This window comes from Rattus norvegicus, chromosome 3 (genome assembly GCF_021556685.1).
Source record: "Rattus norvegicus strain SHRSP/BbbUtx chromosome 3, alternate assembly SHRSP_T2T, whole genome shotgun sequence".
In the NCBI taxonomy this organism is placed as follows: Eukaryota; Metazoa; Chordata; class Mammalia; order Rodentia; family Muridae; genus Rattus; species Rattus norvegicus.
In genome coordinates, this window is record NC_141536.1 from 156,058,142 (window position 1) to 156,123,355 (window position 65,214).

The 65,214-nt window shown below is 52.2% G+C and overlaps 1 protein-coding gene and 3 long non-coding RNA genes across 8 annotated transcripts; 2 read left to right on the top strand and 2 right to left on the bottom strand.

Annotated features, from left to right (window-relative positions):
* Nucleotides 1–4,368: 4,368 nt before the first annotated feature.
* Nucleotides 4,369–17,565, bottom strand: LOC134486209 (uncharacterized). 5 transcript variants are annotated; one of them, XR_015683973.1, is made up of 8 exons: nucleotides 17,292–17,534; nucleotides 16,968–17,159; nucleotides 15,949–16,114; nucleotides 10,857–10,962; nucleotides 6,639–6,825; nucleotides 6,062–6,182; nucleotides 5,676–5,861; nucleotides 4,369–5,298 (listed from the first exon to the last, which is right to left on the bottom strand). It is a non-coding gene; the product is annotated as an uncharacterized LOC134486209 (long non-coding RNA). The 5 variants fall into 5 exon arrangements; XR_015683975.1 differs by lacking the exons at nucleotides 10,857–10,962; nucleotides 15,949–16,114; nucleotides 16,968–17,159; nucleotides 17,292–17,534 and having other exon boundaries at nucleotides 4,369–5,487; XR_015683976.1 differs by lacking the exons at nucleotides 4,369–5,298; nucleotides 5,676–5,861; nucleotides 6,062–6,182; nucleotides 15,949–16,114 and having other exon boundaries at nucleotides 6,639–6,928; nucleotides 17,292–17,517.
* Nucleotides 11,654–21,287, top strand: LOC120101789 (uncharacterized). Its single transcript, XR_015683977.1, has 4 exons — nucleotides 11,654–11,883; nucleotides 14,964–15,066; nucleotides 19,441–19,581; nucleotides 21,163–21,287. It is a non-coding gene; the product is annotated as an uncharacterized LOC120101789 (long non-coding RNA).
* A 3,341-nt stretch (nucleotides 21,288–24,628) lies between these two features.
* Nucleotides 24,629–39,691, top strand: LOC103691970 (uncharacterized). Its single transcript, XR_015684859.1, has 3 exons — nucleotides 24,629–25,396; nucleotides 32,426–32,540; nucleotides 38,374–39,691. It is a non-coding gene; the product is annotated as an uncharacterized LOC103691970 (long non-coding RNA).
* Ube2v1 (ubiquitin conjugating enzyme E2 V1) lies at nucleotides 35,636–58,358 on the bottom strand. Its single transcript, NM_001110345.2, has 4 exons — nucleotides 58,295–58,358; nucleotides 44,649–44,797; nucleotides 38,017–38,142; nucleotides 35,636–37,046 (listed from the first exon to the last, which is right to left on the bottom strand). Exons 1-4 carry the CDS (start codon nucleotides 58,314–58,316, stop codon nucleotides 36,900–36,902), a joined length of 444 nt encoding a protein of 147 aa, NP_001103815.2. The 5' UTR covers nucleotides 58,317–58,358; the 3' UTR covers nucleotides 35,636–36,899.
* Nucleotides 58,359–65,214: the final 6,856 nt, after the last annotated feature.

The following is a 65,214-nucleotide window of genomic DNA, read 5'->3' on the forward strand; positions in this document are numbered from 1 at the left end:
CAGAGGCAGAGGCAGAGGCAGAGGCAGAGGCAGGGGGATCTCTGTGAGTTTGAGGTCAGCCTTTTCTACATAGTGAGTTCCAGGACAGCCAGGGCTACACAGAGAAACCCTGTCTCAAACAAATCGAAGCAGAACCCAAAACAAGACAAATCAAAACAACAACAAAGCAGCTGTGGGGGTGGGGAGTAGGGCTGGAAAGATGGCTCAGTGGTTAAGAGCACCGACTGCTCTTCTAAAGGTTCTGAGTTCAATTCCCAGCAACCACATGGTGGCTCACAACCATCTATAATGGGATCTGATGTTCTCTCCAGGTATGTCTGAAGAGGGTGACAGTGTACTCACACATATTAAAAAAAAAAAATCAATCAATTAATTTTTTTCTTTCCTTTTTTTTTTTTTTTTTTTTCGGAGCTGGGGATCAAACCCAGGGCCTTGTGCTTGCTAGGCAAGCGCTCTACCACTGAGCTAAATCCCCAACCCTAATTAATTAATTTTTAAAAAGCAGCCATGGCCTTGGAATTCTCACAACCAGATAATAAGGAGGTCTTATGTTGACCCATTCACCAGAGGAGGAAACTGAGACCTCAGGGATGGGGCCTGTTCTTCTGGTGATGTGAGAGCCTCAGGGCTGCTAGATTCCAAACTAACTAAAAAGCAGAAAAGATATGAAGAGGAAGGAGGAGGGAGAGGGGAGAGGGAGAGGAAGAGAAAGGGAAAGGTGTGGGGAGAGAAGGAAGTTTGTCTTTAGGCCAGGCTCCGCCTCCTCATGTGCCACCTGCAGAGGAAGCTAAGGTCAGAGGTGAAAGTGTCAAAGGTCTTCACCTGTTCCCTGGCCTCTTCTGTCCCTTCCTGACAGTGACATGGGAAAGCTGGTTCACCTCTCTGGCCCTCTTTTCACATCAAACAGTGGGGTCATGTGTTTAACATTTTATCTTTGAGCCTGGGTCTCATGTCGCCCAGGCCAGCCTTGAACTTCCAATCCTCCAGAGCTCTGTGTTCACAGGCATGTGCCATCGAGCCCTGTTTGGCCGACTCCTCTGTGATACAGGAGGAAGCGTGGCCCCCCAACCCGATGCTCTTGGTTTGGGTGGAGCTGGGCACAGAGAGGAATCTGGAGGCCTCAGGAATCTCTCCATCCCAGTCTAAGGGATTGGGCGGGTGCAGGCCATGGGCTGGGAGGAACGGGCTGCCCTGTGGGAGGAAGTGATGACCACCTTAGAAATTCCATACCCGGCTGCAGCTGAATGTTCTGCATCTGAAGCGGGGAATGGTTTTCTCGAACCACCTGGACTCCAGGTCATCGAACGCTGCGGTGGCTGGGCCTGTAAGGTCCCCAGAACCACCGTGCACTTCAGCCAGAAATACTAACTGTGACCTCATCACAAGCGGACTCCCACATTGTCGCTATGGGAGGGGACAGTGTGACGGGCGATGTGCCACAGGGAAGGCACAGTGTGGGTACTGGGTGCAGTCCCCAAGTCTCGTGCATGGTTGAGGCCTGGCACATCTAGGGCTCAGGGAGGACCACAGGGGATGGTTCTGAGCATCTGTTGTGTGCCAGGAACATGCAAAGCAACCTGGGAAGTGGTGCCCAGAGAGGTAGAGACATTTGCCAAGGTTTGCACAGCTAAGAAGCACCTGAGTGTGGCTCAGAACAAAAGTCATGTCATGCCATTATGTGTTGTTGTACTGGTGCATCTGTGTGTATTGAGGGTCAGAGGACAACCTTCAGGCGTCAGGGGTCAAGAGTCAGGGGTCAGGAGTCAGTTCTCTCCTGCTGAATGTTCCAATGATCAAACCCAGGCTTGTATGGCCAGAATTTTACCTACTGAGCAGGTCTGCAGCCCACACCCCCTGGAGCCTTGCTTATATGGGGAGGGGCCCAGAGCCCCCAGGAAGTATCTAGTATCTTCTTGCTAACTCTTAAACATGGTCTTCTGTGAGTGTCTGGGAACTTACTCAGGACTCTGGATGAAAGAAATGTCAGCTTCTCCATGAGATAGGAATAAAGTATCACTCATAGCAAAAAAAAAAAAAAAAAAAAAAAAAAAAAAAAAAAAAAAAGAAAGAAATGTCAGCTCTGGGGCTACAACTTGGGGTCCCTCCTGCCTTGGGTCACCCAAACAGTCACATGTCCTGATTTCCCCTGTGAAGGCTCAGTCTGCCCCAGCCTGCTGCCTGGGACTTGCCTGACAAGTGCTGCAGTCAGCAACAGTACCAGTTCTGCTGCATGACAAGCATCCCTGCACCGAGGTCTCAGTCTCCAGCCCTGAAAAGTGAGGCCATCCTAGCACATCCTTGGTAAAGGGTCATGGGTAGGCAGGGCCATGAGTCATCCTGTGAACCTTCTGCCGTGGGAAGGGAGAGCCCCTGGCCACGTTGGATGGATGCTGGGCTGGAGGCCACACATCAGGCTGAGGCTGGCACGAGCCCAGCCGCCAGTACATGGCTGCAGAACCCGAGGCCAGACTCCTGAGTCACAGTTTCCCCGTTGTTGCCAAACCAGGCGGGAAACTGGGGAGCCAGGGTGGAACCAGGGAGGGGAGGCTGAGGGGAGTTGAGATCTCTGTCCTAGCCCTTGTTGTACAGGACAGATATAAAACTACCAGCCAGATAGAAAAGGGGCCCTGAGGTACAAGAGTGGAGTGCTGGCACCCCCAGGTTACAGGCAGCTTCCTCAGTCCTTCCTGTCTCCCAGCACCTCCCTCCCCATCAGCCACACGCAATTGTGCTTCACAAGTTTCTGTTTCGGGCACTTTACAACTGTGGTCTCTGGATCATCCCGAAGGGGCCAGCTTATTGTTACCCCAGAGCCGTGTCCTTGTCACCTGGCTCTTAAAGTATAACCTTCCTAGTTCGTTCCATGGCTTCCGACTTGTTCCATGCCTCTCCTTATCTGCCTGGATGGTACTGAGAACACACAGTGGTCAGGCCCTGCCCTGGACACCCATGACGGAGAGAACAGAGTAGGCTGGAGCCCACTTGATCCCCAGAGCTTCAGAACAGTCTGTGCAGGGACAAATCAGCAGGGAAAATGAAGGCAGTGGGGTTGGCCAGTGCAAAGGCCCTGGGGCAGGGTTGCGGCTGGCAGGATATGGGGGCAGCTGAGGCCGGTGTGTCTGGAGCTGGGAGGGAAAAGCAATGAGGTCAGCAATGGGGCAGGCAGATTGAGCAGGATTTGAGTCTTGATCTGACAGGTGGCAGCCTTGGGGGTCCTGAAAAGAGGGGCTTCGGAGGTACTAAAACCTGGTTAGATTTCTTTCTTTTTAATTTTGTTTAATCTTTTTTTTTAACACTCCAGATTTTATCCCCATCCTGGTCTACCCTCTTACTGTTCCACATCCCATACCTCCTCCCGCCCCCTGGCTAGATTTCTTTAGACTTGGGGGGAGGGGGCTGTCTCACACAGACATAGACACCAACACATAGACACGCACACAGTCATATATACAGATACAGAGACACTCACAGAGTCATGTACACAGAGACGCATAGGATTTGTCTCCTGTGATGGACATCCCCCATGATGGGCCTGTGGGATACTGGTCAGCACTCAGCCAGTGACTCACCGGGACTTGCCCTCATCTGGGACAATCACTGCCTCTCCGTGTCCAGACCGGATACCACCTCTGACCTGCAGAGGAGACAGGAGCTGGGCAGAAAAGGCAGAAGAGCCCTGGACTCAGGCCAGGCAGTGTGCAGGGACAAACCTAGGGAAGACCCCAGGCTTGCCACTTGCCTGTGACACCCTCCTGGACTGAGGTAGCATTGGAAGGTCCCAGCTTCTCCGTTAGAGCCTCAAGCCCAGCTGTGGTGAGGTGTGTGGGTCCTCACAGTGTGTCACAACCACCCACTGTGTTTTCATCCTGGGCTCTGGTCTGTTCTAGCGTCTTCCATTCCTTTCTGTCTTACTTAATTGAAAAATATTTATTGAGCATCTATTATGTTCCAGAGAACAGGCTTGTTTGCTTGTTTGTCTGTTTCTTTGTTTGTGAGGTAGGATCTCATTAGGTAGCACTGGCTGGTCTGGAATTCAGCGAAATCCACCTGCTCCTGCCTCTCAAGTGCTGGGCCACCCCACCCGGCCTCACCGAGTAGCTTTTTTTTTTAATTGTTTACTCTTTGGTTTTGTTTTTTAGATAAAGTGTCTCTTGTAGACCAGATGTTCTCACTTTTGTTTTTATTTTGTTTTTTGTTTGTTTTTGAGACAGGGTTGATATTGTAGCCCAGGATAGCCTCAAACTCATAAAGTTCATTCTGCCTCTACCTTCCAAGTACTGGGATTAAAGGTGTGTGTTACCATACCCCAATGCAGGTGAAGGAATAATTACAGCTCTTTTTTTTTTTTAAGATTTTATTTATTTATTTAATGTATGTGGATACATTGTCCCTCTCTTCAGACACACCAGAAGGTGACATCAGATCCCATTACAGATGGTTGTGAGTCATCAAGTGGTTGCTGGGAATTGAACTCAGAACTTCTGGAAAAGCAGTCAGTTCTCTTAACCATTGAGCCATCTTGCCAGCCCAAAGATTTATTTATTATATATGAGTACACTGTAGCTGTCTCAGACACATAAGTAGAGGGCATCAGATGCCATTACAGATGATTGTGAGCTACCACGTGATTGCTGGGATTTGAACTCAGGACCTCTGGGAGAGCAGTTCGTGCTCTTAACCACTGAGCCATCTCTTCAGCACCCATAACCACAGCTGTAGAGGAATACAAGTCCCGTCCCCAGGAGCTGGTGGCAGTCTGGAAGCCGAAGAGAATGTTCTTACCCTCCAAAGTGGAGAGCCAAAGGAAGAGGGACAGGTGCTTCTCACGGTGAGTGAAGGCCTCAAGACCATTGAGCAGAACCCTGAAGGGAGTAGGGAGGAGGAGGGAGCCCTGCAGACACCCGAGGGACAGGAAAAGCTTCCAGACAACGAAAACAGCAAGTGCAAAGGCCCTGGGGCTGGAATGTGCCTGATGTGTTCAGGGAACATCCGGAAGGCTCGAGTCAGAATCCGACCACTAAGGGGCCAGCCAGGACACGGAGTGGAGATATGTTGCCCGCATGTTTCCCACACGTTAAAGGCTTTCCAGGATCAGCTTGCCTTTTCAATCAGCCCCAGCAGCCAGCTCACCACTGAGGATGTGTGGACAGGCAGAGGCCGGAGCTGGACCTAGACACATGGTTGGTCAGGCTTCCGGCTTCCTTCCTGACCTGGTCAGCTGTCCAGGCCTAGGACCGACGCCATTCAGTCCTTCTGTCTTCCGTTCAGCACATCCATTCATCCCCGACTACTCCTTGGCTGTGAAGTGACAAATGGCTGCAGGAGGGTTAGGCTGCCTGCGGGAGGCTTAGCGGTGTGATCAGTGGGTAGAGTGTTGGCCGGGCGGGCATGCGCACAGCCCCGGGATCCCCAGGGCTAAGGAAGCTGATTGTGCGGGTGCTGCACACCTATTAGCAGAGAACTGGCGAGCTGCAAGTTCGGGGTCAACTACGCCACAGGGGGAAAAAAAAGATTATGGTATAGTTGGATGTGGTGGTGCACTTCTGTAATTCCAGTAGTTGAGAAGCCGAGGCAGGAGGATTATAGTGAGTTTGAGGTCACCCCCATCTTAAAAGAGCAAGAACAGTTGTTGCAGAGCTGTCCGTGCACACCCCTTCCCCACCCCATGTGGGCACCTGTGGTCCCTGAGGCCACGCAGCCGCAGCCGCGTTCCAGTTGGTCCTGCTGGCCTGGCAGGTGGTCCTGTCTCTTCGCCTGTGTGAGGGATGCAGGTGTGACAAATGCCAAGCACCTGGCTCATGTCACACAGGGACATTTGGCATCGGCTCTGGCTTCTCATTTCCATCTGAAAATCCAGGGCCCTAAAAGGAAAGCGCCTCTCCTGGGACCGTCCACCAGGAAGTGGCTGACCCCAGACTCGAGCCTCCCAAACTCCTCTCCCCTCACAAGGCCTTGCAAACTGATTCTGGCCCAGAGTGAGCACTCCTGGGCAGGTTTAGCTGAAGGAGGCCTTCGGAAGCTCAGTGGAGCCCCGGGAAGTACCAGGGGCTTAGCCACTTACTCAGGACGCTTCCTCTTGTGAGGCCAGCAGCTGCTATCCCTTCCCCTGCATTCGGTAGTCAGGTACTCCAGGGCCTGCAGGTGCTCCACGACGACAGAAGGGTGGGGCAACAAGGAAGTGGCTGTTGCCATGGAAACCAGACAGTCTGAGTAGGGTTGGGAAGCTTGTGGGCTATGACATTTAGATAGTTCAAGCCTCATCGGGGTCAGAGGGGTCCATTCCTCACCCTCGTCCCTCAGGGGCTATGGCTTGGCCTTAGGTTGCCAGGGGTGTGGTCCCTGCCTGTGGGCTGTCAGAGCCATGGGATCTCTGGGCAGCTTGGAGACGTCCCCAGTGCCCTGAGTGCAGTGTCCTCTGGGCCACACCTGGGGAGGTGCACGAGGAGAGCAAGGAGGGGCTGTAGGAGAGTGGGGCAGGACAGGACCAGCTGCATGGGAAACTCATCTCGCCCAACCTACGGCACCACCAGGACCTTAATGGCTGAAAGCCTTTCTTCGAGAAGCCTCTGCCAGCCTAGTGGGTGTCAGCCCCAGGCCAGCGGAGGCTGGTACCTGTCGCAGCAGGTGTCTGTGCCCACCTGAAAGTTCCAGAATGTGACCAGGAGGAGGGGGCTCCGGAAGAAGCTAGCTCCACATTGGTGGTGATGACACACCTTGCTCCTGTCTGTACACCCAGTTCTCAAGGCACAGGCTGGAATACTGTTGACACACCATCAAAATTTGCAAACAAGCCGGGCACAGTGGGGTACGCCTTTAAGCCTAACACTTGAGAGGCAGAGGCAGGAAGATTTTTCTGTTAGTTCAAAGTCAGCCTGGTCCAGGGAGCAGGCTCCAGCTTTCAGGTCAGCCAGGACTATGGAGAAAGACTCTGTCTCAAAAAGATAATAAATTAATAAATTCATAAATAAAATGGATTTGTAAAATAAGCCAGGTGTGATGGTTCAAGTGTGCCTCAGGAAGCTGAGGCAGGAGGAGAGCTTTGAGTTCTAGATCAGCCTCAGCTGCAGAGTAAGACCCTTTGTCATCTCAAAAAACAATAATTGTAAAATAAAATTTTAAAAAAAGCATAAAACATGAGTTGCACAGATCCTGGCTTACCTTCATGAGGGAAAGTCACTTTATGAACAAAGAAACTTCGCACAGAGAGGTTTAGGAATTTGCCCAAGACCACACAGCTAGCAAGTGGTAATCAGGACTTGAACACAAACTTATTTGGAAAACTTTGCCTTCTTATTTCACTTTATTTTATGCATGTGTGGTGTGCATGTGTGTGTTCATGTGTGTACATGTGTGTGCATGTATGCTTGCAGTGTGTGAGACCAGAGGTTGACATCAGGTTTCTTCCTTGGTCACTTCCACTTATATATTGAAGCAGGGCTCTCTCCGGCTGAACCTAGAGTTCACCTTCGCCTGGTTACCTTGTCAGCCTCCTCGGGAATCCTCGTCTGTGCCAGCCCTCTGAGTCCTGGGGTTACAGGCTGGGTCAGCTTTTCCTCCTTCAGTGGGTGCTGGGGATTTGAACTCTGGTCCTCATGCTTGTCACTTAGACACTTGACCCACTTAGCCATCTCCCTAGCCCTTGTTTAATTAATTTACTAATTAAATTTTGAGATTTTGGGGATTCAGCTCATATACATACAGCCACTAAACTAGATAATATCGCTGATGCCAAGAAGTGCATGCTGACAGGAGACTGATAGAACTGTCTCCTGAGAGGCTTTGCCAGAGCCTGACAAATACAGAGGTGAATGCTAGCAGACAACCATTGAACTGAGAATGGGGTCCCCATTGGAGGAATTAGAGAAAGAATTGAAGGAGCTGAAGGGGTTTGCAACCCCATAAGAACAATACCAACCAACCAGAGCTCCCAGGGACTAAACCACCATCCAAAGAGTACACATGGACAGACCCATGGACCCAGCTGCATATGGAGCAGAGGACGGCCTTGTTGGGGCACCAATGGAAGGGGAAGCCCTTGGTCCTGCTAAGGCAATGTAGGGGAATGTCAGGGTGGGGAGGCGGGAAGGGTTGGGGGAACACATTCATAGAAGAAGGCGGAGGGGGATTTATTTGTGGGAAACCAGGAAAGGTGATAACATTTAAAATGTAAATTTAAAAAAATCCAATAAAAAATGTTAAAAAAAAAAAAAAGAAAAAGAAAATGCCATTATAGACTGTGTCCCGGTTAATTCTTTGTCAGCTTGACACGGGCAAATGTCCTCTGGGAAACATTAGTTGAGGAAATGTCCCCAAGTCTGGTCTAGGGCATCTTCCTAATTAACCGTTTGATGTGAGAGCGTCCGACACACTGTGGGTGATGCCACCCCTCGGCAGGTGGCCCTGGATGGCATAAGAAACCAGACTGAGAAAGCCTCGAGGAGCAAACCAGTAACAAAACATGATTTCTGCATCAGCTCCTGCCTCCAGTTTCCTACTTCAAGTGCTTTGCCCTGACTTCCCTGGATGACAATTTTAAGCCGTAGATGAAATAAACACTCCCACGCCTCCCAAAAAAAGTCTTTTTTGCGATATCCTGGAATTCCCTCTGTAGACCAGGCTGGACTTGAACTCAGATATCCTCCTGCTTCTGCCTCTCAAGTGCTGGGATTAAAGTCGTGTATCATCCTGTGATCAAGCCCAGAGACTAAACACTCTATCACTGAGCTATACCCCTGCACCCCTGCACCCCTGCACCCCTGCACCCCTGCACCCCTGCACCCGTTTTTACTTTTTATTTTGAGAGAGTCTCACAAAGTTACCAGCCCTTGAACTTCTGATTTTCCTTCCTCAGCCTGTGTCGTCAGGAATCTATGGACTGCTGGGCAGGCATTCACATACGCTGTCTTACTGGTTTGTGTCTCTGTGTCTAGTTTTACCTGGCACACAGTAGGTGCTCCATAAATATTTATATAAATTACAATCATCCTGAGAAGTTGCTTTGGCTCAAGCCCCAGTTTACTCATCCGTGCAATGGGTACACTGCAAGACCACTCTGGTATCCATCCTACATGGTTGTTTGGGGGTAGTGAGCTTTAAGGTGATTGAATTGTGTCCAGTTCTGGTCCTTCTAGCTGTGTGATCCTGGGCTTTCTCTGAACCTCCAAGTCCTCATCCATGGGATGGGGGTCTTTGGGTCCTGGGACACTGAATCCTCTCAGATCTCTTTGGGTGGACAGCAACTGACTTAGGGCTGAAGCTCCTGAGGTGATGCCTCTTGCCCTCCATCCACCCTTACAGGGTCCCAAAGCAGCCATTACCCCAGAATCCTTCAGGCTTCCTGGGTCTGCTCCAGAGTCCATGCTGTGCTGAACTGTCCAGGGACTCCCAGAAACCTCTGAGGTGGACAAACCTTCTGGCTTCACATCTATTAAGACTAACCTGGGCATCCCACGCCTTCTGAATGCCAGGCATCTTGAGAGATGGGAAGCCTCGAGGTTATCAACATGCTGACGGGGAAACAGAGGCTGCCCTGTGGATGCTTCTCCTCAGCCTCCCTTTCTCCTCTCCTGCCCGCTCTTCCTCTCAGCGTGGATCTTACTCCTCACAGCATGTGCCCCACCCCGACCCCCGTGGTCTTTTTACATCTGAGCTGACATCACTGTTACTTTGCTGCCAGATTCTCTGTCCCCCAGACGAACATCAGGTTGGCCTTGGTCATGGCTCCACAAATCCCTATCTATCGAATGCACTTGGACACGCATAGCTAAATGTCAGTCCATATACGGTAGGCTTCAGCAAAACTGCTAGACAAGGTGGAGGGACGGGAAAGACATGCGGTCTTGGGTTCAAATTCTGATTGCTGTGTGAACTTGGGCAGGTGCCCTGACTCTTCTGTTTGTGAACTTCCACCGCCACAATCGGAGACTACTGTGTTGCTGGCAAGCAGAAGACCCTGTCCTTGCAGCGCTCTCTCTCTCTCTCTCTCTCTCTCTCTCTCTCTCTCACACACACACACACACACACACGCCCCCAGAATTGAAGGGTTCCAGATGGCTGGGATGTGAAGCTTCTGCTAGTGGCTTCTTCAGGGAGCAGGCAGGCCAGCTGCCACCTGTGCATCCACCCCAAGCTGTCGCTGCACCTGCCCAGGTCACAGAGATGAGGGGTGAGTGTCTCGGAGAACAACCTGCCATGGTGCCCTGTGGGTGTGGAGGACTTGGGAGGAGACCACAGGACCTGCCTGGACAGCTGGGGGGAGGAGAGGTGGGACAGATGCCGGACAGGTGCCGGCAGGTGTCCACAGGCATCTCCCAGCATCGCCCCTAGGGAAGTGCCCTCCTGTGAATGCCCCAGAACCGGCCCAGCTTGTCAGACACCTGCACGGGTAGCTTCTTGTCCAGAGCCAACACAGGTGTAGCTGGGGGTGGGGCTGGAAGTTAGGAGTGGGATTGGGGGCAGGGCCTAGGGAAGTCTGGTCCCCTGAATATTCTGTCACCTCCGTATCCTGTTCCCTCATCCATAAGGGAGCTGCAGGCAGGCCTAGTGAGTGAGCAGAGGCCACACCCTGGTAGGTTTTCCAGGCACACGCATGTGGCCGGGGTGGGGGTATGATAGTGCTTTTAGTTTCCTACAGGTCTGTCTCCAGATCTGCATTCTCCCCCACCTCTCTGGAGGGGGATAAAACGGGGTGTCACGTAGCCTCTCTAGGCTGGCCTCGAATTCACGATGTTCTGAGAGCACCTTGAACTTCTGGTCCTCCTGCCTCAGCCTCCTGGGTGCTGGGACCACAGTCTTGTTCCATCACACCCTGACTAAGGTTTTATTTTGCACTCAAGAAGCATTTGTTGAGTACCTACTGTGTGTCAACTAGGAGCTGGGGCTGGTACTGGGGGCGTGAGGTCCCTGGACTGAGGAAGAAGGAAGGAGAGACACAGGCAGACACAAATCCCGAGAGTCTTCAGCCTGGGGGTGAAGAAAAAGAACGAGACCTGAGACGGATTGACGTTGGTCGTCAGATGGGGCAGAGAGGGCTACTCTGCTCCAGGAGGAGGATAGAGCACCCTGTACAGAGTGGTGGGGAGCACTGGAGGTGGTCCTGGGCCAGCCAGGGTAACACGGGTCAAGACAGAAGTGGACATACACTCAGTTTCAGGACCCACCCCCAACCCTAGCATCTGCCTGAGGGGCTGCTCTGTTCCCAGGAGCCAAGGCCAAGGGCCAAGCTGGAGGAAATGGGGCTGAGGCCCAGCAGCGGACTCTCCAGGGACAGCTAATATCTCTGAGTGCCACTGACAGGACACAGCCCTGGGTGGCAGGGTGGGGGCCGGGCGCTCCGTAAACAGCCAAGGCTCTCGTAAAACTGATCAAAGCAGCAGGCCTGTCCCAGCCCAGGCCACTTCCTGCAGGGGCCCAAAGCCCCCAGCTTGTGGGAGGGATGTAAGGGGGACCCAGGAAAGCCTTTTTCTGTCAGGAGGCTCTCTCTGTGTAAGGGTAGGTCTCTGAACCTATGAGGCCTCTGGTTCCCGGCTTGTCTTACAAATCTGGATTTCGGCAGCCCCTGGACAGCCTGTTTCTGGAACAGAGGTGGTGAGGGGGTATTGGAACACAGCCCTATTACTTTGTGACCTCAGGCAGTGACACCCCTCCCCCACACCCCTGTCCTCTGCTGGAAGAAGGGGAGGTGCTATCCACCCTCTCTAGAGGCCTCAGGCTGCAGAATCTTCTCATTATGATTTCCAATTGCAGTTCATTAATTGTTGGTAACAGCACTGACCCGGCCCTGACTAGGTGGAAAGGCTGGGTCCTCACAGTGAGGCTTAGGGATGTGGTACCCACAACAGGCAGGGACTGAGGGAAGATCCTTCTCATCCCCTCAGAGTGGAGGTGAGAACTCTCTGGGCCTGACTCTGGTGTGCCTGTGCCTCAGCCTGGGGACTCCGGGAACCCTGGGGTGTCTCAACAGAACTTGGGGCCCCTCCTCCTTTCCGTTAGGCATGATGGAGAGAGCTGAGGCCTGTGATGTGAACACAGGCCTGTGATCCCAGCTACTGGTGGGGGCGGAAGTAGCCTGGAAGGTTTCAGAGCATCCTGGGTAGCTTTTTTTTGAAGTCCTACCTCTAAGCCAGGTATGGTAGCATCTCTGTATGTGTAGGCTGGGGGCAGAAGCAGGAGGATTGCCAAAGGTTTGAGGCCAGCGTGGACTCCACAGTACCAGGTCTGTTGAGGCTGATTAGCAAGATTTTGTCTCAAGAAAAAAATAAAGGAAATGACTGGCCATGGTGGGAGAGGCCTTTCATCTCAGCCCTCGGGAGGCAGAGGCAGTTGGATTTCTGAGTTCAAATCTAGCCTGGTCTATAGAGTAAGTTCCAGGCTGGGCTACATAGATTCTGTCTCAGAAAATAACAACAAAAACAAAATAAGAAAGAAAAGAGGAGAGAGAGAAAGAGAGGGAGAGGAAGAGAGAGAAGGGAGTTGGGGGGGAGAGGAAAGGCCTGGTTTTAAAATAAAACCTGTCAGGCGGTGGTGGTGCATACCTTTAATCCCAGCACTAAGGAGGCAGAGGCAGAAGGACTTCTGTGAGTTCAAGGCCAGCCTGGTCTATAGAGCAAGTTCTAGGACAGCCAGGGCTACACAGAGAACTCTGTCTTGGGGGGAAAAAAAAAACAGACAAAATAAACCTAAAAAGACAGGAAGGAGGAAGGAAAAAGGGTAGGCAGGGACTATAACTTGTTGGTAATAGCTTGGGGCCCTGGGATCAGTCCCCAGCGCTACAATCCCAGGAGAATGGAAGTGGCCAAGTGCCCTCCTGACAGCTGGGATATTGTGGTAGCTCCCCTCCCCCATCCTCCTGGCCCTCCCTCTGTGCCCTCCAGTGTACATCGAGTAGAAAAGCTAAGTCAGACCACATCTCTCCTCCGCTCAGAGCCCACTCTGGCTCCTACCCGATCCACAAAGCCAGAGTTCTCAAAGCTCTAGGCCCAGTGTAACTAATAAGGCCCCAGCTCTGTCCCCAGCTCCTGACATGTGGGTCTGTGTGGGAGGCAGGACAGGACCCGGAGCTCAGGGCAGTGGGTGCTGGCACCTAAAATGGTCTGCAAGGGTGGGCAGAACAAAGCTACAGAGCCTAGGGTCACAGCAGCAGGGACCTCGGGACAGGGCAATGACTGATGCCCACTGTGCACCTACTGTGTGCCAGGCCCTCCCTTGAAATATTCGATGGTGAAAGAGGAAGAACCTTGAGTGGGTGGACAGATCAGCCTTCTGGGATCTGCACAGTCGCCCACTATGGGAGGAACCCACGCCCCCAAGACCAGATAACAGATGTTTGGTGACAGAGCCATGGCCCTGGCGGGTCTGTCCTCTGTGTATGAGCTTGGTGTTCCATTTCCCTCAGTAAAGTGTGGCCACAGCCCATGCCACAGTTTCTCTCTGTGGGACCAGCGACTGGCCTCGCTTCACTTTTAGAACCTCTAAGGGGTTTCCCTGGTTGTGGGGAGGGGCGTCTTTTGTTTGTTTTGAAACAGGCTCTCATGCTGCCCACGTTGGCCTTGAATTCATTGTGTGTGGGAGGTGAGCTTTCTATCTTCCACCTCTGTGGGCCCCCGCCCAGGAGATCCGAAGTCTGTGTCCTCCCACCATGCCACCCCCCGCTACCCTGCATCGCCATTGCAGCCAGCCAGTGAGGTCCAGCAATAAATCAGTCGCAGGTTGACCTCCTTTACTGAGGGGAAACTGAGGCGTGAGAGGAGAAGAGCGGCCCAGGGAAGAATTTGAAACCATTTGCAGAGGTCCTGGAATTTGAGTGCGTGTGGGAGGGAAGGGGGTGTGGGAGGAGAGGGGGAGGGGGGGAAATGTGGAGCTCGAACCGAGCACCTCTTACTTGCTGAGCAAGCTTTCTAACTCTCAGCCGTCCTCTGCCCCCTGACCACTGACTTCTCAGAGCCCAGCCTTCCCCTCCCCTTCTTCACTAAGGTCACAAGCAGCTCAGTGGAAGAAACATGAAAGAGAAGGCTGGGCTTAGAGGGCCACCGCCACTGCCCCAGCTCACACAGCCCTGGGTAGTGGGGCTTGTTCGCCAGTGTTTCGACAAGTGGTGAGGAGACAGGGGCCAGGAAGGGCAGGCCCTGCCTGAGGTCAGGCAGCCCTCCTGGGCCCTGGCTCAGCAGAAGCTGGCCCAGAGCAGGAGTCCTGACTCAAACTTCTTCCAGAGCCTTCCCACGGCCCTGGTGGGGGTGGGGGACCACTTGGCATTTCCTGTTTGTTTGGGCAGGGCCCAGGCGAAGCCTGAGGGGATACACAGGGATTTCATGGTCCTGTCACTCAGGAACTAGGCCTCTATCCAGAAGGCAGGGGCCGGGTCCCACATCCTGGGTTTGATTCGCTCTTGCCCGATTCAACTGCCTGTCTCTGTCCCCACCTCTACCCCAGACTCCTCACCTCAGATTTCTGCAGTCTGGGGATTTACCATCCAACAATCCAATGAGCTGACCTCAAACCCCTGGGAGGCCTCAAGGCCATGAGCACTGCTTCTCTGTGCCTCAGTTTTCTTCTCTGTTAAACAGAGTCGTTGTGAGGATGAATTGAGGAGTTGTGTCCACATAGCATTTAGGGAGTTGTTACCCAAACAGCGGGTCCTGATACTGACCTAGCATGCTGTTTCCCAGATAAGAAACAATGGCCTTAGGAGGGGAAGGGAACACACAGCTGGCAAAGGCCTGTCCACCTCCAGCCCCTAAGAGGCCATGTGATGCCAAGCAGGTATCCTGGTGATAACCAATACAAGAACGTTAAACTCCTGCCCTGCCATTGGCTGGCTGTGTGGCTGGCACACTGCTTACTGTACGTCTAATCCTCAGTTTTCACTTCTGTAAAATGGGAGGAAACTAACATGCGACCAGGACTTAAAAGAACTGGTAAGGCAGAGCCTGAGCCTGAGCCAGTGACTCACACAGCATTCTTCCCAGGAGGAGGCATAGTCTGTGCCCTGGGTGGCCCAGGCAGCTGGAGGAAGCCCCCATCTCCAGCCCACCCCAGCTGGCTTTGTTGGAGAGGCAGCACATCCACAGGGTGAGTGTCCTGTTTATGCTCCAGGGTGGCCCAGCTGACAGACCTTTCCCGCCCTTCCCCCACAAGGCTGTTCCTCAATCACGGTGGCCTCTCCCAGTGCCTCCCTCTAGACCCTGTCGTCACCTTCCACACCTGCACCTTCGTGTTTCTCTCCCTGGTCCCTCCCAGCCCCTCAAGGTTCCATCCCCACTAGATTTTCTTTTTATTGACTCTCATTAGCGTCTAAAACAGCATCTTTTAACAGATTAAGCACTCCATAAATATTTGCCCAACAAAAGAGGTTACTGTTTGTACTATGGTTGTGCATGGGGAGCAGGAGTCAAAAGCAGAGACTGTGCACGCTATGGAAGCGTTCCCTAGTGAGCTCCACCCCAGCCCTGTAGACCAGGCTGGGCTTAAACTCCCAGAGATCCACCTGCCTCTGCCTTACAGGTGCCGGAATTACAGGTGTGGCCATCACACCCAGCGACTTCCTTCCTTTTTGAGGCAGGTCTTGTTGAGTTAATCTATTTACATTTTTTTTTCCTTTTCTTTTTTTTTCGGAGCTGGGGACCGAACCCAGGGCCTTGCGCTTGCTAGGCAACCGCTCTACCACTGAGCTAAATCCCCAACCCCAATCTATTTACATTTAAAGTTAGTCTTATGTCATGCCAGTTAAGTGTTCAAATGAATGAATGAATGAATGATCCAACAAGCTCCGGGATGGGTGGAGAGTGAGGCTTTCCCCAGCTTCCTTGGACTATCCAGGTAGAAAAACGTGCAACTTAGCTGGGAATGCTGGCCGACACCTCGGTATCCCAGCACTCTGGAGGCTGAAGCAGGATGAGTGCTAGGAGTTCAAGGCTACCTTGGGTTATTTACGGTTACATAACCAAAAGGCACCTGGTAACGCAGGTGTGGTGGCTCGTGCCTGGGTCCCAGCACTCAGGAAGTCGAGGCAAGAGAAAATAAACCTGCTGGTGGTGGGCAGGCGAAATCTCCGAGTTCAAGGTCAGCCTGGTCTACAGAGAGAGAACGATCCAGGATGTCTGGCACCACAGAGAGAAACCTTGTCTCAAAAAACAAAAACAAAAACAAAAACAAAAAACACAGTTCAAAATCATGGTCAGCTACATAGTGAATTTTAGGTCAGCCTGAGCTACAAGGGGCCCTGTCTCAAAACAAAACAAAACACCCCAAAATCTGCACCACCACAAAACAAAACACAGGAAACACCTTTCTTAGCCCCCAACTCCTGCAATTGCTTGTATCACAGCCCTTGACTTCGAAAGGCCTTGTTTACCTCATCTACCCCTGTGTGTGTGTGTGTGTGTGTGTGTGTGTGTGTGTGTGTGTGTGTGTGTGAGGTGTGTGTGTGAGTATGTGTGTGAGTTGTGTGTGTATATGTATAAGTGCATTTGTATGGGTGGGTGTGTATATGTGTATGTGTGTGTATGTGTGGGTGAGTGTGTATGTGTGTATATGTGTGTGTTTGTGAGCGTGCATATATTGTGTGAGTATGTCAGTGTGTATATGTGTGTGTGAGTGTGTGTATATGTATGGGTGAGTGTGTATGTGTGTGTATATGTATATGAGTGTTTGTATGGATGTGTCTATGTGTATGTGTGTATATATGTATATGTGAGTGTATATATGTATATGTGTGTATATGTATATATGGGTGAGTGTGTATGTGTGTGTATGTGTGTAAGTGTGTATATGTGTGTGTGTGTGTGTGTGTGTGTGTGTGTGTGTTCTTCATCCTGCCTGCATAGCCAGCAGCTTCAGGTTGGTGTCCCTGGATCTGGAGTGCAGTTGGCTGTCCCAGCTTCCCCTGTGACCTGGCCTTGGCCTTGCCTTTCCTCTTAGCCCCCAGTTACTTCCTCACTTGTAAAGCTTGGGTCCCAGCGGCTGCTTCCTACCTTGTCTGCTGAGAGAACCAGGCGAAGCAGCTGGGGTCAAAGGGCTCGGCCCAATGCCCAGTTCTGCGTGAGCGCCTGGCCAGAGCCAGAACCCGCCTCGCTGTGGCCTCAGTTCCTCCTTTTGTAAAGGAGACAGAGCAGCATTTCCTCCTGAGAGAGCCGGGTCTGCTCCACCCACACCATCCTCTTCCACTGCAGAGAAGCATGGGGCTTCAGAGAGGCTGACCACCATGAGGAGAGAGGAACATCAGCTCCATCCCCCCAACACGGGGAAATGGGGTTCCTTGGAAAGCAGTGAGCCACAGGCGCACCATTCCCACGCACCTGCCATTTGGTCAGACTGGGGCAGCTGGGGCCCTGGCGGCCAGGGGAAAGGTGCATGGCCCTGGGGGATCCCAGCAGCTTCCGAGATATTTCCTGATGCCTGCCTGGAAGGCCCTTGCTCCCTCTTCGAAGAGGAGAAACCCAAGGCCAAGGGGCGTTCCCACTGGCCACCCGCTCCCAGGAGTGGCGACTGTCTTCCTGCCTCTGCCCCAGCTTTGCCCCTTCTGGGAAGGTTCTTCCTCTAGTGGCCTACAGATCTGCCCCCTTCCCAGTCAGCACGCATACGTCACTTCCTCAGGGACCTTCCTGACCAGGCACTTGCTCAGAGCCTTGAGGGTTTCCGCTTTCATAAGGAGTGTCCTGCTCAAGTCGAAGGTCTCCTTCCCTGGAGACTTAGCCCCAGAGCTCTGTACCTGAGCTGGTGCTCGCCTGTCCTGTGGGGGTTACCCCTGCCCCTCTCTGCACCATCCACAGCTGGGCTATTGCTTAATCTACACCGTTCTAAGAACAGGGGGTGTCTGTTCTGTACACTGTGGAACCCCTGGGGCTATGAGTAGTCCCCAGCACACAGTAGGAGTTTAGCAGTTATTTGGAGGGGGAATACATCGCTACTATTACTTTGTTCCATTTCTTTCTTTCCTACTTATTAGAGAGGATCTCATGAAGCCTTGAACTCCTGATCCTCCATGTTGGGATTACAGGTGTACACAACCCCTCCCAGGAACTGTTCAGTTTTACCTTTTCCTTTTTTGGTACTAAGAGACAGCTGTCCTGTTTGATGACTCAGGTGTGTAATCCCAGCACTGGAGAGACTGAGGCAGAAGCATTGCCAGAAGAACTTTGAGGCCAACCTAGGCTACATAGTAAAGTTAGCCTGAGCTACATAGTAACACCCTGTCTTTAAAAAAAAAAAAAAGAAAAAAAAGCAGGTGCCATCTGGTTCTCCTCAGAATGGTTGGTAACAAAGTGACAGGCAGAGTCCTGCCCAAAGCCCTGAGTTTCTAGTCCTTAAAAACAACCACTGTCAGGGAAGGCACAGAGAGGGAGGGGTATCCCATGCTTGCTAGGCTGTCAGAAAGGGTCTCTGGCAGAGACTGGGACTGGCCCAACTACCCCACCCCCAGCTGTCATAACTGTGGGCAACTGGAGTTGCCAAACTCCACCACAGCTGCGTCACCAAGGGCCAGAAGGACCCAAGGCAGAGGGGGACTGGGCAGGGCCCACACCCAGGCTGGCTTCAGCCACAGAATTAGCCGAAGGCTTGCTCCACATCCACCGTTAGTCACTCTGCGGCCGGGCTACGTGGGCACTGGCTGGAATGAACTCTCTTTGGACTTGCAGCAAAGTTCGGGAATGGTGTGTGAGCTCCCACACCCCCATTTCCCAAAGGACAGAAAACTGTGGACCTGACAAGGTCATGGGAACCCTGAGATTTCCCCTGCCCCTGTGACCCCCTCCTTTCTTCTCTCCATAACCTGTGTGTATGCCTTCCTGGATCTCTGTCTCTGTCTCTGCCTCTGCCTGCCTGCCTGCCTATCTGTCTGTCTCTGTCTCGATGTGGTGTGTGTGTGTGTGTGTGTGTGTGTGTGTGTGTGTGTGTGTGTGTGTGTGTTCTGGACCAGTCATATCATCCCGAGCCCCAGTTTCCCTATCTATAAAATGGGACGATAATAGTCCTTACTTTGGAGGAGTGAGCTGGGAGTTCAATTATCCTTTGTGAGCCGGTATACACACGGTCACCTGTTGGCCACCAGGGACAGCCACAAGTGGCAGACAAAGATGGCAAGTTTGCCTTCTTTCCTAGTTTCACTTTTTTCTTTTGAGACTAGGTTTCTCTATGTAGCTCTACTTGTCCTGGAACTCACTCTGTAGACCAAGCTGGCCTCAAACTCAAGAGATCTACTGCCTCTGCCCCTGAGTGCTGGGCCGCCACTGCTGGCCTTACTCTTTTTCTTTTTTCCTGGATGTTGACCACAATAAGGACCAAAGGTTCGGCCAGGAGGAGCCCAAGAGCCAGGCCATCCGCTTGCGGCTGCCAGTCAAGCTGACAGGCTTCTGTCCAGACGAACCAACTCCATCTTCAATCAGGATGTGCTGGAAAGGTTATTTATGAGCTGCACTAACCGGCCACCTCTGTCCCTGTCCCCAGTGATCCAAAAGATGAAGCTTCCTGGCCACCGTTGTTGTGGGGACCATTACAGAGTCACAGATGTTGTGCGGATTCTGGAAGTGCCCAAGCTGAGGGGGGGTGCACTGCGGGTGCGAACGTGGCGGATCCTCAAGGCTGGGGGTAAGATCCTCACTTTTGACCAGGTGGCCCAGGAGTCTCCCAAGGGCTGAGGCACTGTGCTCCTGTCTGGTCCTCAGAAGGGCCGAGGGTGTACTGACATTTTGGCAGGGCCCCAGGAACCCCACACAGCCATACCAAACCCTATCTATGTTGGTTCCAAGGGCCAGGAGTTCGAGAGTGCCAGAGGCCCAAGGGCCAGTCAAGGCTACAAAAAACTAACTTTGGATCTTGCTGTTAACAAAAAAAGCTTTGGATGTTGAAAAAATATTTTTTATATAAGTACACTGTAGCTGTCTTCAGACACACCAGAAGAGGGCATCAGATCCCATTACAGATGGTTGTGAGCCACCATGTGGTTGCTGGGAATTGAACTCAGGTCCTCCAGAAGAACAATCAGTGCTCTTAACCGCTGAGCCAGCTCTCCAGCTCTCTCTCTTTTTCTTAATGTATATTCGTCCTGTTTTAAAAATAACGAAAAGAAGGTGGCGGTGGTGGCGCACGCCTTTAATCCCAGTACTCAGGAGGCAGAGGCAGGCAGGTGTCTGCGAAGACAGGAAGGTCTAGAGTAAGTTTCAGGACAGCCAGGGCTACAAAGAAAGTCGCTACCTCAAAAATAGAAACAAATAAACAAACAAAAACAGAAGAGAGAGAGAGAAAGAGAGGGAGAAACAAATGCATCTCAATCTATTTCATTTTTATTTACAAACAATATCTGTAGCTCAGGCTGGCCTTGAACCTTTGACAGCCAGCCCTCCTACCTGAGCCTCTTCTATTCTGGGATTACGTTCTTGAGCCAAGCCATCTGACAAAGTACAGCTTTTCCTCTCTCTCTCTCTCTCTCTCTCTCTCTCTCTCTCTCTCTCTCGGTTTACTTGTTTTATTTTATGTGTGTGTTTTGCCTGCATGTATGTGTATTCACTGTGTGTGTGAGACCAGTGCTCCCAGAAGCCAGCAAGGGTGTTGGAGTCCCTGTAGTCTCAGATAGTTTTGAGTTGCCATGTGGGTGCTGGGAATTGAACCCAGGTCTTTCACAAGAGCAGCCAGTGTTCTCAACCATTGAACCTCTCTCCAGCCCCTTTTTAGTTTTTGAGACAAGCCTTCATCACCATGTTGCCCAAACTGTCCTCAAACTCATAATCCTCCTGACGCAGGTTACACAGAGCTGAACTAATGGTTCTGGTCCATTCTGCTTTTGCCTCCTGAAGGGTTTGCCCTGCAAACCAGACCCAAAGTACCTGCTTGTTCCAACCCCACTGGCATCTGGAAGGGTGGTTGTGTGGAGTGGATGGGGACTGTGGCCTGGGGGACAGGCCTGACAGGCTGTGGAAAGGGAGGGACACCTGCCGGGTACAGTGCACACTTTATAAATCCTTTGTGACAACTGCTCCTTCAGACCCCCTCTTCCTTCCCTGAGTGCTCCAGGGCAGTGACCCGTGGGTCAGGTCAGGTTAGGTCCCCACACCAATCCGTTCACTAACTCTTTGTATTTCTGGAAGCCAGGGCATTCTAAACAAGCCTTCTACCATCAACTACGTCCTACCCACTCCCCAACCCTCTGTCTCTTTTCTTATTTTGAGACAGGATCTCACTGCATAGCCCTGGCTGGCCTGAAATTCCATAGGCAGACCAGGCTGGCTTCGAACTCACAGAGAGACACCCCCAGCCAGACCCCAGCTGACGCTGAGATTAAAGAATATACTACTCAACCCAGGCCTCTGCAGACTTTTTATTTATTTATTTATTTATTTTGGTTCTTTTTTTTTTTTTTTTTTTTTTTTGGAGCTGGGGACCGAACCCAGGGCCTTGCGCTTCCTAGGCAAGCACTCTACCACTGAGCTAAATCCCCAACCCCCAGACTTTTTTTAAATTTATTTATTTATTTATTTATTTTTGGTTCTTTTTTTCGGAGCTGGGGACCGAACCCAGGGCCTTGCGCTTCCTAGGTAAGTGCTCTACCACTGAGCTAAATCCCCAGCCCCACAGACTTTTTATTTTGACACAGCTTTTTATTCAGTTGTCTAGCCTGATCTAGCTTCACTTTGTAGCCCTGGCAGGCCTTGCTGCCATCCTCCTGTTTCAGCATTTGGCAGACTGCATTACTAGGTAGTTAAATGACATGCCAGGCTCTGCTGTAGGCCTTAGGACACATGAACAAGGGGCAGGGAAGAGTCCTTGTAAAGGCAGCATTATCAGGGATGGTCAAGTTTACCTGTTTCCTAACGGAGGTGCTGGCCAGAGGGGAAACTGGGCTTCAGCTGAGGATCAGGCTGGAGATGGTTCTGTGTGTATGTGTGTGTGTGTGAGTGTGTGCGTGTCTATGTGTGTGTGTGTGTGTGTGTGCCTGTGTGTATCTCTGTGTGTGTGTCTGTGTGACTGTGTATGTGTGTGTCTGTGCGTGTGTGTGTGTATGTGTGTGAGTGTGTGTGTGTCTATGTGTGTATGTGTGTATGTGATGTATGGGTGTGTCTGTGTGTGTGTATGTTGTGAGTATGTGTGTGTCTATGTGTGTATGTGTATGTGTGATGTATGGGTGTGTCTGTGTGTGTATGTGTGTGAGTGTGTGTGTGTCTATGTGTGTATGTGTGTGTGATGTATGGGTGTGTGTGTGCGTGCGTGTGTGTGTGTGTGTGTGTGTGTGTGTGTATGCTTGAGCTTGTACCTTAGCTTTATTTAAATTTATGCCACGTGGGTATGTGCACATGAGTGTGGGTACCTATGGAGATCAGAGGGCGCATCAGATGTTGGGGAGGGAGAGTTACAGATGATTATGAGCCACAGGGCATGGTTGCTGGGAATTGAACCTGGGTCCTCTGTGAGAGCTCTCAGTGCTGAGCCAGCTCCCCAGCCTCTCCTACTGCTCTGCTGTCTCCTCTCTGGCTGGAGTGGGAGCCTGGGATGGGGAAAAGCAGCACAAAGGAAGCTGGAGGAGTCATGAAGTGAGGAGGCTTGGTGAGGACGGAAGGAGCTCCGTGGCTGCGTGCCCTGAGGTCCCTGGAAGCAAGCCTAGGACATGGGATTGAGGGCAGGGGTCCAGGTCAGTATCAACAGCACCTCCCCATGGAGGACATTGGGCGGATGGCCTTCATCCCAGGAAATGGTCACCATGGTGACAAACAGCCCCTTCTGGGAATGGAAACACCCCCACACCCCTACCACTGCCACAGATGTCGTCTGGCCAGCCCACAGTGGAAGCAAGCCAGCTGTGCACCACTGGAGGCCTGTCAAGATACCAGAACACTCTGCAGCCCAGAGAGAGGCAACATGGCGAGGGGATTTGGAACTCAGCCCTCAGAGCTGGAGTCCAGAGTCTCAGCTCTGCCTGTCAACTTGAAGAATATCAGTCAGGTATGGTCACTGGTCACCTGTGCACTTACGGCTCCTTGAACGGGGACAGAGATGACAAGGACAGCTTCCCAACAGAATCTGTCACCCATGTGATCAGCGCATGGGAAACAGTCAGACATACGGTGTGCACAGCAGACACTCCACCCACCCCCACGCCACAGCCTCGAGCTGCAGCATTCATCCTGGGCACACGAGGCAGGGGCAGGACAGGGGGCTGTCCCTGTGGGAAAAGAGGGAGAAGCCAGGTGTGGTGACACTGGCCTAGAATCCCAGCACTCAGGAGAAGAGGAGGAAGATGGTTCCGGGCTAGCCTCGGCTATCGTCAGTAGTCTAAGGACCAGCAGGTATGCCTCACAAATAGAGCTTACCCAGCACGAGAAGGCCCCTGGGTACCATTCTCAGGACTGAAAGCAAAGTCTGGGGGTGCAGCTCAGTTGATAGAACCCTTGCCCAGCGTGCAAAACGCCCTGGATTCTGTCTACACAGCATAAGCCTGGTCTGGTGGCTCGAGTTCAAAATCCCAGCATGTAAGGGGTTCAAAGTCATCCCTAGCTCCACAGATAGCTTGAACCCAGCCTAGGATACATGGAGCCCAATCCTGACACACACCCCTCATCCTGCCACAAAAAAAGGGGTAAAGTTTCTGTGGGTGGATGCTCCCACGCCAGTCAGAACCCCCAGGCCCTGGCGACAGGGGTTTCCTCTGTGCTTTGCTCTGTGTAGGTCTTTCTTTCTGTCTACTTTCCCACTCTGGAAAGGCATTCTTCCCTCAGGAAAGCCCCAGATCCTGGCCCCGCAGCTCCACCCAGAGCCCTGGCCTGCATGTGGCCTAGTTCCTGCCCCTGTGGATCGTGGGATTCTGAGCTGCTGGCCTAGGAGCAGGAGCTGAGGGAGAGAGGGGACTTCTCAGAGACTCCCCGCCCCCCTCAGCACAGCCTGGGATCCTGTGGTACAGGGGTGGGCGGTGGATCCCATCACTGATGAGAACTCCTAATACCCCTTCGCCTAGCTGCTAATCACTTCCAGATTGGTCGGGTCAGGGCCAGGGCTGCAGCCGCCCGGCTCCATAAACAGCCCAGCATTCCAGATGTCGGCTGGCTCCAGCCTGTCGAGAGCAGGTTCATGGGATCAGGGGGGTGTGTAGCAGGTGGAGGACCCTCCCCACCAGCAGCTTCAGTGCCCCAGCCAGCCGGGGATCCTAGGTCAGAAATGCACCTTGGAGAATAAAAAGTCAGGGGAGGGAAACTGAGGCCAGAAGAAGCAGAGGAGGGGACAAAGAGGCAACTATGCTTCAGTACCAGGGACCCAGCACACAGTAGACCTGCACACTGACAGGGACAGGGAGGAGAGCCATCCTGGCCCATCCTCCTCCCCAGCGAATTAAACACAGCTCCCCTCTGGGCCTTGATTTCCTCTTAGGTCAGCCGGGAAGGCTGAAGTTCCACAAAGCACTCTAGCTCTGCTGGGTACACGGCTGCCAATCATGCCTTCTCATCCTCCAACCTGAAAGCCCTCTTTCAGGAAGTGCCCTGACTGCTGGCACACCTCTCACTTTGTGCCAGCCACCATCCAAACAGTGCCTACTGTCTTTGAGTCTCTAAGGAGGAGGAAGAAGAGGAGGAAAAGGAGAGAAGGAGAAGGAGAAGGAGAAGAAGAGGAGGAGGAAGAGGAGGAGGAGGAGGAGGAGGAGGAGGAGGAGGAGGAGGAGGAGGAGGAGGAGGAGGAGGAGGAGGAGGAACAAGAGGTTGTGAGGCAGCAGAATGTGCTGACAGTGCAGTGTTGAAGCCAGGAGACCCTCTGTTTCCTCTTAGAGTAGATAGTGAGGTCCCCAGCCTGTTGTTCCCAGGCTGGAACTGTGTAATGACCCACCAGAGGAAGGGACAGAGGAGCCAGCCAGTTTCCCAACTGGGCCAGAGTAGTCTAGTCCTGGTGTAGCCCCTGCCAGACATGATGGGGTCTGCTCTGAGAAACGACACAGCTCCTAAGGGCTTGGGCCCAGGTATCGACCACCTCAGCCTCGTGTCCGGCACAGAGTGATGACCTTGGGAGACCCTGATGGGACTAGCCACCTGGGGAGCTCTCGGCTGTGCGAGCTCCCTTCCCAGCACTTCACTCATGGTAACTTCTCGAAGCTCTGAGTATAGGACAGCTGGGTACCCAGTCTGAGGCCCAGAGAGGCAGTGATTTTCCGAAAGGCAAGCCCGGATCTCATCTCATCTCTGTAGGAACTCAGGGACACCTTGAGTTCCACCCCCAGCCCCCATTCCAGGAGGGTCCGAACCACAGTCAGGGCTTGGCTGGTGGTGGGGGACACTTCCCGGAGCCCCCCTCCACCGCAACCTGCGCCCGCCCAGGCTTCGGATTTCAGCCAGCCTTGGGGTGAGCGGCCTGTTCTGCCCTGTGCCCGAGAGGAATGTTCGCGGTGGCATGGGCCCGGGTCCGAGAAGAAAGGCAGCCTTGTGGGCGAAAGGTGAGCCGCTGGGTGGGCGCGGGCGTGTTTACCCAGGGCCGGGCGTGTGGCTCGGGATGGCGCCGCTGTCAGCCGCCGGCCGCCTGGGCCTCTGCTGGCCTCCAGATGTGCTCTGGCTCCAGCCGGCCGGGCCCCCACCCCACGCACAGAGGGGCTTTATCAAAAGCGGCTGTGAGGAGGCCCGGGAGGCTGCCTGGCTCCAGCCTGCTGGCTCTGCGCCCCACCCGGCCTGCAGCAGCCAGGGAGAGCCCAAGGCAGCAGCTCCCCTCCGCACTGACGGCGATCCTGCGTGCCTGGGGAGGGGAGCGGGGATGACGACGACAGAAGGACCCACGGGGGACGGGAAAGATGGGGTTCAGGACTGTGGGGTGGGCAGAGGCCGATCGATGCAGGGCTCGCTAGGCTGCCCCGCTTCTGGGGCAGGAGGTCCCCTCCACTTTCTGGTTGGATGAGGCTGGCTGGCGAGGGCGCTCTTCTTTATGGTTTCTTGGTAATAATAATAACTTATAGCCAAAAAGTAAATAAATAGAGACCAGGACTCCCGCCTGCCGCCGCCTCAGCCCTGCTGCCCTGAACTGCTTTCTCCAGCTAGTCGGAGCGCATCCCAGAACTACTTCCTGGTTCATTTTTTTTTTTAAAACGGTATAAAGTACAAACGGTTCGAGGCTGGAGATGTGGAAGGACGGCAGGGACTTCATCCTGTGAGCTGGAGAAGGCCTGGTCTCTGCGTGCATATCCCCTACTCCGAGTCTACCCATTTGAGGGTCTAAAGCGAAGTCCTTTTCACGTCTGTGTAGTACTCCACAGGTGAACTTCCTTGCTTCCTAGGCCTGTGGCGATGGGTGTCTAGGTGGTTCCCTGTGGCACACACTGTAAACTGCCCGCAGTGTGCTCACCCTGCCGGTGTTCCAGGACTGGGGAAGCATTTTCTGGTAGAGTCTGAAGTGTGGCAGGCGCTGCCTTTCCTCCTCAGAGAGCAGTTGTTCACTTGCTCTCCCCAAAGCCTGAGATCTTCATCCCCCGGAAGCTGCACGGCAGAAGGAACCTGGGAGTGGGAGGGAGATGCCCCCTGCTAAAAACCCCACCGTAGACTCTTTCTCATTTGTTGTTTGTTTGTTTGTTTGTTTGTTTGAGGCAGGGTCTCGCTGTATAGCTTTGGCTGGCCTGGAACTCACTATGTAGACCTGGAGATCTCAACTCACAAAGATCCACTTGTCTCCACCTCCAGGATGCTTCAATTAACAACGTGAGCCACTAGGCCCAGCCACTAGGCCCAGCCACAGAAACTTTCGTTTGTTTGTTTTGTTTTGTTTTGTTTTGTTTTTTGAGACAGGATCTCACCGAGTAGTTCTCTGACTGTCCTGGAACTTGCTCTGTAGACCAGGCTGGCCTCAAACTCAGAGATCCACCTGCCTCTGCCTCCTGAGTGGGATTAAAGGAGTCACCACCACCATGGCTGGTTATTTATTGATTTTAATACCTTGCATGGCTGTCTGTTTGTGTGAGCCCAGCTGCCCACAGAGGCAGGAAAAGGGTGGGCTGGGATTGAACTTGGTTCTCCAGGAAGGGCAGCAGCAAGTACTCTTAGCCACTGAGCCAGCTCTCCAGCCCCAGGAACCATTCTTTTGTTAACAAATAAACATTTCCAAGTAGGGCTGGGGGTTGTGGCTTAAACACCTATGGCCTTAACTTGTTTAAAACCCTGAATTCTGTCCCCGGCACCCACACCTAAAATCCCAAGTCTGTGAAAATGTACCTTCCTGTCCACACTGAGAGAAACTCTAGGGAGCTTAGGCGAGAGGGCACTCAGGTGGAAGGAGCTAGCCTGTGTGGAAGGCCGGGGCCCAGATACCCACAGGTCAGCTCTTGCTTGGTGGCCTGACCAGGCCAGCCTTGTCTCCTGTGGGGTCTCAGAGGCTGTAATTAAAACCTCATTCAGCTCTGTAACCGTTGGTTCCACCCCTGCCAGCCCCTTCCGGGAACTGGATCTCCAAGGCAGACCCCATTTAGCTTGCCCAGTTACCTTTCCGTCCCCAGAGCACACAGTAGGTGCTTGTGGCTGATTGAATTGAATCAAGACAAGATTACGTAATAGCAGATGGTCTCCTCCACTGAGAGGGAGGACACAGGGACACAGAGAACTGGCCTTGAAGAGATGGGGCAGCAGGAAACTGGCGTGGTGTGGCTGCAAGCCAAGTGTGCTAGGTGCCACCAGGGAATGGAGAGAGCCTTTGCACCATGTCTCTAAACTTCAGATTCTGGCCCTAGAACGAAGGGAAGAAATGTTTCTGTCTCTGTGGGTTTCTATTTTTGTTTGTTTAATTATTTAGATAAATAGCCCAGGCTAGCCTCAGACTCCCTCTGTAGCTGAGGATGACTCTGAACTTCTGATCCTTCTGCTTCCACCTGCAGGGTGCTTCAGAAATAGTTCTTTAGATTTAAGCCTTTTTGAGGCTGCCCTACTTAGTGCTGCGGGGTGGGTATCTCCATGAGGAAGCAGACAAAAGCTAAACCAAGAGTTTCTGCAGGAAGAATGGGGCAGGGTGAGGTGCTCACCCTCACTGGGGGCTACAGGGAGCTGTGACAAGGCTGCCCCTCCACTCGATAGGGGAGCTGGATGGGGACACACCGGGAATTACTCTTAGGGCATGAAGGAGACGTCATGGAAATAAACCTCACAGACACCTCAACCTCAGAAGTGAAGCCAGCACCCACTGACAACTTCCAGAGACACTTCAGCTAGCGCTTGGCCCCTTCAGGCGCAGCCCAGAGTCAGGCAGGTGGAGGGAAGTTCCCCACCTGTCTGCCCTTAGTCCTTCTTGTTGATTCTCCAAGTCAACAGGAGGTAGTTCAAGAAAGGGCCCAACGCCTGGCTGTGTCCTGTTCCCCACTGAGCCTCAGTTTCCCCATGTGCAGTTGAGGGAAAAGACACCTGTCTTTGCCAAAGCTGTTGTGGAAGGGTAACAGACTCAGTAGGTGCGCACTGAGGGACGAGGGTCCAGACAGAGCCTGGGTTTCCTGGACACAGATCTGACGTAACACAGGGACTGGGCTTGCCAAGTTCCTATCTGCCTCCTGCCTGAGGCCTGTCCTTGGGCCCCTCAGGGCTATGGCACAGGGGCCCTCGGAGGAACTCAGTCTATGTTTCCTGCTGAGGAAAGGCCTGGAATCAAAGCTGGCTCAGGCCAGGAGGGTTTTGAAAGTGGCTGAGGTAGGGAAGGGATGTGAGATTCCAGTGTCTCTGTCCTTCTGGGGAACCTGTTAGCAGAAGGGAAGGCTGACCGGACAGCTGCTAACTCCAGAGCAACTGAGTTCTGTCGGATTTGGGAGGCAAAATTCCCGAGTTTTGGGCAAATGGCACAGAGGCACTTGTGTGATATGAGGTCCGACTCAGCCAGGACTCCCATGCCCAATTGACTTCTGGACTGCTGTGTGGCATTGCACAGGGAGGTTGACATCTCAGGGCATTGGCTTCCTCACCTACAAAAGGAGGGAAAGGACATCCCTCCCCTCGGACTTGTGAGGAAGGGAGTGGACGAGTGCTTGCTTGGGATAAGCTGGTATGGACCCTGGCTTTGCTGGGTCTGCCCTGCTAGCTTTCCTACTTCCGTTAACTCCAGGAAGCCCCTTTACTAATCTTCTCCAGCCTCTGAGCTGGGTCCCCGGACACCCTGTCTGTAGCTATGGAAACCAGTCATGAGAGGTGGAAGGACACGTGCCTGGGGCACATAGCAGGTAGAAGGCCGAGCTGAGATTTGAACCCTGTTCTACTTTTCCTTCTGTGATTGGGATAAACGCTATGTCCAAAAGCCACTTGGGGAAAAAGGCTGTGTTTAGTTTCCAGGTTGAAGAGGATGCCAGGGCAGGAGCCTGGAGCAGAAGCCAGGAAGACAAAGCTCTTACTGCCCGCCCTGCTTGCTCACACACACACGCACGCACACATACACACACACACACACACACACACACACACACACACCCTTTTAGATGGGTTTTTGTCACACTTGTTCATTGTGTGTGCACACACATGCTGTGCATGAGAATACATATATATGGGAGGACAACTTGTGGCACTCGATTCCCTCCTTCCATTGTGTGGTGTCCACAACTTAACTTCTCTCTCTCTCTCTCTCTCTCTCTCTCTCTCTCTCTTTCTTTTTTTACCGGAGCTGAGGCCTTGCGCTCCCCCCCCCCCCCCGGGGCTGGGGATCGAACCCAGGACCTTGCGCTTCCTAGGCAAGCGCTCTACCACTGAGCCAAATCCCCAACCCCTTCGCTGAGTCCCAATGGCCTTTTCTCTCTCTTTCTTTCTTTCTTTCTTTCTTTCTTTCTTTCTTTCTTTCTTCCTTTCTTTCTTTTGTTTTGTTTGTTTGTTTTGGTCTCTTTATGTATCCCTGGCTGTTCTGGAACTTTATATGCAGATGAGGCTGGCCTCAAACTCACAGAGATCCAGAGTGCTGAGAGATTAAAGGTGTAAACCACCACATTCTTTTGTTTATTCCCCCCCCCCCCCCCCAGCTGAGGCCCAAACCCAGGGCCTTGCGATTTCTAGGCAAGTGCTCTACCACTGAGCTAAATCCCCAACCCCTCTTTTGTTTATTTTCAAGACAGGGTTTCTCTGTGCAATAACCTTTGTTGTCCTGGAAGTCACTTTGTGGACCAGGCTGGCATCAAACTCACATAGAGATCTGCCTGCCACTGCCTCTTGGGTGCTGTGTATAAAGGTGTGAGCTGGGCTGGAGAGATGGCTCAGCGGTTAAGAGCACCGACTCGGGGGTGGGGATTTAGCTCAGTGGTAGAGCGCTTGCCTAGGAAGCGCAAGGCCCTGGGTTTGGTCCCCAGCTCCGGGGGGGGGGGGGGGGGGCGGGGCAAGAGCACCGACTGCTCTTCCAGAGGTCCTGAGTTCAATTCCCAGCAACCACATGGTGGCTCACAACCATCTGTAATGGGATCTGATCTGATGCTCTCTTCTGGTGTGTCTGAAGACAGCCACAGTGTACTTATATATAATGAATAAATAAGTCTTTTAAAGAAAAGATGTGGGCCACCATCCTTGTTTCAGCAACGTTTCCTACACAGCGGTTGGCACCGCCCACAGTGCCAACACCAATTAATGCCTGGAAGACAGGACCACAGGCCAGTCTGACCTGGGCAATTCTTCCGTTGATCCTCCCTTGAGGTTCCCAACTTCCCAGGTGATGCTGGGTTTGTGTCAAGGTGACAGCTGAAGCTGACTGTGACAGACCTCCCCCTGGCTGCTAATGTCTAGAGCTCAGCTGAACTTTGCTCACTAAGCTGTGTTGACTAAGACCATGCTGAGATCAGATCCTCTGTGCATCTGGGGGTGGGGGCTCACAGCATCCTTGGTTCATGCCCACTGGCTGCTGGAGTCAGCCCCACGGGTGTGACAGCTGACTGACCTTGGAGAGGCCACTTTGGTATGACAGGGCTCACAAGCCCTCTAATGGCTCCTCTTCTTGCAGCACGACCCACCATAACCTGTGCCTAAGAAGCTAGGGAAAGTTAGGGGAGTTGGGGAGACAGCTTTGAGACTGTCAACATTCCAGGCCCAAACTTGTGGGACACAGGTGGCTTGTTATGGGAAGTGAGTGTCACACCAGTGTCATGTACCAGGTGTCTCCCTCTGACTCCAGGACCTGTAGAAAGTCCTGATTTCTAGGTCAAGGGGTGTCAAGAAGGAAGGAAAGGTGGCAGGGAAGAAAGCCAGTACCCAGTAGAAGCCCCATCCATTCAGGCTATGGTCACTCAGAGGGCACTTGCAGTAGATTTGAATTTGGGATTTGCCCCCGAAGCCCATGCTTACACATATCACAGAGCTTATAGGCAGAGGTGTGCCGCTCCAGGGTCCTCTGAAGGGACAAGCCATGTCCACCCAAGCAGATCTAACCCCAGCTCACAGGCCCTACTCAAACATGCTGTGTCTTTGAGCAAATGGCGCCCCTCCCTGGGTATCAGAGTCCTTGCTCACCCCAGCAGCAAACAGCTGGGTAAGGAAGGGTTTGTTGGACTTAGGCCACAAAGGGACAAGTGGTGTCAGGGTGGGATACCAGCCCTGGTGGGTCTGTTGGACTCTGGGTCCCCAACAGCCCCTACTCTACCAGGTTGGAGAGTCACCTGGTTCCCAAGCCATTCATCAGTGGCTCTGGCTTTGGGTGGAATGTCTGGGGCACCAGCATAGATTCCAGCCTTGCTTCAAGGAGGGACGGTCACTTCCGTGTCCCCTGCCTCCTCCCTCTTTGCTCTCTTGCAGGTATGCTGACCTCCCAACTACAACTTCAAGTCTAGCGTGCCTCTGCCTCGGGGCCTTTGCTCTAGTCTCATCAGTCTGAAACCTCCTTCCCACAGATGCGGGCAGTTCCTCCTACTGACATCTTCGTTCAAAGGCTACCTTGCCTCTCCGACTCCAGGGACTCTCTGTCTGTCACAAATCCCACATACACCTTATCTCCTGAAGCAATTACTATCAGAGGGGTTGATTAGGGAGGGTGGTGAGGGCAGTGTGGCTGATGTGGCCCGGGAGTCTCCTGACCTGAATTATCTGAGAGACAAAGTAATTACGATCCAAGGAAGCTGTGGTGTAAGCAAGAGCTCAGAGCCATGGGTGCCGTGGGAAGCTGGAGAGGAAGAAGGTGACCCCTGTTTGAAGGGGGCCAGCAATGCTGGGAGTTCACTGTGTAGGAGAGGTGCCCCCAACTGTGAGTGGGTGGGTACAGCAGCCGCAGCTCCTGTGGGTGACGGGCAGCAGAGCAGCCATTGTTTTCCTGTGTCCACTGAGCCAGTGGGGTTTGCAGGGGCTCCCAGACTGTCATGTGTCCATTTATCTGCTCCTTGGGTACCTGTTCAGCCCTGCACGCTGGGGGCGTTTAGTGTGACACCGTGACCTGCACCTTTCAACCCAGGTCTGTGCTCTCGGCCTCCTCCGCCTGGAACAGCCTATGGTGCCTGGCCAGTCACCCCTTCAAAGGCTGCTCCCCTGCACTGTCTTCCATCACCCCTCGTTCTCTACAGGGTACTCGCTGGACACCTCTGAAGCCACACTGTGCACCTGCTTCCTTGTCCCTAGCCCACCCCGTTCCAGCTCACAGCTCACAGCTCCTGCTTGATGCACAGGCTCTGACAGACCGTGAGTATGCACAAGCCCGCTAGCTGGGTGAGTGTGTCAGGAGAGGAAAGCCTCCCGGGGCCAGCCGGGGCTGGGTCTTTACCGGACGGAAAAGGGACTGTCAGGCCTGAGGAAGGGCTGATGGGCAGGTGGGAAAACAGAGTTTCTTCCCAAGTACTTGCCTGAGGGGTGGGTGAGGCAGCTCAGGGGTGGGAACAGTAAAGATAGTGACAGCAATAAAAACACCTTCAGCATACTGTCCCCACAGAAACAGACGCCTCGCCCCACCTGCGGCCTGGCTTCTCTCCACAAGGGGGGGAAGGCTGGCCTACGAGGCTTGTGTTCCACTCACTCACTTTTCCTCTGTCCTGCCTCCCCACCCCTACCCCTTTAAGCCTTTGAGTTTGCAGTTGGTGGCCATCAGAGGACCCTCATCCTGAGACCCCACCCTTGCCTCTGTCCTCACTGAAATCTCAGGGTCCTGGGAACAGGACAGGTTTCGCGGGGGGTGCAGGGAGGGGCACTGCCTTCCTCCGCAGTTTTCTCTGCAGGGCACCCTGGAGCTGCAAGCTTCTTTCCTGCTCAGTGGCCACATCTGTCCCCACCTGTCCCCGTTTCAGTCCAGCTGGTTGGGAACTGATGCGGGTGAGGCGGTAGTCTGAAGCGCAAGGGCGCCCTCTGCTGGCTTCAGTGATGCAAAGGCTTGAGGGGAACCTGGAGGCCAGTACTTGCAGGCTTGGGCAGACATGAGCTGCTGTTTGCAACAGAGTATAGCATACCAGCTGTGTGAGGTTAGTGTGAGGTTAGGCACAGAGGTTCGTGAACCTGCCTGGAGTCACACAGCAGAGCCTGGCCTTGAGGCCTACAGAGGAGAGCTGGTGCAGTCCCTCCTCACTCCCTTGACAATGCCTACCCCGCCCCTGTCCCACTCACATTCAGTAGTATTTATGAAGTTAGGCTGGGCCTCATGCTCACAGCTGACGCTCAGGGGGGCGGGAGGGGCAAACAATAGAAGTAAATATGTCCCTATCGGGTGTGATAGAACCTGAACGTGTCAGTCTCGGCCACACGCCCACCCTGACGTGATTTTTTTTTTTTTTTTTTACACTTCTGAGATAGGGTTTTCCCACCACTGCCACACCCCAGCCAACCAAGGGTCACTATCACCGTCTTGACGGTGGGTGACATCACTGTCCTCCTTACCTAGTGTTTCCGGCACCCAGAAGCATTGGCCCAAGATAAAGCTAGTCCCCAGTGGGGATGGTCTGGCTGTGTGTGCTGGGAAGCTGAGCTGCGAGAGATACTAGCTCACAAAGCATGGGTGTGAACAGGAGTTCAAATGATCAAGACATATTAACGAGTGAAACGTCAGAATCAAACTCGTTACTGCATATGCGATTTAAAAAGGAAACAAAATAACGATGGCCCTAGAGAGGCCCCCCACCACACACCTCTTTTTTCTGACACTTCTAGTTTCTCATGGCTGTCATTCTGCAGCTGTGCTGACAGGCACCTGTGGATGGTGTCATTAGCTCCCTGCCCAGCCACTTGTGAACACAGATGCCAACACCCAGGCTCCTGGGGTCACAGCATGCTCCTCAAAGGGCTCCTAGAACCACAGCTCTCTAGAAGCCAAGGGACACACATTAAGTGTCCTGGGAGGACCTGGAGAATGGCAGGTGCCCCGTGCAGAGACTACAGGTATGGCACTGTTAACCATGCCCACGTAGGTTAATGGACTTGTGGTTTCTGGGAGGCATCACATAAAATTTACTGCTGTGAAAAACCCTGGTGCTCACCAAGCCCATCCCAAAACTGAGCGAGACCTTTCAAGCCTGTGTGTGTGCTGTGGCCTCTCAATGACAGCTGGTGGACATCAAGGGACCCATGTGGACCCCACAGTGTAGAGCCAGATCCTGTGGGCTCTTGTTGGTGTCACCTCTCAAAGAAGAATGTGACATCTGCAAGCTGCTGAGTGGAGACCCCAGCCTTGAGCCCCAAATGACTTGGAAGTCAAAGGAGCCCAGGCCAGAAGGGACCTGTTGGCAGGCACCAAGCACCTGGGGTCTGGCACGGCCTTCTGGGCAGCTTGTTGGGGCTGGCCCAGCCTTTCTGCAACACCTGAACTGGCCAAGTGCCAGAGCGAATTTCTGCCCCAGCTGTAGGCTGGCCTGTGTGTCCACAGGATGAAGTTCAACCAGGCATCTTGACATGTCCCTTTTCCTTGTAGACAGCTGTGGAGAAGCTGCCAATTTATCAAATCAAGTAGCCCCAAAGCTACTTTAAGCAAGGGAAAAGCAACTTTAATCTTTACCCACGTTCCCACCCCCAGCTATTTTGCTGTGACCTGCTTGATTTAACTAGGGCCATCCACTGGGGCAGCAGGGCTCACCAAAAGGTCCTTACCCTAGGGCCTAGAACTGATTCTCCTGCATCCCCACTAAATATGGCTACATCTGTACAAACCACGCCCAGCCATTTTGTTTTTCCCAGGATCTGTCTCTGTAGGTCAAATTCCCCACCTAGCCTCCACCACCTAAATAAGAGCCTTTAACAGCTATTTTTGGCTCGTCATGGGACGCAGCCCTTTAATCCCAGCACCTAGGAGCAGAGGCAGGTGAATCGGAGAGTTGGAGGCTGGCCTGGTCTACGGAGCGAGCTCCAGGACAGCCAGGGCTACGGAAGGTCCTGTGCCTGGCTTTGCATCTCCCCGAGTAGGGAGAGGTCTGTCCATCACCTCACGCACACTGATGAGAGAGTCTGAGTTGGCTGGAGAGCCCCGAATGTTCTCATAAAAGGTGGAGCTCTGGCTTCAGACGTCAAGGCAGTTCCCAGAGCATCTCAGGCATCTGACTCCTGCTGAATATGCCTGGTGAGGAGGGTACAACCTGCTCTGTACCGAACGAAGCACACTTGTTTATTACAGTACACTCGGGAACAACGGACAGAACAGCTTATGGACACTGTTAAACTTGACTTACAGGATGCTTAGCCCAGAGAGCTAGTTTGCCCCAGAAATATCAGAGGCCCCATCAGCCACTTTTTAGACCTCATACCTGCTGCTTCAAAAGGTGGATCCACGTATATGCTTAAAACAAAACAATCGAACCCTTTGCAACACAACGAATTGCCTTTATTTCAGTATGCATCCACATTTCAACATTTAGTGGTCCTGAACAGAGTGGGGAGCGTGGCAATGAGCCAGGAGCCAGGCCCACCGATCTGCAAAAATCTGCGAACGTGGTGACACAGAGCTCCTCTGGGTCCCTGCCGAGGGTCTGAGGAACAACACTGAAACCCGAGTCTGCAGGGTCAGGGCTTCCTGCTCCAGCTGTCAGGCTCCACACCAGACCCGATGGGTGGTCAGGGTGACTGAGAGCCCTGTTCAAACCTCTTCAATGTGTAAAAGCAAAGCAATTATGGGAAAAGGAACCAACTCAGAACCATGTGCACCGAGGACTCTCCGCATGGCCTTTCTCTAGGCATATATCCAAGGACCCTGAGCGCTGGCCCGTCTGAGTCGCCCGGTGACTGCTCTGTTCACCTCTAGACCTGAGCTCAAAGCTCAAGGGCTGATGGTGGTGGCAGGGCCGAGGACCCGGCGCTCCCTTCCCAGGCTGGTGGCAGGTGAACGAGTGTGGTCCGGAGCTAAGTGAGGGAGGCCAGGCTCTTCCAACCTCATCTGGTGGCTTCTGGCCACAGCAAGTGTTGGGTGGTGACGGGCAACAAGGGACTTGAGGAGGGGAAAGCAGCACCCCTTGATAAAGGTGGGGAGACGGGAAGCCCTGAATTCCTCACCCACGGCCAATTTCAGAGGGAAGGGAGATTACAATCTAAGCTTTGGCCAAGGGTGGGAGTGGAGGAGTGGGGACCATGGCTTGGATGGGGCAATCACTTAAGACTTAAGAAAGCAGGGGTGCAGCCAAAGCGCCCCAAGCCCAGCGGTGGTCAGTCCCACGGCTGCTACCTGAAGCCTCCCCATCTATTCTAAGGGCCACCACACAGCTATGGCGGAGGGCAGGGCGGGCAAAGGCAGACCCAGGCCGAGTGCCAGCAGCAGGTGATTGTGTGAGACGTGTCTGTTCACAGTTGCGTTAGCTGTGCCCACCGCTCCCAAAGGAAACCGATTTCAACACACCTTCTTGATCCCAGAAGTTCAACCAGGCAGACAGCGGTTACACTCGACAGATGATGTTACACAGCACAACTTAGGATTTTCAAATGGACAAGAAGTTAGTATCAGAGCAGTGTCTCAGGATGAAGTCTGAGTGGGGCTTCCTCTCCAGTACTTTGAGGTCTACAGATGGATCTAGAAAAATTCACTACTGTGGAAAATGAAGACTTGGGTTGGATGGGGAAGGGAGGCCGGGGCCTTGGTGACTAATTGCTGTAACACTGTCCTTCTGGTGGCTGTGGCAGCTTCATGTTCTCTTTTGACATCATCAAGCGCCTCAGTTCCTGCAGGATGACTTTGATGCTGTGGGAATTCTGCCACTTTGCCAGCACTGCTGTGGCTCGTGGATCCACCTGCAGAGGCAAGCACGCACATTACTGTGAACTCTGCAGCAAACCTTCCCGCTCCCCAAGGCTGGTGTGCCAAGCCCACAGGGCCCAGTGACCCACAGGCTGTGCCGAGCTGCTCTCCTGCAGACAGTCGGCCCCCCTTTTCTGGTCTTGGCATGAAAAAAGGAGCAGAGCCCATGGCACACAGGGAGACTCAACTCGGCCAAACTCAGGCCGGCCTGACCAACCAGCACCTGGCGTCCACACCCTATCCTTTCTCTGCTTTGCACCGGGGGTAAGGTGGTGTGGGTAGCCTACTGGGGCGGAGGCAGCAGCAAGAGCAGCCATGGCACCCAGGCTACCCAGGGGTTGGTGGCTCTGATACAGTAACACACAGGACGGGGTGGCAGGAAAGTTCACTTCTGCCTCTCTGCCCCATCTTCTGAAGACTTCAAGGATAGGCTGGGCACAGTGCCTACAAGTCCCCGCCAAGCAAGACCTGGACTGAGGATTTACGGCTAGGGTGTGGCTCAGTGGCAGATCACCCTAGCCTGTGCTCTAGACAGCTGCAACCCTGACCTCTTAAGGCCACTGACAATGCTAATGCAGGTGGCTGAGAAAGAGGAATGTCGTGGGTAGAGAGGCCAGCCTGGACTGCACCGTGAGTTCCAGGCTAGACATTGCTACAGAAAACAGTATTACAAATATCACACGGCAGTGGCTGAGACACAGGAGGTAGAGATGTGGGGACAGTTTCGCCTCCATCTCAGTTTCCCAATCTCCACCTCATGGTGTCAGGAACGAGGAGCACGAGCACTCTTATCGCAGTGACAGCGCAGGGCCTTGGGGCGACAAGACACAATGGAAGCAGCCCCGCCCAACGCTGCACACGAACAGCACTGTGATAACGTGCAGGAGGGGCAGGAGAGCACAGGCAACGCCACACGCACCCGCCTGCACTCACGGGGCAGCAGGTGGGCAGGGTAGGACTTACCACTCCATTGGAACTGCTCACGCCACTCATATTGACTCTTGTTACAAATCTCACAGACGGGGGTGCTTCTGGATACTTAGGCCCACACTCTATCTTAAGGCTGTATATTCGGTTTTCATAAATTGTCTGGAAAAAAGGAGTACAGAGATGAGATACAAGGCCCTATGAGAGGTGCAACTTCCAACAACCTGGAGACCCTGTTGCCCTACACCACCTGGTGACACATCTGCCCTGTGCCCCAGAGAAGCAAGCAAAGGATAGAACACAGGAGGAAACGAGGGTCTAAGTGCCAACAAGTCTGACCTGAAGTCAGTAGAATATGCCATCTGCCCTCAGAACCTTCTTTCTCTTATGCAGTTGCAGTGACCTGAGAAGCCACCAGCATCAAGTGAGTGAAGCAGGAGGCCATGCAGCTGAGGTACCAGACCACCAGGGCCAGCATCAACTGTGAAATGCCAACTGTGTCTGTGTGTGGTGGCACACACTTGTAACCCCAAGAGTTCAAGATCATCCACAGGGGGGTTGGGGATTTAGCTCAGTGGAAGAGCACTTGCCTAGCGAGCGCAAGGCCCTGGGTTCGGTCCCCAGCTCCGAAAAAAAGAAAAAAAAAAAAAGAAAAAAAAAAAAAAAAAAAAAAAGATCATCCACAGGAACACAGTGACCTTGAGCCTTACGAGTCTGGCTTATGTCTATTTCTATCTCAAATAACCGGGAATGCCAAGGGTTGAGGGCTGTGGAGACGGCTCAGGGGGTAGAGGGGCTTGTCAAGGCAGGAGGGAAAGACTACAAAATGTGTCTACTGACTGCTATGCAGAGTTAAAAGCCAACCGTCCATTTCTTCATTGAGAAACATGGGAAAGCCCATGGCCCACACCAGCACCACTGCCTGCAATGTCCAACCGGAGCCACCACGCCGCCCTGAAGGCCTGGCTCAAACAGTCAGGTGTCTAAAGACAGCTCTAGGAGCCCTCCCACCTGGGAGCCGTGCCCTGGACAGGGGCCACCCTTTGTCAGGCAGGAGGCAGCACACCTCCCTCCCTCCTCAGGAGTCCTGCACACAAAGCAGTTGCTCCTGTGCAGACAGCGACACCTGCTGGTCTGCGGTCCACCAGTCTAAGTGTTCAGGTTCAGGTCATCCAGAACACACCTATGCAGACCATTCTTAGGCCAAGATAAGCAGATGCTCAAAAATGCTCTTCCCACCCTCAAGCTCCCCTCCCCTCGCCTCCCCTCTAGAGCCCTGCTACCGACCATCTATCAGCAGGGTCAGCAGAACTCGGCTATAGGGCCTGGGGGTCTGGGTGGAGGAGTGCTACTCACGGCTTGTGGGTTCAAATCTGCCCATATCTCCCCAAGGAAGATTAGTCCCTCAGCTCCCAGCACAGGGTCCATACAGACCTACAACCCCAGGAACACCCAGGAGAAAGAAGCCAAGGCAAGACTGCAAAAGTTCAATGTTCCAGTTAGAGCTCTAAAGTGAGATCCTAACTCAAAAACAAGCAAGCAAGCAAGGGTCTGGGGAGAAGCTAAGAGCACTGGCTGGGGGTTGGGGATTTGGCTCAGTGGCAGAGCGCTTGCCTAGGAAGCGCAAGGCCCTGGGTTCGGTCCCCAGCTCTGGGGGAAAAAAAAAAAAGAACCAAAAAAAGAGCACTGGCTGTTCTTGTGGAAAAAGGGGGTTGTCATGAACTACAGTGAGACCCTGTCTCAAAGACAAAAAACCTCAAATAGCCAGGCAGTGGTGGCTCACCCCTTTAATCCCAGCACTCAGGAGGCAGAGGCAGAGGGATCTCCAGTTTGAGGCCAGCCTGGTCTACAGAGTGAGTTCTGTACACAGAGACCTTGTCTTGAAAAAACACAAAACAAAATACAAACAAACAAAAACCAATAGGAAACCTGGGCCCAGAGGTACAGGCCTGTAAGGCTCAGCTGGCTGATGTAAGAGATTTAAGTTCAAGTCCTGGCAGGGCTTTAAGAGCTCAGGGCCACCAGTGTGTGGCTCAGCTACACAGCACCTGCCTGCCCGCCTGCCCGGCACACACACCTAACCCCACTCCCCGACAGCGCCATCCCTCAGACAGCCGAGTCTCGCTGGTGTTGTCTAGATGCTCTGTCAAGGGCCAGTGAGCTGATTCAGCAAGTAAAGACCCTTGCACACCTAAGTTCAATCCCTGGAGTGGGGGGAGGGGAGACAGACAGAAGGACAGGCACTTCAGTGTTCTGACTTCCACAGATACACTGTAATGCACTCATGCACGCATACTTGTGAGTATACACATACAGATAAATGTGAACATTCTACTTATGTGTGTAAGTCTGTCTGTACGCACATGCAGAGTCCACAGAGGCCAGAAGACGGCCTGGAGCTGGAACTGCAGGCAGTGGTGGGGCAGGCATGGATGCTGGGGACGGAACTTTGGTCCTCTGGAGCAGCAAGCACCCTAACTGTGCGCCACCTCTCCAGCCTCATAAATAAAGGAATGCAGACATATATAAAAAGTGCAGCTAGTACACCCACCCTAGGGTCTCAGCACCCAGGAGGTAGAAGGCGGGCAGATTCCTGCCAGTTTGAGATGACAGAGTTAGTGCCAGCCTTGCAAGGACTAAGAAAGATCTTATCTTAAATAAAAAAAAAAAATCAGAGCGAGGGTGATGGCACACAGTCATGCGGGACACTTAGGAAGTGGAAGCAGGAAGTTGAGTTCAAGACCCCAACTCAATAAAACCAGGCAGTTTTTAGTTTCAGAGCACATGCTTTCTGAGCCAATCATAAGAACCCAGAGAACTAAGTTAATGAAAACTACAGGGATGCCAGGGACAGTAACCCCAGCTTTGGGAGGTTAAGGGAGAACTGCTCTATGTTCCAGGCCAATCTGGGCTGCAGTGAGACTCTAAAATATCTCACAGAGCAAAACAACAACGAGGTATAGGTTTGGAAAAGCACAGGACAGAGCTAGTGATGGGGACACCACAGTGCACACACGGCAGCAAAGTCAAAGTCGAAGCTCCTCAAAACGCCCAGCGGCTACCACGTCCTCTGGCAAAGCCAGTCCTGGCACACTCCCCACGGACTCGAAAACTGGTCCACACGAAAACCCCCACCATCGCCAGTGTTAGTCCCAGTGCCTACAGCAAAAGTGAAGGTAAACAGGTGCACCCAAGCTAGAGCTCTGTCTGGCAGTGCCAAGGCAATGCACTGCAGCTTCTACAGCACGCAGGAAGCTCGGCCAGGCTGGGAAGAAGTCAACACCAACAGTTCTAAAGATGAAAAATGATCCAATGGTAAGTGACAAATACTGTGGTGGTCTTGTTAGCTGGATCTCTCTCTCTCTCTCTCTCTCTCTCTCTCTCTCACACACACACACACACACACAGAGAGACACACACACTCTCACACTGACTCACACCCACACACTGACTCATTCACACACTTACTTTCACACATTCTTACACATCCACTCACACAAACTCTCACTTACACTCACTCATTAACTCTTACACACTCATTCACTAGTGTGTGTACATGCTTGGCATCAAGTACATTACCCACTGAGCTACCCTGATTTTGGCAACATCATGCCAGAGATTGGAGCTACAGAGCACAAAGAAGAGGGGGACGCTTGTTGAGTACCAGCTCTCAACCCTGCCTCCTGCCTGTGGATGCTGTGTGCTCGCTCACCAGACTCCTTCTGTAGGTGGCCTGAGATCCACAAGAGAAGTCAAATAACAACCCTGCTGGACTACACACGTGTGAGCGCTCTAAGCAAGGGAAGGAGACACGCGTGCGACACCTCAGTGCTTCAGGGGCAGAATCTTGCATCTGAGGCCAGCCTGTGCTACATTATCAGACTATGTGAGATGATGTCACAGGTGAAGGCAGGTACAGGATAGAACGAGGCCTGTCATTGGACAAGAAGGAAGGATGGGCAGGAGACAAGTTTGAAGGAAGAGGAGGAGACGGGAACGGAATGGGGAGGAGACAGAGAGCTGCCGAGAGAGAACATGGAGGCTGATGTTACGATTCCACGCTGTACCTTTACAGGTTGTTATGAGTGTTCTTAAGGGATGGATGTGTACAGGGCTTTGTATGTCTAAGTGGGCAATTATATCTTATCAATTGGATCAGAGGTTATTGTGTTGTGTGGTCTTTCATGTGGAGAATTGAATTTGGCAGAGTGTGTGGGATGCCACAGAGTTGGAATGTGTGTTTCTGGCAGGGAAACCTGCCTTGGGAACTGAATAGGTAGAGAGATCGCTGACGGCTCAGAGAAGCCTTCAGCAGTGTGATATGGGATGGAGCAGAGCTCCAGGCTTTGCTGACAGACTTAAGATATCTAGCAGATATCTAGGGGCACTGCAGTACCGAACCTAGTGGGGGATAAAAGACTCCTATATTTTTTTTATATTTATATAACAACAAAACTGTATCTCAAAAATCAAGGATTGGGGACCACAGAGATGGCTCAGTTATTCAAAGCTCGCACTGTTCTTATAGAGGACCCAGTTGGTGCCTAACACCTGTCAGTAGATCACACGCTCCTGTGAGTCCAGCTCCAGGGGAATCCAAGCTTGGGACACACAGCAAGCATACAACGAAAACACAAGTTCCCAACAGACATAGCCCAGTGGTAGAACCTGCTTGCTGTGTCCTAAGCTCCAGGTCCCAGCATTGGGAACCTGAGGCAGGAGGATTTGAAGTTTAAGGTCCCCCTGGTCTGCAAGGAAAGAACTTCTTCCTTCTCCTTCAAGTTTTTCAAAACAGGGTTTCTCTGTGCTGCAGACCAGGCTGGCTTCAAATTCACAGATCTGACTGCCTCTGCTTCCTGAGCACTGGGATTAAAGTCATGCCCCACCCATGCCCAGCCTCCTTTTCTATTTTTGAGACAGGATCTGGATATGTAGCCCAGGCTACCCTCCAATCAATAATGATCCCTCTGCCTCGGCTTCCCAAAAGCTTGGGATTAGGTCTGAGCCACCACTCTGGGCTGCACTGCAAACCCTAACAACAGAACCTGGAAGGTACCTCGTGCTTTAGCGGCTCAGTCAGCCCTACAGCCTTTAGAAGAGGAGGAGACCTAACTAAGGAGAATCCAAGCCGCTTCTGCTAAAGAAAGGCTCTCTGTATGAAGCCCAAGATGCCTTGAACCTGCAGCAATCCTCCTGCCTCACCTTCCGAGTTTACAGGTATGTGCTGTAGCATACCTAGCCCAACATTTAGGCAGAACATTTTCAACAGCATTTCTGTCTGTCTGTCCTTTTGTTTCGCTCACACGTAGGTGTGTCTGGAGTTATGGACACTTGTGAGCCTTCACATGGATGAGTGCTACGAGCGGAACCTCAGTCCTCTGCAAAAATACCAAGTGCTCTTAGCCCCTGAGCTGTCTCAGCCCATCTGTCTCTTCTGAGACAGAGTCTCACAGTCGCCTGCAATTCCCTGTGGCAAAGATCACTGTGACTGACTGGTGGATCCTTCTGCCTCCACCACCACATGCTAGGATGTGGGCAACTGTGGCCACAGCAAGTTCTTGTTTAGTTCTCACAAGAGTCTCTCAGAATCCAGCAGAGCTGGTAGCTTGGTGCTGCACAAAGTCCATAGCCTCTGCACCGGCCTGACCCCGAGCCACCCACAGGAGCTGTAAGAACATCTCCCTGAGGAAGGAAGGAGAGGATGGGCAGAGCCATCTACATGTATGTCCTGAGTACTCTACAGACTCTGCACGCTGCTGTCCCAGGGAGGAAGAAACGAGGAATGTACACATTAACTCTCACAGCTGGCATCAGAGTTGCAAAGAGGACGTAGGAAGCAGGAGGGAAGCATAAGGCTGCTGCTCAGTGACCCTCTAAGCCGAACTTCAGGTATCTGCCTCCTATTTATTTCCACTGTGCCTTGCTGCTACTGAAGAGGAAGGAAGCTGTCACCTTAGGCACAAACACTAGACAGATCTAGCCACATTCAGGCTCAGCTACACGAGTGTCCCCTTTTAGGGTCTGTCCTTCCTGTACTCTCTCCTGTACTTAGGAGTAAATTCCCTGCCACTTTAGCAATGACCAATGAAAACCCAACTTCTCAGGAGCGAGTTGGTGACCAGTGGGCAGGAGGAGCATGGGCCTGACAGACAGACCTACTTCTGTGACCCTGGGCAGGTGACATCACCCTGGGTCAGCTTCCCCACCTGTAAATGACCTGGAATGTGAGCACTGAACACTTCTGGAGGGCTGACCTTGTACCCTCAAACACAGGCCAGGACCTGACAAAGCAAAGCTCTCATAGGCTTGCTTGCCCCCCTTCTTTGGCCCTGGTTTTTAATAAACCTTTGGACCTGGCAGGCAGGACACAAAGGCAGAGCAAAGCTGGAAGGTGGCTGCTGCCTCAGGAGCACTGCCGTCCAAGTGCTCAGCTGGTGGTGGCAAGCTCGAGGGTCTACACTGCCATGTAAATCCACACGACCAACTACACGGGATCTGCTCACCAAAGGAAAGGATTAAACTGCACCAGAAGGGTTCAAATGAATAAACTGAAACCGGTCAGAGGAAGAACAGCACACTTCAGAAAACGCCACTGGAGAGTGTCTGCCGACAAGGCCACCACAGCTTTAAAGAACAATGACAGTTATAGTTGGAGCTTTGGCGCTTACTCGTGGAGGCCCAATTATCATGCCTGTCCATCTTGTGAGCGTCATGTCCTCGTCGTCCTCCAGACCCCAGCTAACTGTGCCGTCGCCTACTCCTTTCTGGCCTTCTTCCAGCTCTTCCAACAGTCGGAAATTTCGAGGGACTTTTACTCCTAAAATAAATGGAAAGAAACTCAAGATTCTGGCAAATCCAAGGAGAACTGTAAGCCCAGAGCGGGCTGCGAATCCCAGCATGCACACAGCTGCCAACAGCTGCCTCACACACTGAGCCCTGGGGAGCCAGAGGGGTGCCCACCCACTCCAGCCCCTCCACACACCCCAGCCCAACGCCCAGTTTAGCTGTTACTTCCTTTAATCTGAGCGCTGGCTGAGAAGATTGCCTGGGACACAGCACTTCCTTTCATGCAATCGTGGTATGGCAAATTTTGGAGGCTGCAGAGACTTGGGGATGCTCCTGGCTGGGATGGCCTTAGAGATACAAGCATTCTATTGCATGAGATGCCATATTGCTGGCAGCCAGAGGGGCCAGGGGCAGGCTCTCCAGGCTTTTCTGCTCTGTAGGCCTCAGCCCCTCTGGTTCATTTTTCAGCCCCAAAGTTCAGCAAGCTGTCCATGAAGGCAACACAGACATCGCCATGTCCACACCAGGAACCCGAGTCCGTCTCAGCCTTGAAGCACCTCAGTGTCAAGGTGTCATGCACAGAGCTCAGGCCTAGGGAATCCACACCAGCAGTGGCACCAGAAGGCTTGCTCCTGGCCTCCCTGCAATGTTCCCTGAGAAAAAACAGCTTAGGATCTATACAGGCCACTAGCTCTCTTTGAACCCAAGCCTCATTTGGTCAGACTCCAGCACTCACTCTATAGCACAGTGAGGAGAGGGCCCTGTCTTGAGTCCCAGGCTTCCTGACGTGCAGGGAGCAGTGCCTGTATTCCTTGGGCCCCTGACCCATAAGAGTCCTGAAGCAAACATAAGCACACAAGCTGTGTGTGTGTGTGTGTGTGTGTGTGTGTGTGTGTGTGTGTGTGTGTGTGAGAGAGAGAGAGAGAGAGAGAGAGAGAGAGAGAGAGAGAGAGAGAACTGGTCTCAGCTGAGGGCCTGAAGAAAGTGAGACAAAGGCACAGATGAGGGGTGGCTCAAGGGACAGCAAGTCTCCCGATGTGACATTCTCGGTGCCAAGGAACAGTGTGCAGAGGCTACCCAGCAGAGGAAAGGGGAAACACAGGGCAGCAGAAAAGGCCTCTGACCCATAGAGAGACCAGCAGAGTTCTCAAGAGTGTCCCGTGTCCATGTCCCAAGTGCTATGAGGGGGATGCTGAAGAGGACCAGTGGCAGTGGTGAAAAGTGCATAGTGCTGGCCCCAGCAGACAGGATTTGTCAGGTGGCCTACAGACTGTGAGAAAGAGGGGTCGGGGTTAAGGATTTAGCTCAGTGGTAGAGCGCTTGTCTAGCAAGCGCAAGGCCCTGGGTTCGGTACTCAGCTCCGGGAAAAAAAAAAAAAAAAAGAGAAAGAGGGGTCAACTCTAGCACTCAGGTTTGGTGTGAGCATCTGGGACAGACTTGCTCATGGAACATGAGGTGACTTTAGCAGTGATGGAGTGCTTCACCCTCCAGTGCCACAGTTCCTGTTATGACTGACTTCCTGGGGGCAGGAGAGATGGCTCAGCAATTAAGAGCACTGGCTGCTCTTCCAGAGGACTCAGTCAGCTTCAATTCGCAGAACCCACATGGCAGCCCACAAATGTCAGTAACTCTAGATTCAGGGGCTCTAGCGGCTTCATGCAGGCAGAACACTAATGCACATAAAATAAAAATAACTTTAAAAAGGAGTGGCTCCCTGGACTAGGAAGCAGCCCAGGGCCTAGCCCTGAAGGGCCCAGTCCCACCCCACACCCCTCCAGTAACTTCATTACTGCTGGGTGTAGCTCAGAGGTAGAGCACATGCCTGGCAGACACCTGCCTAGCTTCTATTCCCAGCATCACACAATTCTTTAGGACAAATAGCATCATCCTAATTCCCATCTACGGTAGCGGTAAAGCTCCTTTTACAAACTCGTGTTTGAAGCTGGGAGCGGTGGCTCGGGCTTTAATCCCAGCCTTCAGAGGTGGAGGTGGATGGATCTCTGAGGTTGAGGCCAGCCTGGTCTACAGAGCAGGTTCCAGGACAGCCAGGGCTACAGAGAAACCAAATCTTTAAAAAAGAATTGTGCACACGTGTACATGCATGTTCCTTGGCTGTGGTTCCTTAGGTACCTCATTTTTTGAGGCAGGGTCTCTCAGAGGCTGGTACTCACTGACGGACTGTGAAGGCTGGGCAGTGAACCCCAAAAACCCTATCCCCACCTCCAAACGCTGAGGTCACAGACATGCACCTCCATGTCTGCCTGCCTAGCTCCCACTTGGGGCTGAAGCTCAGAGGCAGATACTCAGTCTTACAAGGTTCTATCACCTGCGCCACCCCCAAGACAAGTGGGCAAGCAAAAGAGCCGTTTGACTGACAACACTGAATAGCAGCAAATGTGGTCACTGGAAAGAAAAAGGACAGCAAAAACATAAAGCGCACTGACTCACTGGTCACAATCAGTAGCATTTGTCACACCAGGAGAGCCAGCTGCACTGTTCAGCTATATGAGGTGACATCCTTCAGTAAATACAAGGATTGGACATCACGGGGGCAACAACACAATTACTTTGTTCAGAATTAAATAAAAAATGAGGGGGAAGACTGGGAGATGGCTCAACTGTAAGAGCACCTGCTCTGCAAGCATGAGGATCTGAGTTCAAATCCCTCATAGCCACGTAGAAACCGGCATAGGAAAACATGCCTATGTGCCCATGATCCGGCACTTGACTGAGTCAGGGAGCTGCTGGTTCAGTCCAACTGTGTCTCAAGGCAGCAAGGAGATAGCTAACGTTCTGTGCTCTCGCTCCATGCTTCCTGTGCCCGTGTGCAGGCCAGCACACTCCTGTGCTTACATCCCACACACAGCGTTAGATCTAACCACTGTTAGAGACAGAGTCTCACTATGTGGCCCAGGCTGACCTCAAACTCAGAGACCCACTGCCGCTGTGTCTCAAGTGCTGGGAACATGCCAGGAAGGGGTGCACACACCTTCAACCCCAGCACCCAGGAGGCCAGCTGAGCGAGCCAGGTTTCCTTCCGGCTTTATCATCCAGACCTGTTATCTTCCTACCTGAGGAGTGTGTGTGTGTACCCCACCCCTACAAGGTACGCGTGCATATGTTCCTGCAGCCTTGGCACCTCCTGCTCTCTGTAAAAGACTTCCTCCCTTCAGCCCGGAGTCAGACTTTCATCTCCTGTGGGGGACTCTAACTTCTATGATACTTGATCTCAGAAATCTGCTGTTTTCTTTGGTCAGGCTGGGGACAGTGAACTGGTTCGGCATGGAGGGTGTCTCCCACCAACGATAACAACAGCTCTCTCCCCAGAAGCTGTGTGGTGGAAGGAGGGAACTGACTTGCATACTTATCACGCGTACACCAACAGCCCTTAGTATTCTCCCCCAGAATGGGTCCCCAGTAGGTGGTGGCAGGATGTCAGAGGGAGAGGGTAGGGAGAGAGGAGACAGGTAAGGGAGCGGGGAGGACTGGAAATTGAACCCAGGGTGCATGTGCCCACTGATCTAGACCACAGTCTGTGTACAGTAGCCTTGCCATGAGTTCAGGTTTTGCCTGCCTCCCCCTGGTCCAGCAGAGGTCACAGCACCCTTGACCTCTGTAGAAGGAGTGAGTCTGGAAGGCCGCGGTGGTGCCTGGCATGCAGCCACGGCGGTAGAGCAAGCACCTCCCTTAGTGCAGTGCATCACCCTCCAGCGCTGGAGCAGACGAGCCCTCTCCTGACACAAACCCTCTCCAGCTCAGCACTCACGGCCTTTCAGGCTGTCCCCACAGGAGTCTCAGCTGTGCTTCCACTTCAGCCTGGTCATTCATGGCAGGACATGTTGCACACCAGTTCCTGGCCAGATGTCATAGTTCGTTCCATGCTCCTGCCCCAGGTTGCTGGCTCTCTCCTTCAACTCCTGCCTCCAAACCCAACCTGGCCTGAGTCCATTCCCTGAGCTCTTGACAGGCCCACTGCTCCAGTGCGTCCATGTGGGCCATAGCTTACACTAAGCTGACTTCAATGTCCATGCCAACGCCCCTCCTCCCAGACACCTGCCAACAGGCCTCAGGCATGCAGAACACTTCCAACGGAAACTATCGCACTCTTCCCCAAATGACAGTCACTCCTAATCTTGGATGTGGCGCCCACACTTCTCCTGGCTCCATCTCAGTCAGTCAGAAATCTCTCCTCCCATCTCTGTGCAGGCCCCACCTATGTCTCTTGCTCTGCCTGACTCACTCTGCCTGGTCTCCAAGGACCAGCCTCTATAGGTGACCAGGATACCATCACTTCCCTGTAAGGGTACCACCAGCCTCTCAGTACAGCCAGGTCTTGCTCCATGGAGCCTTCCTCAATCACAGAGCCTTCCCACATCGTCACAGCAGGAGTTCTCCGGGCTTCTGGGGAGGCTGTCTTCCTTCAGCCTGTGCGCTTGCTCATTATGATCTCTTGCAGGACAGACAGCTGGCAACTATCTTCCCAACCTACACTCCTCCTCTTGCCTCTTGCTCAGCTCTAGCAAGCTGACCAGATACTTTGAACACATCTGTCTCACCTCCCATCTCAGCACACGCTCCAGGAGTGTGCGAGTCCATCTGCTTTGCTCGCTGCCTTCTCCAGCAGGTACTTGATGTATGCTGATAAACCCCACCTTACAAAATTCTCACAGATTTCTGAAAACATACCCAGGAAATACTTACAGAGTCATTAAAAGTGAGCCTAATTATTAGTGTGTGTGTGTGTGTGTGTGTGTGTGTGTGTGTGTAGACCGAGTTGCATATAGCCCAGGCTGGCCATGAGCTAGTTATATTACCAAGGATGCCCTCGGTTCACCTGCCTCTAGTCAGAGTTCTAACGCAGGTGAGCCCACTAAGGTTGGATTCAGAATCTTATCAAAATGCTTAGTGAAGATTTTAAAATTCAAGCAAAATTCCACGTGACAAACAGACAGAATGAGCAGGACTTGTCAGTCTTCTGACTGCAGAGGCCAGCAGGGTCTGTAGCCATGCACCTTGGCCTAGCAGCTCTGCCCACACACCAATGCTTTCTTTCTCTTTCTGTTTCCTGCCTGTTTCCTACTATCTCACCACTTTCAGACAGAGCTATGACTCATTCAACCTGTCCCAACACACACACAATTGACCAGTTGTCTGGCACATGATGGTGGCTCTATAATGGTTCCTGGATGAACACCAGAAGCTTCTAGTCAGACTTCAAACCCTAAGTTGACTGGTCAACATCAGGTAACAACTGAGGTTATCCGACTGTTAAAACTGATTTTGTGTGTTGCCTTGTAAGCACAATTTTCTTTTCTTTTACATGGGTCCAGGGGATCAAAGCCACTTCCCCGGCTTACCCAGCAGGTGCATGCATCAAGCCTAAGTTCAGGGTTTTGTCTTTCAGTTACATTTTTCTGTGTGCACTGGAATGCACTTAAGGAAGTCAGAAGATGACAGCCAGGAGTGGGCTTTCTTCTATCACCACGTAGATCGTAGATCAATTGCAGGGACTGGATTCAGGTCACCAGGCTCTGGGGCAGGCCCCTCCACCCATTCAATCATCTGAGATGTGTGTGTGTGTGTGTGTGTGTGTGTGTGTGTGTGTGTAAATGTAGAACTCGGTAGCATTTAAGATGACATTTTACTTATTTTGTGTCTGTGAGTGTCTGGATGTGTCGATGCCACAGCAGCAGGGTGCTCAGAGGAGTTCGTTCTCTCCACTACCTGGGCCCTGGAACTGAACTCAGGCTGTCAGTTTTGGTACTGAGAGCCCTTCCCCAGCAATCCTTCCCAGTCCCCAGCCTTATTGTATCCTGTTTGAGACAGGATCTGGAACTTGCTGTACAGATCAAGCTGGCTTTGAACTCTGATGTACCTGCTCCTGCTGTCTTCTGCTGGGACTGAAGGCCAGCACACCTTGATCAGCTTTGTAACATTCATTTTTAGTTTTCCAAGACAGGGCTTCTCTATGCAGCCCTGGCTGTCCTGGAACTCACTTTGTAGACAAGGCTGGTCTTGAACTCACAGAGATCCACCTACCTTTGCGGCTTGAGTACTGGGATTAAAGTTGTATGCCACCGCAGATGGTTCCAACAGCCCTTCCCCAGGCCAAAGACTGTAGGAGTCTGAGGGGAACCTACCATTTTTGGAAGGACCACACTGGGGATTGCCCAGGGCTTGGCAAACAGTAGGCAAATGCTCTCCCACTGAACCTCTCTCACTAATGTGTACAGGATGCCTCATATTTGAGGTGTGCCTTCATTTCTGATCTTCCTGCCTTTGCCTCCCAGCAGCTGAGATGCCTGTGGCCAGATCCCCTTGCTTATTCTTCTTTATAAACTAGGTCGAACTCGTTCTTCACCAAACCTCACAAGAGAAAAGACTTTTCTGTACTGGGCCAGAGCACAGAGCCTCTCCAAGCAAGCTCTGCACCCAGAGGACAGTACCCACCTAGAAAGAGCTCCTTAGAGTAAAACTCACCAGTATGTGCTACTGGGGTTCCAAACTTTAAAAACTGTACAGGAAGCTAATGTAAGGTAATGCTCTAACAGTCCATGAAGCACTGAAATCCTTGTGGCCTAAGGCACCTCAGTACTAATGAACCTTAGGGCATGAATTCAAACACAAGAATGAGTTCAAAATTAGAGACTCAGATGTAGCAAGAAGTGAATTCCAAGGGCTGCCAAGCCTGACTCCCTGAGTTCTACCCTGGGAACCCCCGGAAAAGAAAAGAGTCAACACATGCAAGTTCTGACCCCGAGCCTTGATGTGGCAAATGCAATCTCAATCTCTCAATCTCTCTCTCTGCCCCACCTCCTCTGGAGAGATGGCTCAGTGGTTAAGAGCACTGACTGCTCTTCCAGAGGTCCTGAGTTCAAATCCCAGCAACCACATGGTAGCTCACAACTATCCGTAATGAGATCTGATGCCCTCTTCTTAATAAATCTTTAAAATAAATAAATAAATAAATAAATCAGAAAACAATAGAAATGCAGGCATCAGTGATATGGCCCCAGGGGCACCTGTCACCAAGCCTGACCACCTGAACTCCATTTTGGGCTCCAATACAATGGAAAAGAACCAACGCCCACCCCACTGAATTGTCCTCTGACCTCCACAAGCATGCCCAAAACACATGCCAACCTCCTAGAAAAGAAAAAAAAAGTGTGTGTGTGTGTGTGTGTGTGTGTAAACTGCAGGTTGACAGTTTTACATGGCATCTCAGGGAAACATTCAACCAGTGATGTGAAGCATAGAAACATATTAAATCTGTGGGCAAATGACTCTGGGGTGTGTATACACCTGCAACCCCAGCCCTCAGGAGGCTGTTGAGATTGAGGCCAGCCAAGTCTACATAGCATGACTCTAAACTAAATGCAGGTCAGGCAGATGGGGCGCTGGCTCAGGGCGACCAGCTTGCTGACTAAGCACAGGGACAGGATTCAGAGCCCAGCACCATCAGAAGTCAGATGAACTGTGTGTGCCTGTAATCCTAGCATTTGGCAGGGAGAGACAGGAGGACCAGGATTTTCCCATCATCCTCTCCTTTACAAGTCAAGTTAGAGGTCAGTCTAAGCTCACAAGACACAACCTCAAACACAGCTAACCAAGCAACCCAGGGAGCCGTGCAGATCTGAGTGCAGGCCAGGCTAGGCACACAAACCACGTCTCAAAAACAAAACACCAGCGGTGGCTCCTAAGAGGTAGAGACAGAGTCTGAGTTGGAGGTCAGCTACAACTGCACAGTAAGACCTGACTAAAAATGAAAATAAAGTCTCTCTGGGAGCTCACTTATATAACTGCAGCACTTAAGAGGCTGAAGCAGGAGGATTGCCACAAGTTCCAGGCCAACCTGAACTAAAGAGTAATGACTTGACTCAAAAATAATGTAAACAACAGCCAGGTGTACAGAGCGAGCTCCAGGATAGCCAAGACTACACAAACAAAAAAACCCTGTCTCAAAAAACTAAACACCAAAATAAACAGATAAATGAAACTAAAACACAAACATCTCTGGGAACTAGGGATTAAAAGCAGGGCTTTGGCAAACTGTACACTTCTGGATCCTGAGAGACCAGCTGCTCAGGGAGCACAGCAGCTCGCACTAAGCCTGAGAGCTGCTCTGGATGCAGTGTTACCAAAATGGACGGTGGCAAATGACTTATGTCCTGGCATTTGGTCAGCCTGAGACATCCTCCTCTGGGAACTCATGAGAAGCTCTGAGGGCGGCCAGTTTTTATCATAGGCAGAAATTAGTGGCTCTAGAAGACTCCATGGAAACCTGGCAATCTTTTTTTAAGGATTTATTTTACGTATATGAATGTTTTGCCTGCTTGTATGTAAGTGCACCATGTGTGCTTGTAGCCCTTAGAAGTCAGAAGAGGAAGTTGGATCTCCTGGATCTGGAGCTCTAGGTAGTTGTGGGTGCTGGGAACCCAACCTGGGTCCTCTCCAAAAGCAGCCAGTGCTCTTTGATCACTGAGCCCTTTCTCCAGCCCCCATTAACCTTTCAATCTTTATAGCTCAGTGTGACAGGATGGAAGACTGTTGGTGGCTCAATGACCAAGAATGAGCTGGAAGTCCAGTCCAGGAAGGAGCTACTGAACCCTGTCTCTTCCTTCTGGGACAGTCCCACTGTGAGTTCCATCCACACCTCTGCACCACCCTGCCAGACACCCTGTCCCCTTTGCACGCCAAGTCACACATCTGGTCAGAGAACTCATCAGAGCAGCCCAATCCCTTCCTGAAAGGTATCTGCCTCAACTGGCTCAGGAAGTGAGAGCATGTGCTCCAGCCAGTACTGGCCCATCAAGTACAAGGTCAAGTCTTAGAGCCCGGCATGTGGTACACACCTGTACCCCGAGGCTAGGCTACACAGTGAAATCTTCTCAGAAAATAACCAAAAACAAATAACAAAACCCCAGCAAAATCAAGAAACCCTATGTTTAAGAAGGACAAAGACCTACTTACTCTACATGTGACAACACACTGGGTCCCAACTCAGCAGGTGACAATTACTCAGGGTAAGGGCACAGAACAACTTCCTCAAACACAGAATTCATGGTGATACATGCCTTTAGGCCCCAGCACTCTGGAGGAAGAGGCAGGTCCTTAGTTTGGGGATAGTTTGGTCTATTCAGTGAGTTCCAGGACGGCCAGGGCTACACAGAGAGGCCCTTTGGGGGTGGGGTGAGGAATCACCTCATCCATCACAGTGCTTCGGCACTGTTGCGGCCCTCCAGGGTTAGGCTGAGGACTCCTAGCTGTATTCGTTCCGCTGTCAGCAAAACTCAGGACATAAAAGTAAATGAGAGAGGAAGGAAGGGAAGGCTGAGGTGATCTTGTGGCCAGCGTGTTTACGCTACATAAGCTACATTCTCAGCCTCTTAAATTAGAGCCAAGGGGCAAAAGCTGCATGAAAACTCACTTGGCAACCCTAAAGAGCCATCTTTGGGTTTATTCATATGCATGTGTCTGTGTACATGACACGGGAGTGCCACCCATGGAGGTCACAGGAGAGCAAGCACCTGACCCCCCTTGAAGCTGGAGTTAGATACAGTTGTGAGCAGCTAGGTGTGGATGCTGGGAACAGAGCTCTGATCCTCTGGAAGAGCAATGCTCTTAACCAGTGAACCATCTGGTTAAGCCCCTCTCTTGGCAATTCTTTGGTTTTTCAAGACAGGGTTTCCTTTGTAGTCCTGGCTGTCCTGGAACTCTCTGTAGACCAGGCTGACCTTGAATTCAGAGATTTGCCTGCCTCTGCCTCCCAAGTGCTGGGATTAAAGGTGGGTACTACCACCGCCAGGTGGCAATTCTGATACGATGATACCTATGATCCCAGCAATTGGGAGACGGAGGCAGTAGGATCAGAGGCGGATCAAAAGGTCATCTCCACATTCTCAACTCCACACTGTTTAAGAGCAGCCTGGGCTACACGATATCCATGACAGCCTGTCTTTTTTTTTTTAAATTTTTTTATTTAAAGGTTTACTTATTATATATGAGTACATTGTAGCTGTCTTCAGACACACCAGAAGAGGGCATTGGATCCCATTACAGATGGTTGTGAGCTACCATGTGGTTGCTGGGATTTGAACTCAGGACCTCTGGAAGAGCAGACAGTGCTCTTAACCACTGAGCCATCTCTCCAGCCTGATATTCTGTCTTAAACCAACACAAAATCAAAAAGAAAGAAAGAAATCCTACTTGCGCTGGCCCACTGTAGTGCCTGGCTTCTGTTTCTTGGGTTGAACACACTAAGAAGCAGCTATCCAGAAAGCAGGCCATGAAGGAGAAAAGGCACTTGGCTGTGAGGGACCAGAGATGGCGCGCAGTGAGACCTGTGGGAACTGGGGCCCATTACAGGGCCTTGCTGAGCTCACATCTCCCACCTCCAGCTGTCGGGGGCGGCACACACCCTGAATGGAAGGAAAGACCCAATCTCTACCACCCAGATGGTGACATTTCTAGAAGCTGGATGTGTGCATGAGGCCACACCCCTGAGTGTATATTTACAGTGGCACCTTGCCAGGGCTTGTCACTCTGGCACTTGGCATCTAGTTAACTGTCAGCTCAGGGCAGCACAGTGTTGTGGGCTGCTGGATGAGAGGAAGGGCCTGGTAGCCAAGGGCCACTGTCTGACATCCTGCAGTCCTGGACACACAGGAGAGAAGTCTCCTTGAACTGTAGACATCTTGAGTGAGTGGCTGTAGTGGGTTTGTCTCAGCTCCTCTCTGAGACCTGCGCCAAAATCACAACAGCAAACAATGTAGGAAGGTGCCAGAAGCAGACCATACTACCTGAGCACGGCACTCACAGGGACTCCAAGGCCACACAGTGGTTTCCTGGCAACCAGGGCACAGATTAATGAGTAGGCTCAGTCTAAAGGTGGCCCGAGGCCTGAACACACCTGAAGGATGTAGAGGGGAGCAGAGGCTAAACACCAAAGTTTAACTAACTAAGGTCCTGCCCCCCTCTTTAGATTTATTTATTTATTATATATAAGTAAACTGTAGCTGTCTTCAGACACACCAGAAGAGCACATCAGATCAGATCCCATTACAGATGGTTGTGAGCCACCATGTGGTTGCTGGGATTTGAACTCAGGACCTCTGGAAGAGCAGTCAGTGTTCTTAACCACTGAGCCATCTCTCCAGCCCGCTTTCCACTCTATAATGCTGTGCAGCCTCATGATGCCTTAGGGCTCAAGTCACAGCTCATCATTCCTTCTCTTCAAGGCAGTCCATCCGTCTGTCCGTGCTTCCTCCCAACACCAAACGCCTGCTCAGAACAGGCATTTATTCCTTGGCTTCCCCTTGCACCAAGTCCTCTCTCTCCATCTCATTACCAAGGCCTTTTTGTTAGGGGACAGGTACCCGTGGAGGTCAGCAGGCAACTTGTGGAAGCTGGTTCTTTCCTCAAATCATCCATCAAACTTCAATGGCCCCATGACCTTTAATTTCATCTTTCAACACAAGTGTCCCCAACACGACACTGCATGGATGGTCCTTCCCCGCAGCCATCATCATAGGCCACAGGACTTGCTCTTCCCACCACTAGTCTCAGTTCCAATGTCGCCCCTGAGAGAAGCCTGTCCTCTCCTCTTCAGACTGACTCACCACCTCACACTTCAGATGCACTTCCTACATTTGGGGTCACTTTATTGCCATCCCAAATGGCCTTCTGTCTGGTTTGAATGAAGCCTAAGGATAGTGCTGTCTACCTTGTCTGCTACCATAACAGGACACAACAGGCCCAGTAACCATCTGTGGAATAGAGAGACTTTGTGGAAAGCCTGTTTCAGGGTGCCTTGAAGTCTGTCTTATGTTACCTAACCTGTGCTAAGTGCACTTGCTTCTTTTTGTGGTGAGAGGGATAGAACTCAGGGCCTCCAACTTGCTAGCAAAACACTCTAGCATGAAGCCACCACATCCCTGCCCAAGTTCCTTTGGGTTCCATACACAGCAGTTGCTGTGGTGCTACTGTATTTATCTGCACTCCTGAGGCATGGGTAGGGCCTCAGAAGTGAGACATGGCTGTCAAACTGGATCATGAGATGTTCTAAAGTAATTTCAATCAGTGCCACCCCAGTACTGGCTGCCAGACACTGCTCTGGGAGATGCCCTCCATCCCACCCCAGTCCAGCCTGACTCAGAGTTGGTCTTCCCAAGTGCCCATGACCATGTGTTTGTTGGTGAATGGACTGACTTGGCCCTGCGTAGTTTTCTCCAGGACACAACAGGCACTGTGTGGTGGATCGCTGCAGGCTGAGCCTCTCTGCTTCCCATCCCCACAACACCTGCTCTTGAGGCTCTTGAGCAGCTCCAAGACACTGCTGGTCTGTCCTTACCCCTTGCTCACCTCCACCACCAGGCTCCCGAGGGCGCAGACCCACACCAGAAGGGAGCACCCAGTCTCTCCTGAATCCTTCTTCACTGGAAAAGCAGACTCTTCTGCCTTCCCAGACCCCTTCACCAAACCCACTCCACCCTCTCTAGACTGCCAGACTCCATGCCCCTTAATCAAGTGCGAGTTGTTGGTACTAAGGCAGACCCTTCAAGATTCCCCATCTGCCCTTCTCTTAGCCCACTAGAGACCGGCAGAGCTTCTCTCGCAAAAGCACCCCCTTTCCCTCTTGTTATCCCTTCCATTTAGTCCAAGGGTTCTCATTTCACTGTTCCTCTCTTACCACACCAGATAATGGAGAGTTTCCGAGTTGAACCTACATATTTTCCCCAATTATCCGAAGGAGTAGAAGGAGTGACAATCACTTCCTCCATCCGCTCCGTGCAGGAAGAGGTTTTTCTCTAAAAGAAGCATCTGCGGGACTGCACCCCATCCCATTCTCCCCACCGCAGAAGCTTTCCCAACGGCGACAAGGCCCAACAGACCTCCCCCCCAACACACAGACCAGGGCTTCCGAGGCACCTGCTCGCGCCCATCCAACGCGGCGCTCGGCTCTCAGCGCGCCTTCTGAAATCTATCCCTGGTCTCTGCAACCCAGGCCTGCTCCCACTGCAGACGCCTGGCTCAGCCCGTGCAGGTGCCCCGATTTCCAGGGGAAGCGACCACCATGATGCTCTCCCTCTCACAGCCCCGACCCTAAATTGGCGCGGGGCCCCGGGCGGCCTCGCCTGCCGCCCGTGGGGCTCCATCTCCTCCTGTGCTCCCTAGGGTTGCGCCCGCGTTCCCCCGCCAGGCACCCCCAGCTCCCAGTCGCTCAGGCCAGCTCCCAGTGGGACCTCGCCCGGGCATTCCCTAGCACACTCGGCCCCTCTGCCGGCCTCTCCTCAACCCCCCGCCCCCCGGAGGCGCCAGAGCCTCCGGCTTGGCCGCACCGCCCACGGCCCGGCTGCCCCCGCCCGGGCTTCCGGCCGCCGCCTGCTCGTTCTAGGCCCGGCCGCTCAGTGAAACGCAGCCACTGGCAGAGCGCGGAGCCCCGGCCAAGCCAGTATGGCCTCCGCTAGCCCCGGACTCAGCCCAAGCAGCCCGCGCTCCGTCTGCCAGCACGCCCGGCGCCCCCGCTCACCCGAGCCTGTGGTGGCTGCCATCTTGCGTCGCTGTCGCTCGAAGGCCGGCCCCTTCTTCACCCCCGCCTTGAGTTTTTCTCGGGCGCTGGTGCGCAGGCGCAGACGTAAGCGCAGGCGCAGACGGTGCCGCTGACGCCCGCTCGGGGTCGCAGGAGCCGGGCGGGAAGGGCTTTGCCCGAGTCTTCAGTGAGCGAGCACGAGGGCGGAGTAACCTGCAAGCTCCGCCCAGCCCGGGCGTGGGGGAAGAGTGCAGGTGCTCGGCGCCAGGGCCCCCGGGTGACCGTGCTCTTCCGGGAGAGCAGAAGGGGGAAGGGCTGCGGAACCCTGCGCCTGTTCCCAGGCTGTTTCCAGTCCTCACCAGTAGCGAAAATGAAACTGAGAGAGATGAAGTTCATCTCAACTGTTAAGTAGCTGAGTCAGAATTTGAACCCAAGCCAGGTGATCTTTGTTATGGGGTATCTGAAGAAAAACACACCGAAAGGCCTGAATACGTAAAATTGTGGACCACTACAATCTTTCCAGCATTGCTGCAGCTCTGGGGCATGCAGGGACAAGGTGCAGCTAGGGAGTCGAGAACCTACCTTCCTTGAGGCGGGCTTTCTTTTTGTTTGTCTAGGGGTTTTGTCTGAGACAAGATCTCAACTCAGCTGTCCTAGAGCCATTAGACAGAGGATGACCTTGAACGTCTGATTCTTTTGCTTCCACCTCCTGCTGGGGTTGCCGGCTTGTGTTACACCTGGTTTCAGAGTTCTTAGAGACTGATCCCAGGGCTTTGTGTCTGCTGTGCATGGTCTTTACTAAAGGCGCCAGATCCCTAGCTCTGCAATTTTCCACTCTTAGATTTAAGCATTCATTCACCCAGATATTTATTACACATCTATTATGTGGGAGAACTGAGCTAGGTGCTGGGGATGGCAACATCTCTGCGAAGTGAGATTACTCTTCTCAAGTACTTACGTTCTAGTTGGACAGAGAACGAGTAACAAATATAAATAAACATACGTTTTTACCTACAATAAGATAGGGGGTAAACCTATGAATGGGCAGCAGAACAATCAGGAAAGGCCTCCTGTCCCGGTCCCATTCCAACAGACTTTCCGGAGACCTGCTTTCAGAGCAAACCCATCACCAAGCCACCTTTGATGTGAAGGCCCTAAGGGGATGTGGATATAAAGGATGAAGTAGCCAGCTGGGCTGCAGGTTACACTGCTACCAGGACCAGCAGAGGAACAAGGAAGCTGGAGACCCTCGCCTGGTTCAGTCACCTCTCGTGAGGAAGTATGTGGTAAGCTCACCCAGTGCAGAAGATGCACACCAGACTAGAAGGAGTGTGTTCCACAGAACAGAGGGAACCAGGTCTCTAGACAGACTGGGAAGGGTGACTACACAATTCATAAGGCTCTGCACCCAGAGCTGGGGCCCATGACCTGTCTGTGGCCTTGTATTTATGGAGGCTTTCCCTGTGTCCCAGTGCTGTACCTGCTTGCCGAGGTGTATCTCCAGGTTTGAGTCCACAATACTACGGCAGCCTCAATCTGACATTACGACACATGCAGGACCTCCCTAGTGTGGCTCTGGCTCTTCTCAAGGCTGCTGGAACCTCACAGGGTCTCCTTGGCTTCAGAGCCTTCCGTCTTCCCTATTGTAACCGGCTCTGGAGATGCCAAGTTTTCCAGCTAGTCGCTTTTGCTTCACATGACACGAAGCGGCCTTTGGAAGCAGATAACTTTTGCTCTGGACTTCGGGCCACTGAAAAGCACTGGGACGTAGAGCAAGCATTTGTCCCTTGAGGCTGACTCACTTCAGAAGTGAGAGTCTCGAGACTTGAGTCTTCGTTGTTTATCTTTGTGGGGGCTTCTGCTGAGAGGTTTGTAAAGATAGCTGGACATGGCACACCACTGTAATCTCAGCAGTAGGGAGGCTGGAGGCAGGAGGATGGAGAATTGGGGCCAGCCTAGAATACCTGGTTAAGACCCTGTCTCAAACAACAAAGAACACCCCAGAGGGTTGAAGCACTTATTATCTGGTTCCCCGTCCTGAAAAGGGGGTCCGGTCTCTTTATGCTTTGATGAATCCCCTCGACGATGAGAGGCTGAAGGCGCACTAGGAAATCTGGCATTCACCAAACCACGTACAAATCCTAGGCACTGCTAAGAAGTGTCCCATATAAAGCTGAGGAAAAGGAGGCTAGGAGCTCGGAGAGATGGCTCAGCAGTTTCAAGCATTTACTATTCTTGCTGAGGACCCAGGTTTTATTCCCAGTATTCACACAACTGCTTTTCTGGCCTCTTACACAGGCTTGCATGTGGTGCGCATACATGCGTACAGCAAACATTCATAAACATTAAAAAACTCTTTAAAAAAATGTTTGATACGAAGCTCTAGGCCAGCTAGCCAGAGCAACGGAAGGATCTTGTCTCAGAAAAGACAGGAAAGAAAGGTGAGAAAACGGAGACTGAGCCGGTAGGCGGACTGATGGCTAAAACACAGCTCTTTATCCTCTACGCTCATAAAACCTGCCAGCAGACGCATCTTGCAAGCAAAAGTGATCTTGCAAATTCCCACGAGAACAACGCAAAAGGAACAGGGTAAAATGAGCGCCCCAGGGCATGCCGGTTATTGTAGTCCAGCAGTGGCCTGCTGGGAGTTGTAGTACTCGGAGCTCACGTTCTCTCAAGGAGACTCCACCCCTTTCTCGCGTCACAGCAAGTCTCCTGAGAGGGATTCCTCCAGTCTGCCTCTCATCCATGCTCTCTGCGCTTGAGATCAGCTGATGGGCATGAGAGAATCCAGTTTATCGGATTGGTGGGAAGATTAAAGTGGGTAACTACCGAATTTAGAAGAGTGCTCAGCCCTAAATGCTAAGTATTAGTTATTTAATCTTCAACGACCCTAGCAAAGAAGCGTCGAGGCCCCAGCAAAGTAGCACTTACAATGTACATTTGTCAAATAAGGACACCGAGGCTGGGAACAGGTAGTTTTTCCAGGGTCACACATTGGGGAGTGAAATCAGATTGCAAAGAAAATCAACCAAACAAAAAGTGGGAAGAGATGGCTCAGCTGTTGAGAGCACATGTGGCAGAGGACTGGGATTCAATTCCCAGTGTCTTTATGGCAGCTAACAGTTCGAAACTCCAGTTCCAGGGTACCTAGTGCTGCCTTCGGGCCTTCATGGCACCAGGCATTCACATATAACACATATATACACAGAGACAAAAACGCATTAAAAAAATCTAAAAAACAAAAAGAGCGCCACCAAGATGGTTTAGCATGTCCCCGACAATGATGATGATGATGATGATGATGATGATGACGACGACGACGATGATGATGATGATGATTTTAAAGGTGGGGCTGGAGAGATGGCTCAGTGGGTAAGAGTGCTTCTTGCTCTCCCAGAGGACTCAATATCTGTTCTGAGCATCCACTCATCCATGTCAGGAGACTCAAACCTGTAACTCTAGCTCTAGGAAATTCTATTTCTTTATCTGGCCTCTGTGTGAAAAACAGCACACACGATAGACACTCAACACTCACAAGGACATAAATAAAAACTATAAATTTGTTTTGGTTTGGTTTTGCTCAGGGTTTTGTTGGTGTGTTGGGCACTATTTTACTGGGTTCTTACAACTATAACATGTCTCCACTCTAATCCCCCCACCCCATGTTTAACACTAGGTAAGAGAGAAAGGTTAGAGGAGAAAGGGGGCATAGACCTCTTTAAACTACTTCCTGCTGGTTAGGGGTGTCGAGTTCCCTGTGGTAAGACGAATATCAGTTATTAGGCTATCTCCAACGACCACCAGACAAACAGCAGCAGCCTCCTCTGAACATGCCTGGCCCCTTGAGGACTCTGGCAATTTATACACTCTCAGAAGTTCCCAGAATTCTGAACATCACACTCTCAGAAACTACATGCAGCTGGCAAAACCACGCCCCTGTTAGAGCACAAGGCAAATCATAATCACCTGTTGGGAAGCAGCCTCTTATCCCACACCTGAGGTTAAAATAAAAACATATTCACATAACACAACTGGGTTTTAAAGAAACCAAATTTCTTACTAACAGGTTTTCTGTATAACAAATAGTCTTGGCTGTCCTGGAAGTCACTCCGTAGACCAGGCTGACCTCAAACTCACAGACATCCTCCTGCCTCTGCCTTCCTTCTGAGTGCTGGGATTAGAGGTGTGTACCACCATGCTCAGCTATACTTGTTTTTGTTTTTAGAGATAGGGGAGCCTTGGCTGTGCTGGAACTTGCTTTGTGGACCAGGCTGGCCTCAAACTCACCAGAGATCCACCTGCTTCTGCCTCCCAAGTACTGGGATTAAAGGTGTGTGCTACCAAGTGGCAATACTTTTTTTAAAATAAGAGGAAAAACAGGTTGGGTATATGTCCCATGCCTTTAATATTAATGCTCAGGAGGCCAAGGCAGGCAGATCTGTATGAGTTCAAGGCCAGCCTGGTCTACATATCTAGCCTGATAAGGAGCCAAGGCTATATAGGGAGACCCTGTCAGAAAAAGGAAAAATAAAATAAATTCTGTTCTACCGAAGTATGAGAACATGGCAGTTTGGAGTCTCTCTGGACAGGAAAGACAAGACGTGTCATTTAAAGTTAAATAAGTGATTAGCAAAGTTGACGCTGATGGCCACAACTTCATGCCCCCGCTTCTAAATACAAAATCCAGGAAGGAGAGCGAGCCGGCGACTTACAGGAAGATGGCGGACACTCAGGAGATGAAACAGGGCCTGACGAGTGGTTTGTGGCTAACAGCCTACGTGACAATTCCTTAATGGCTTCAGACTCCCCACTGAGGACTGTCTCCTGCAAGGCCTCACCCGAGGCCCAGTCTGTGGTCTCTTGGTGCACAGCACTTTGTGCAGTGTCTGGATTTTGTATGTGTTAGTTTTATGGTTGAAGGGCAAAGAATTGCAATCAAGGAGTCTAGGGCCGCAGCTGTAGTGTTTGCCTCACATGTATTAGGCCCAAGGTTCACTTCCCACCGCCACATGGTGACTCACAATTGAATATAACTCCAGTTCGAGGGAATGGATGCCCTCTTCAAGGATCTGTGGGCACCAGAGATGAATAAGGAACTCGGACACACACACAGGCAGAGTGCTCATACACATAAAACAGAATTTGAAAAAGGAAGGAAGGAAAGGGGTGGGGGGGTAGGCGGGGCAGGCAGGCGGGCAGGCCGGAGTCTGAGGCACAACGTGGAGAGCCTGACCTTGCAGCACACTGAGAGAGATGAATGAAAAGGGGGTGCTGGGCTGTGGTTGTGTTTTCCAGTAGGGTCTGCTGAAGATACAGAGGCAGAAGGATCATAAGTGTGAGGCCAGCCTGGTCTACACTGTGGCTGGCGAGACTGCTCAGCAGGCAACAGCGCTTGCCACATAAGCCTGACAGACGGAATCTGAACCCATGGTGGAAAGGAGAGGACCAACGCCCTCAGGTTGTCATGAAGTGACTGAGACCTGAGTCACAGGCAGCAGAGCTAGGACTTCAACCCCATTCCTCTCTCTCCCCGCTCCCTCCCTCCCTCCCTCCCTCTCCTCCAGGCTCTCTCCTCGCTATATAAGAGGCCAAGCCGGCCTTTCTCTCCCCTTCTCCTTCCATGTCTCTCCCTTTCAACTTGCTATGTAGCCCAGGCTGGTCTTGAACTCACAGCAGAATGCATGGCACACGCCCAGAAAACCCTATGCTCAATCAGGTTCTGGTGTGTTGCTGCAGCCACAGGATGGTGCTGCACTGAGGGCAGCACCCCTGAGCTAATCACCCCTGGACACGCCCTCGCAGACAAGGTGCCCTTCTCTACTGTCCCATGGGCTTCCAGGATGTGATCAGGTTGACCATTACACAGGGTGCTTCGTATCGGTAACCCCAACATTCAGGAGGCTGAAGCAGGAGGATCACGGTGAATCTGAGGCCAGCTTTGCCTACACACTGAGTTCCCATCCAGCTTGGGCGGTGCAGCCACAGAGTAAGACTTTTCTCAACACCTCTCTTGTCCTTCAGAAGGATTAACCACTGCTGCACTGTCTTCCTGGAAAACAGGAACGGTCGTGAGGAATGTGGACATGCCATAAACTCACAGGGACTGATGCATCTACCTGTGGTTTAAAATGCATATTTTACACTGGTGCATCTGGGAAATCAGGGCATCTCTTAGGGCCCAGGACACCTCAGAACCGGAGAAAGACAGGCGGGGAAATGCAGATTTAACCACCTATCAGATGGGCAGGGAACTGACACCTGATCAATAGCACCCCGGGCTGGCAGGGTGTGGGAGACAGACAGCCTGGGAGGGATTGATACAATGGAAAACACCCATGATGTTTCCTAGGCCTGGCCCTGACGTCCATGGCACTCAGGAGCAAAGCCAAGGCCCCTTGCTAAACTGGGATATATAGTTTGTAGTCCCTGAGCCTGGAAATTATCTCATCCCACAACCAGCAGGTGGGTCTGAAGAACGAAGATGGAAAATGGCTCCGTTCAGAAAGTGCTTGCTGTGTAAACACAAGGGAGTGAGGGTGATCCCCACTACCCATACACAAAGCCATCATGCCTGGAATTCCAGCACTTGGGTGGGGGATGGGACCAGAAAGAAGCATCCCTGGGCCCTGAACAGAAGGCCATGTTCTGTGAGAGATTCGGTCTCAAAAAATAGGGTGGGCAGAAAGGAAGGCACCGGACATTGACCTCTGGCGTGCACACATGCACTTGTGTATGCACCCGAGCACATGTGCAAACACACACACACACACACACACACACACACACACACGCACGCACCTTTCCTACATATACATAAAACTGTACAGGTGTACTATCAGTGTGGCGGCACATCCTATAATCCTCATACTTGAGAAGCAGATAAATGATGACTGCTGTGAATTCAAGGGCATCCAGGG

Excerpts from the sequence above, each read along its gene's own strand:
- Ube2v1 (NM_001110345.2), bottom strand. The coding sequence starts at position 58,316 with ATGGCAGCCACCACAGGCTCGG. Across the intron at positions 44,798-58,294 it reads GGCAGCCACCACAGGCTCGG|GAGTAAAAGTCCCTCGAAAT; the intron begins GTGAGCGGGGGC and ends CATTTATTTTAG. Across the intron at positions 38,143-44,648 it reads TGATAATTGGGCCTCCACGA|ACAATTTATGAAAACCGAAT; the intron begins GTAAGCGCCAAA and ends CCTTTTTTCCAG.